General features: G+C 42.1%; 4 protein-coding genes across 7 annotated transcripts in view; 2 read left to right on the top strand and 2 right to left on the bottom strand.

The window, feature by feature from the left end:
• Nucleotides 1-733: 733 nt before the first annotated feature.
• mogat2 (monoacylglycerol O-acyltransferase 2) lies at nucleotides 734-14,222 on the bottom strand. Its single transcript, XM_026182020.2, has 6 exons — nucleotides 14,015-14,222; nucleotides 13,010-13,188; nucleotides 2,255-2,459; nucleotides 1,964-2,138; nucleotides 1,534-1,733; nucleotides 734-1,180 (listed from the first exon to the last, which is right to left on the bottom strand). The coding sequence occupies exons 1-6, from the start codon at nucleotides 14,106-14,108 to the stop codon at nucleotides 1,026-1,028; spliced, it is 1,008 nt and encodes a 335-aa protein (XP_026037805.1). The 5' UTR covers nucleotides 14,109-14,222; the 3' UTR covers nucleotides 734-1,025.
• A 498-nt stretch (nucleotides 14,223-14,720) lies between these two features.
• Nucleotides 14,721-38,124, top strand: map6a (microtubule-associated protein 6a). Of its 4 annotated transcripts, none has more exons than XR_013911636.1 (5): nucleotides 14,721-16,749; nucleotides 31,790-32,003; nucleotides 32,159-32,336; nucleotides 35,579-35,689; nucleotides 37,580-38,124. XR_013911636.1 is itself a non-coding variant. In XM_026182018.2 (5 exons), exons 1-5 carry the CDS (start codon nucleotides 16,034-16,036, stop codon nucleotides 37,725-37,727), a joined length of 1,404 nt encoding a protein of 467 aa, XP_026037803.1. In that variant the 5' UTR covers nucleotides 14,721-16,033; the 3' UTR covers nucleotides 37,728-38,124. The 4 variants fall into 4 exon arrangements, 3 of the variants coding, with proteins under 3 accessions (XP_026037803.1, XP_080163089.1, XP_026037804.1); XM_026182018.2 differs by having other exon boundaries at nucleotides 32,159-32,373; XM_080306963.1 differs by lacking the exon at nucleotides 35,579-35,689.
• Nucleotides 38,125-43,592: 5,468 nt separating this feature from the next.
• On the bottom strand, nucleotides 43,593-57,196 carry umodl1 (uromodulin-like 1). Its single transcript, XM_026182242.2, has 16 exons — nucleotides 56,781-57,196; nucleotides 56,351-56,509; nucleotides 55,241-55,362; nucleotides 54,932-55,115; nucleotides 54,092-54,232; nucleotides 52,376-52,639; nucleotides 51,261-51,518; nucleotides 49,890-50,002; nucleotides 49,595-49,814; nucleotides 48,251-48,388; nucleotides 47,715-48,172; nucleotides 47,399-47,559; nucleotides 46,468-46,698; nucleotides 44,967-45,123; nucleotides 44,774-44,858; nucleotides 43,593-44,237 (listed from the first exon to the last, which is right to left on the bottom strand). Exons 1-16 carry the CDS (start codon nucleotides 56,878-56,880, stop codon nucleotides 44,050-44,052), a joined length of 2,979 nt encoding a protein of 992 aa, XP_026038027.2. The 5' UTR covers nucleotides 56,881-57,196; the 3' UTR covers nucleotides 43,593-44,049.
• Nucleotides 57,197-58,978: 1,782 nt separating this feature from the next.
• Nucleotides 58,979-60,948, top strand: part of zbtb21 (zinc finger and BTB domain containing 21) — an 8,564-nt gene continuing 6,594 nt past the window's right edge. The window contains exon 1 of the mRNA XM_026182241.2: nucleotides 58,979-59,115. The gene's annotated coding sequence lies outside the window, so the exon portion shown is untranslated. The remainder of the gene's footprint in view (nucleotides 59,116-60,948) is intronic.

Raw genomic sequence — 60,948 nt, 5'->3', positions numbered from 1 at the left:
GCTTGGATTCAAAATCATAATCCTAAAAGTAACCAGTAACGGTGCGAGACTTACTTAACACTACTTTTACATCTCTGAAGACAAAAGAAGGAAATTCCCGCTGATTTTGTGCTGCCTGTATGGAGTGTACTGTTTAAAATATGAAATGAATCCTGCAGTTTTTGCTTCCGTTCTTTTACAGTGTTGCCAGTATAATGTTGTAATCTGACTTCAACCTATGACTCTATTTGAGAAAGTTTCGGGCCTTGCACAAATCCCAACACCTCATATGCAACAACTGCAATGTTCACATGTAGCCCCAGAGGAAGGGCAACAGTCTAAATCCAAGGTTCCCAGAGCGAGGCCCGTGTGCCAGCTGTGGGCCCACGTTCATGTTTCGCTCCACAGTCATGCACCAGGTGAAAAAAGAACCAAGGGAGCAACTTTTCCTTTCTGGCAGTCATTGCAGAATAAATCATTTACAATTACAGGTGAGGTCAAGATGTCTTGGCTGTGTGGCCTCGGTTGGCTTCTTTGATAATCATGACTAAATAAACACAGAAAACTTTCCCTTTTTTCAGACTACATTAGACTTCACCGTGTAAGCATGAGTCAGCCTAACTGTCGTTTCAAAGAGAGATTGTTCTCAGACACTGAAGCTGAAAGAGCTACACATGAAATCTTTAATACATGAATATGTGAGATTACACAACTGCTTCTGAACTCTAAATATCCAAATGAACCGAACACATTATTAGAGTTTCATGATGAATTTTAATGCACTCGTAGAACATCTTTCATTTGATCTGAGATTTTAAAGACAGCCTTTCCAGCTTACATGTTTGGGCTTTATTGAGACAGGACATGTTTAAACACAGACCTCTGCAATAGCCTTGAGTCACATGGAGCTCCTGCTCAGCCCGGTGCGAGCGTACAAACAATCACTTTGTCTTTAGTTAAAGGATGAGCTGTGAGCAGGTGTACAGAATCTGCAGCACCAGAGCTTTACAAAGAGGCGTCCAATTCCACCCAGGCCTTGTTGCACTTTAGACAAAGTTCAGGTGTGTGTCTTTGTCTACTCCATAGTTGCCTTTGTGCTCCTCAAACAGATTGCTGAGTTCATCCATGTACAGCTGGTGGAGGGCATCAAGTTCCTCGGCAGTTGGCTTTGCTTTCTTCTCCACTTTGATTGGCCGCCCAACTGCAGAGATGTGACAAAGTGCTTTATGTACTTTGTTTAGTTACAGTATGTTTAAGATGTTTACTGAGCGTGCGGACTGCGTGCCAGCCAGTTACAAAGGACGGTGTGTTTGTTCTCACAGCGAATCTCCCTCTATATCTGATCGCCATTACTCACATGCACCGAAACTGAACTCAGTGACGTCAGTTACTTCTCACAAAGTTGAAAACTTATTGGGAAGTGCAAGGATGCTTTACTATATGTTTTTACCTGAGGGAAGATATCTATTAGGCCTTTAGAGTGTTAATATACACTGCTGCCCAAGTATCCATCCAGCTGCACGTAGTGATGGTGGAGTAAAGCTGCTTACTCACCTACTGTGTTGATAGGTTTTCTGTAGGGCATAAGGCCGAAGGAGTACTGGAAAATGCCTCGTGCATGGAAGAGAGGAAGAGAGACACCCATGATCTTTTGCAGGTTTTCCTGCAACCATCGAAGCCAGGTTCCCCTCGGGTTTTCCACCTGGTCATACACTTCATTCTCCCCAAAAGAGAAGACTGGTACCAGATGAGCTCTGGGAAAAAATGGTTGAGCTCTATTGGTTTCTTATTTCTAACTGATCTCATAGCAGAATATGCGCTTTCCCAGGAAATTCCATGCAAGTCACTTGAATAAGTTTCAGGAGTCAAGCTACAAAAAACCCCTAAAATGAATAGATTGACAATCTTTTTAATAAGCAAAACCATTTCAGAGGCGTAGATGGAGCAGAATTTTCCACATTGCCTCAGGGGTGGCTGATCTTACCCATACTCCATGGCCATTTTGATGAAGCCTTTTTTATGGGCCAAGAGTACATTGAAAGTGCCTGGGTGGGCATCAAGGGCCTCTGGTGCCCCTCCAACAGCTATCACAATAGCATTTCCACCTTTCTTTTTGCAGAGTGGATAAGTGGCACTCTCTTTGTCTGAAGGAATCAGGCCTGCAATGTTGTAACAGAAGGAAAAAATATTTAAAGTGTTCAAATACAATATGTTTATTTTAACATACATAAAAAAGAAGAATGGGAAATATGATTGAAATGTCAATAGCTCAAACCTCCACACATGATGTAGTCTCTGAAGAATGGAGCTCTGAACCAAAGAGGCAACATGAGCAGGTAGCTGGTGATGCCTGGAAACAGCTGTCTGAAGCCTGTCGAGTAGGTGCAGAAGTTGGTAAAGGCTCCTGCCACCAGCACACCATGGGGATGGAAGCCAAGGATGTAGTTATGCCTGGGATCTAAGTCAGCCGTCTTCACCAACTGAAGGGAGGGGAAAGATGATATTTGTAGATGTATACATAGTCAAGAGTGCATGCAGACATACTCGGGATGATAATGGCCACCAGAATCATGGTAAACCATTTAATCCTCATCAGCCTAAGAGCTGTTTTGGACTTTGCGTTGCAGTTGCTTGGCTCTGGCTGCAGTCCAAACATGTGCCTCAATATCTCAGTTTCAACACAATGTCTTTGACCCTCTGAACCTTCCCTCATCTCCCCTGCCTGAGGCTTCAGGACTCGATTGGGTATGACTTTAACAGCCACACTGGCAGGATGAAGTACTGTATGTGAAACCTTTGAAATTGCCCGTATTTCTGCACAAAAAGCATCATAAATATATAAATATTATACAGTATATACTACAAGTAAATGGTATATTGCAAGTGTGGTTTCATAGATCTGGCCATATTTGACATGAATAGCAAGAAGGGGGACCTAAACTGCAAAAACCCCAAAACCCAACAACAGGAAAACGACAAACTTTCACTTAGGTTGAAAGCAAGACACAGGTACAGATAATCCAGACAACGAGGCGGGGCGAAGTAAGACTGAACACACAAAAAAACAGGAAATCAGTCATAGCTAAACTGGGAAATGCAGACACATACATTAACTTAACTTATGGGGTTGACACAAGGAGATATAACAGAAAACACTGAGCGAACACTATGTTTTAAAAAATATTCCAGACCATCCAAATCATTGAATTAAGTTTTCCGATAACTTCCATGGCTACAGGTGTGTAAAATCAATCATCTAGGCATGCAGACTGCTTCTACAAACATTCGTGAAAGAATAGGTCATGTGATGGGGTGGGCCAGGGTCACGCAGTGGTTTCCCCGAGTCAGAATTTTTAACTGGTATCTCCCTCGACTCAGAAAGTCACTGCAGGCTCTACCAGCTCCAGCTTTGTTGCCTCCCAAAGTTAACAATCCAGGATGGCAGCAGTGAGCATAAAAAGTAATAAAATTGTTGTTGTTTTGTTTTTGTTTGTTTTTTAAATTATTTATTTATGTATTTATCCTTAAGTTCTGTTATTGAAGTTTAAAATGAAATGGCCCACACATTTTTTCACACATAGGCTGATGTGATGATCCACATGATCAATAGCAGATCAACGCGCCTCAGGGGACGAGCACCACTCAGGGTTTAATAACTTGGACTCACCACCATTTTTATAACCTAAGAAGCCTCTTGGATGAACCATCAAATCAAATCAAATCAAAATGTATTTATATAGCACATATAACCATGAATATCTTCCTGGAGGCGTCCAGCTGTTTTCTTTTTTCAAGCTATTTTTCATGTTTTGTTATCAGCTGTACCAACGACGCATTTCTTCTCTAAACTCTACATATAGGACATTTCCTTCCTTTACAAAGTGTGCAGGCTAGGCCCAGAAGCCCGTTCAACCAGAGTTCAACCAGAGACTAAAAATGACCAGAGGCTCCACTTGTATAATTCCTCCTCGTTCTGTTGAAGTTTAGCAACTGTTTCACAGCAATTTCATTGCTGGGTATTGCAAAAGATTTTCTGACTGCGATTGTTTTATTACATGTCTTCACATTCAAGCTTCCAGTAGACATTTTCTGCCCACTATTGCCTCCGTCGTCCAGATTTTATGCAATGCAGAGTTCAAGTTTCCACATCACAACTGTGTCTAATGCCAACTGGATCCCAGAGATACACACATGTTTTATCATGTTGCACAGGTGTTTTATTATCTATTAATCCTCATTTTTATGCCTTTTTTAGTCTGTTCACATCTACTGATGCTGTTTTGTTTTTAAAAAAAATAGTAATATTTTGGAATGCTAGAGGGCTTATGTAGCTTTATTAACTCCAGCCAAGAGTCCTAAAGAAAGTAAGTAAAAATACTGAAGGTGTCACTGGACCTACTTTACCTGAGAGCTGAGCTGGGACATGCTCTGGTCATGAAAAGGAGAGCTGATGCTGTTACATGACACTTTTGGCTGGTTGTCTGTTTATTTCAGATATTTTATATTGGGGTTAAAATGACCCTGATTGGTGTCATCATGTAAATAAAACACAAATAACATAACTGACATTACAAGATGTTTCAAATTCAGCTTGATGCAAGCAAACAACAGTTCCTTATCTTTTAAGTAGGGCCTAAAGTTAAAGCATGAATACATGCACCTCTAATTTCAGCGCAGCACTTGATGAAAGGAATCAGGGGATATCCTGCATGTACCAAATTTCATTACACAAAAATGAAGGAGAAATGGTAAAAACAGTGAAGAACAATTAATCATTGACTTGTCTGAGAGGTTCTGCAATATGCTCATGTGCCAGAAAATAACCAGGACCGTTTGAATAAAAAATACTGCACTTGCAGTGTTTTTCAGATATTAGGAGCACCTTCCCTTCATTTAGCTTTTAGCATTCTAGGCTCCCAGCACACTGTTAAAAAGGTCAAAATACAGTTGGCACTGCCCACAGCGCTACTCTACTGCCAACCAGGAGGTCAGAGATTCAGGTGTGATGTGTTAATAGTTACATGGAGAAAGTAGCCTCAAACAGAGATAAGGAGCACGTTGCAGAGGTTTGGCAGGTTCAAGTTTTCTAACCCTTCATGCACATAGAAGGTTTTACAGCATGAAAACAAAATATCTTCCTGAAACCTTTTAAACATAAATGTTACCTGTTTTTTCTTTTTAATGCTGGCTAACATAGATGTCTCCCGAACATAACTCTAGAATAAATATGGAAATATTCTGAGTTTCAAAAGTGATTTCAGAAGCGTGCCTAATGATTGCAGTGGATGTCTGCTGAGTCACTGAAAGACTTTTGCAATGCTTCAAATTTCCACTTCACAGCTGTGTTCTGCCAACTGGACCAGGGCTGTCTTCCAAAGTGTTTGTGGCTCACATCTTAAAGTACAGAAGATTTCAGCTGAGTTTTGAGGAGCTACCCTTTATTCACGTGAAAAAAGCACTTAATAAAATATAATACTAAAAGGTGAGCACAATGGGGGCCCATCGTGTTTCCAAAGGCGATAAGTGTCCAGGGTTGCTCACTTCAAGTTTATATAAAAGTTGAAATGAACATCTTGTACTTCCATATATTTGTCACTTGGCAGGAAGGTTAAAGAGATGTGCCAGTGTTTACACATGACAAAGGTCATCTTGCTATTTGCAAGGTAAAAGACTTCTGGTGTCACAGAAACACTGGATATTAGCAATATTTAATAAAAAACACTCTCTGATTATCAACAATAAAATCTCGAGGAAGATAAGCAGCTCTGTCTCAAACCTTTTTCTTGGGATTCTCCTTTAATGCTGGAGATGTTCTTTTTGTTGGAATTGGTGAATATAGACGGATGCTGAGTCCCTGAATTCATTCCCCAGCTCTTCTCCATTGGTTGGAGCTTCATTGAGCTGCTTATGCAGCTTATTTTGCTCTTTGGCAAGTAAATTATGAGCCACTGTGTTTGTGATCAATCCTCGCAAACTTAGTGATATTTCTCTGTAATGTTTGAAGCGACACAAGTGAAAAGCTCCATGATGTCGTTTGTTTAGTCCGCTAAAAATAAGCACTCCCTTCACTGATCTGTGCGTGAGATTCATACTCAAGACAACACTTTTCTTTTATCAGGCAATCATCTCAGAACCAGTTTCAGTCATTTGATACAGTTTTTCCAGTAATGTTTTCTCTTTATTATTTCTTAATGAATAAGGGTGCATTCACACAGATTTTAAAGCTTTCTCAGATTGTAATAGATCACATGAAGGTTGTGAGTAAACCTTATATAAGCAAGTCATGTTACTGGACCTTCGTGGAGCTGATTGTTGGTGTCCGTGCTGTGGAGACCTGCTGCAGGTGGCTCCCAAAGTTAAACATTAGCTCCAGTTCCACTGATGAGGCACTAAGTAAGCGAAGTGTCTATCGTAGTGTCACCAAGACCTGCTGTCGAGCCTTCATCGTTACATAATCTGTGTTTCTATCATTCCTGCCAAGATAGTTTTCAAAAGGATAAATATCTACTTTTCCCAAATTCCCAGGTGGACCTAGCTCCACACTGCATCTTCCGCTGCATTAGTGGAAAGGTATTCATAGATGTACCCTGGGGAAGTTTTGTGGGAAGACAATCATGGCAGATAAAGTCTGTGGGCTACACAGGAGTATCACCCCAAATCACTTGTGAGAAAGTGCTTTTCCATAACCACTGACAACTTCAGGACTTGGTAACTTGGTGGTGGCGTCAGGATTAAATGTGGTTTATCGTCATAAAGATGCAAAAATATGTTTTGTAGCCTGAAAATGACGCCATGTGTGCCTCTGTAATTGCCTTCAGATACATTTGAATTTGCGTCACTATCTCGTCTACATGCATTTTTGTCCTTTTAGAAACCAAGACACTCACATCAGCTGGTGAGCTTTCAGCCTGAGCTGGTGACGGTGTATTAGAAACGGTGGGCAAAGACACGCTAATGAAAGGAATTAGGAAACTTTAAATAACACATCTTCTCTCTACCCTCACACGGACTCCTTGTTTCGGGCCCAATGTGGCAGTCAGATGATGCTGGGCAGAATTCAGTTTGAACTAGATGGCACAAAACATTCTTGGTTTTTTTTCTTAGAAATTTTTTTCTAAGAAATTATTTAATATATGAAATTCAAAATATTCACACGAATATATATATATATATATATATATATATATATATATATATATATATATATATATATATATATATATATATATATATATCATTAGAGGCCTCGTGTGAATATTTTGAATTTCATATATATATACCAAGGGCTCAGAGAAGAGCTCGAGAGGATGTGGAGGGTGAAGGTAACGGTGGTCCCCGTGGTAATCGGAGCACTAGGTGCGGTGACTCCCAAGATAGGCGAGTGGCTCCAGCAGATCCCGGGAACAACATCGGAGATCTCTGTCCAGAAGAGCGCAGTCCTGGGAACAGCTAAGATACTGCGCAGGACCCTCAAGCTCCCAGGCCTCTGGTAGAGGACCCGAGCTTGAAGGATAAACCGCCCGCAGGGGCGTGCTGGGTGTTTTTTTATATATATATATATATATGAATGTGTGTGTGAATGGGTGGATGACTGGATACGTAAAGCGCTTTGGGGTCCTTAGGGACTAGTAAGGCGCTATATAAATACAGGCCATTTACCATATATATATATATATATATATATATATATATATATATATATATATATATATATATATATATATATATATATATATATATATATGATATGGTTCACATCTACTGGCTGAAGAAGCTGACTGCACTCCACGAGCACCTGGCAGCACAACTGAACCAGTTGCTAGTTAACGAGAGACACCCAGAATGGCTAACCGAAGGCCGGACAGTCCTGATCCTCAAGGACCCCAAGAAGGGACCGGTCCCCTCCAACTACCGACCAATAACCTGCCTCAGTACCACGTGGAAGCTCCTGTCAGGCATCATATCGGCTAAGATGAACAGGCACATGGGTCAATACATGAGCGGGACACAGAAAGGAATTGGCAAGAATACCAGAGGCGCAAAACACCAGCTACTGGTAGACAGAACAGTCAGCCGAGACTGCAAGACCAGACTGACCAACCTGTGCACTGCCTGGATTGATTACAAGAAGGCCTATGACTCAATGCCCCACAGCTGGATACTGGAATGCCTAGAATTGTACAAGATCAATGGGACCCTAAGAGCCTTCATCAGGAACTCAATGGGGATGTGGCGTACAACACTAGAGGCCAACTCCAAGCCCATAGCACAAGTCACCATCAAGTGCGGGATCTACCAAGGAGATGCTCTGTCCCCACTGCTGTTCTGCATAGGCCTGAACCCCCTCAGTGAGATCATTAACAAGACTGGCTACGGATACCGACTACGGAACGGAGCAGTTGTCAGCCACCTCCTGTACATGGATGACATCAAGCTGTATGCCAAGAGTGAACGAGACATCGATTCACTGATCTACACTACCAGGCTATACAGCAATGACATCGGGATGTCGTTCGGACTGGAGAAGTGTAGTCGGATGGTAACAAAGAGAGGGAAGGTAGTCAGAACTGAGGGGATTGAACTACCAGAAGGCAACATTGCAGACATAGAGGACAGTTACAAGTACCTGGGGATCCCACAGGCGAATGGGAACCATGAAGAGGCCGCTAGAAAAGCTGCAACCACCAAGTACCTGCAGAGGGTCAGGCAAGTCCTGAGGAGTCAGCTGAATGGTAAGAACAAGATCCGGGCCATCAACACGTACGCCCTGCCCGTGATCAGGTACCCTGCTGGGGTAATAGGCTGGCCAAAGGAGGAGATAGAAGCCACTGACATAAAGACAAGAAAGCTCCTTACCACGCATGGAGGGTTTCACCCCAAGTCCAGCACCCTGAGGCTGTACGCTAAGCGGAAGGAAGGGGGCCGGGGACTGATGAGTGTCAGCACCACAGTCCAGGATGAGACAAGGAACATCCAAGAATACATTGGGAAGATGGCCCCAACTGACCGAGTGCTCAGTGAATACCTCAGGCAGCAGAAACCCAAGAAAGAGGAGGGAGACGAGGAACCATCATGGAAGGACAGGCCCCTGCACGGTATGTACCACCGGCAGATAGAGGAGGTGGCTGATATCCAGAAATCCTACCAGTGGCTGGACAAAGCTGGACTGAAAGACAGCACAGAGGCACTAATCATGGCAGCACAAGAACAAGCTCTGAGCACAAGATCCATAGAGGCTGGGGTCTATCACACCAGGCAAGACCCCAGGTGGAGGCTGTGTAAAGATGCCCCAGAGACAATCCAGCACATAACAGCAGGGTGCAAGATGCTAGCAGGCAAGGCATACATGGAACGCCATAACCAAGTGGCCGGCATAGTGTACAGGAACATCTGTGCCGAGTATAACCTGGAAGTCCCGAGGTCAAAATGGGAGATGCCCCCAAGGGTGGTGGAGAATGACCGAGCTAAGATCCTGTGGGACTTCCAGATACAGACGGACAAAATGGTGGTGGCTAACCAACCGGACATAGTGGTGGTAGACAAACAGAAGAAGACGGCCGTAGTGATCGATGTAGCGGTTCCGAATGACAGCAATATCAGGAAGAAGGAACACGAGAAGCTGGAGAAATACCAAGGGCTCAGAGAAGAGCTCGAGAGGATGTGGAGGGTGAAGGTAACGGTGGTCCCCGTGGTAATCGGAGCACTAGGTGCGGTGACTCCCAAGATAGGCGAGTGGCTCCAGCAGATCCCGGGAATAACATCGGAGATCTCTGTCCAGAAGAGCGCAGTCCTGGGAACAGCTAAGATACTGCGCAGGACCCTCAAGCTCCCAGGCCTCTGGTAGAGGACCCGAGCTTGGGAATTTTATATATACATATGTGTGTGTGTGTGTGTGTGTGTGTTACTTGTTATTATTATTATTGATGTGCAGACAAAGTTTTAGTGATTTTGTGTCCGATACTATTTGTTGTATTTATTATTAATATTCATGTCACTGTATTTAAAATTATTTTCAGTATTGTATTTTTTTGTTAAATGTATCACGATCATGTTTCTAATCCAAGGAGCCCCAAGTGTGACATATTTTATGGCCGACTGCACGTTGACATAGCTGACCTATAGATAAAGGACAAGCTTTCATATTGCTCGTCTATTGGACAATAATAGCCAATGACTTGAGCAAATATACTGGTCAGTTTCTATTGTGTTTTCATGCATAGCTTCGAGGGCTTCTTCACGTAAAGACAGATATGACCCACTTACAGCACTACAGATAGTTTCAAAATGAAACATCTACAATCACTTTCTGTTAAGATGTAAAGCTTTCTAGGAGGAAAATAAGTTGATCTTTATGATTATTTTTAGTAATCATAAGTTTTAGATTTCAGTGAAACATTTATTTAAAGTAATTTTAAGGAATCCACCCATAGAATAAAAACCCAAACAAATAAACTTCAGTATAAATGTTTTTTAGCAAGTCTTTATGAACACTTATACGGGGTTTGTGCTAAAACAACAACAGCTTCATTGTTGTTTCACGTTGTCTTATCAGCTCGGTCCAAAGTATCAGTCACATCCAGGGGCGAGCAGTCGATCCATGTAATGAAGCAGATGTTGTTAATAGAGTTTTTGTTCTCTGTGAATTTCACAGAAAAGGTCTTCTGCCGTTATTTGTCATGGTTAAAAAAATAAGCCAGGAGTCACTTCATAGTCGTGTAGACAAAATACTACTCATCCATGCTGTCACAAGAGGGCGTGATGTAACACAAGAGGGGAGCCTGTAACGCACAATCAGGGCTTGGCAACGCAGCGTTTATTTACAGCAGCTTCTCTCATGGATCGTGGGTTTTTCACCCACGTTTCAGTTTCATATTATTTTTTGATTCCTGCGTTTATTGAGTTTTAAGTTCTTTTGCATTTTACATTCTTTCCTAATAGCTCCTGTTTTCCAGTTGGCTTCATTACACTTATATTCTCAGGCCTTCTCAGTTTATTTTTTATTTTTTTACCTTTGACAATTTAGTTTTTGCTTGTGGTTCATATTTCATTCTTTGAGTTTCACTTCATACTTCTGTGTGCTCCTGTAGTTTGTCACGTCTCCATCTCTGTGTTAACCTTATATCAGATTACATCCTGTTTTATTTTGGTAGTCTTTTGTCCCTCATGTCTTGTCTCTTCTTTTTTTCCCTTTTTCTCCTTATCAAGTAAGTTTCACCGAGCTGTTCTTTCGTCCCCTAATTAGCCCCTTGTGTGTATATAGTCCTGTCTTTATTTTGTTATGTACGACTGTTCCCCCGCTTTGTGCTCTGGTGTTGGTCCCTGGGCTTTTGGTTTTATTTTTATGCTTTCAGTTTGTTTATCTTCTTTCAAAACAAACAAATATTTGAAATATTTTTATTGAGATGTGGATTTTTATTAGACTTTTTAGTATTGAATGAATACACTACTGGTCAAAAGTTTTGGAACACAATTTTTCCAATTTTTGTAATTGAAAGTTGTGCAGTTTAATGTCTCATTTAACTTGAAATGAAAGCCAAGTACAAATAAGCAACTGGAGTTAAAAAAACAGAAATGACTTCTGACTCAAAGTAGCCTCCTTTAGCAGATATAACAGCTGAACACACCCGTGACATTCTTTCTACGACAGAAATCAAATATTCTTCAGAAAGTTTTTCCCATATTTGTTGCAGAAGTTCCCATAAATGTTGACCTTGTAAGTTGCTTTGCTTTCTCTCTTCTGTCCAGTTAATCCCAAACCAGCTCGATGGGGTTTGTCTGGAGACTGTGCTGCTGTTTTCAAGCTCACCATCTTGTTCTTTTTTCCTGAGGTAGTTCTGGCACAGCTTGGACTTGGAACCATCCTTTCATCTACTCGCCTGCAAAGATCCTGCTTGATGAACCAAAGATTTCAAATTTTGATTCATCCATCCATAATACCTTCCTCCAGTCTTCAGTAGTCCAGTGGCCGTGTTTCATGGCCCAGACAAGCCTCCTTGTCTTATTCTGATGTTTTAGCATTGTTCTGTCAAACCTGCAGCTTGAAGTCTTCTCTTCACAGTTGAAACTGAGACTTGCTTACTACGACTACTGTTGTCCCGTGAGCCCCTTATCACCCAAGCTGTTAACTCAGTCCTCTGATTCAGTTGTGTCTTTGGGTCTGCAGACCTCTACCTGTCAGATTTTGCTCCAGTTTCTTCTGATGTTTAGGGAAACTGTAGTCACCGACACCTGACTTTCATTGCAGTTTCTCTGTAGGACAGACCTATTTTTAAGTGTTATAAAGGTCTGTGTCTCTTCCATTGTTAGTCACCTTTTTCTCACCATTTTTGTAGCAACACACTACTTTCAGCAGTACAATACTGTTCAACTGATGCTCACGAGGGCCTGGTACCACAGTGTGTTCCAGCACGGCTTTCATGCAGACAGAAGAGGCTGTAAGTAATCCAGAAAAGTTGGAAACCTGTAGGAATTAGTAGCACCAGCTTTCGAGACTTGATCAACCTTCATTGCTGCAGAACAGCTTTAAATTATTAACACATGTTGTTCCTGAAAAAGGTATTTTTGTAGAATTCTGAAATGGACATGATTGTTCAGTTTTGGGTAACCTTACCTTTTTTTTTTATTTCTGGCTGTTCACCTCTTACCTTTTCATTGGACTTGAACGACTGGAATTGCAAAAAGGTTGAGGTGTTCTAAAACTTTTGACCAGTAGTGTATGCACATTTTTTAACTCATATATTTAGCTATGAGTGTCACTTATCACTGTATAACACTGTCACAGTACCTAATTACAACAGGAAACAGAGGAGTGTCCTCCATCTGTGGATCATTTGTTGCCAAGGACATAGATAAGAAGCATTCCTCATTGCAGGCTGGAGATTAGATCAGATGACCTGGCAGATGTTCTGATGTCCTACTCTCTTGCACAAGCGAATCCTCCACATATTGATTTTCTGTCTCCTTATGGAAGCAATGTGCCTGCACAAAAAATAGATGACGCAAAAACAAGAAGTCTAAAGCTTTCTCTTACCTTGATGGGAAAGTAATCACGCATGTATTCCCAAACTTTGAGGCTGCACAGGAAGGGCGACCTGTTGCCTCCACGTGCAGGAGTGTCATAATCAAAGTACCACCAGACAGCATACAGCACGCTGATCAGCCAGTAGCGAGTGAACATCAGGTAAAAGAACAGGAAGATGCAGGTGGGTGCTGAGACGAGAAGGACATTCACTAACACAACAGACACTAAATGATTGGTAACTATATCAGAGTTAGCCATGATAGCGTATGCATAAATTGGACTCTGTTCAGGGGGGAGACCATCTCAGAGTCTTGAAGTCCTTTACAGATTTACAGATATGTATTAGAAGTGCCAATCTTGGTTTTATAACTGTATATTTGCTATCACTCTCATTTTTATTGCTTTCAGGACGCTTCGAATCAATATTTTTAATCTCTCTTGGCGAAAAAAGACAAATAGCATGAAGGCAAATAATCAAAGCTCGTGTTTAGCATGGACACTGAAATACTAGTTATCACAAACCTAGCTATGAATGACTTGTATCACCTGCTGCACCAGGGAGCTCATAAACTAGTTACAGAGATGGTGAAGTGGCTAAGAATACAAATGTAAACTTGAACAGAGCCATTGGGATAAAGTGTGGCAGCAAATATTAACAGGGTTCTGTGGCTGTGTCAAAAAATAAAAAAGCTTGGAAACCTGAATTAAGGAGCTCTGTTCTCCAGAACTACAAAAACAACAGGCGGATGAAATGACTTGGATGGATGCTCTTCTGTCTGGCTCCCTCTTCTGGCCATGCAGAACTACAGCTCACGTAAAACAAAGGTTCTCTCTGTTTTGCACTAATTGTGACTTTATCAAAAGCAGCTAAACAAGCATGTTTATGTTTCACAACAATAATATTAATGTGAAAATCTTCATTTATCCTTTTACTTCTTTAGCAGAGTCATTCTTGCATCCTTCCATCATCTACAGGTTTCCCAATTTAACTCACACAGAAAAGTCAACACTCACCCAGACCAAGGAAGGTGAAGACCCACTGCAGCACCATGGCAGTCTGCAGTCTCCTGTGGAGGGGTATAGCCATGGGGGCAAAATTAATTTTCATGATTTCCACAAGAGAAGAAATCCAAACTACGGCGCTGCAGTGGAGGCAAAGAGGAAGAGCGAGAGAAGGAGGTCCAAAGTCTGCTCCTGTCACCTCTCCACCAGTATTTCCTATTGACCGGCTTATCTCAAAAGCTTAGCAAAGACTTTGATTTGCCAGTCCATATCTATGCAATCTGACTTTTGAACAAGCAAGTAATGCACTACACAGAGATCCCCAGCAAAGAACAACAAGCCACAAAGCTGTGGACTTCCTGCAGAGCATTGAAGGCAATCACTGGCTAGCATGGCCATGCTGTATGCATATAAGTGTTTATATTTGTAAAGGCTCCATCTTTTTGTTAGAAAAAATTATACATTTCTTGTCACATGGGGTCTATGGGGTCAGCGCTGCATAAAAGCTTAAAAACTATTTCCAAAAGGTAAGGTAAATAGACACCTAGTCTGGACAACAGTAGCTAAGCTAAGTGAGCTAAACACACACCGAAATTAACAAAGGGATCATCAAAGGTGTGGATGGAGCATATAGATGATTCAGATTATGCATTGTGTCACAAAGCAACGCACTGATAGGACTGTAATCTATGCACATTATCTTTTTTCTAATGAGTTAGGCTGACATTTGCTGGATCAGTGGGTTTTATTGGCTTTCTTCTTTCTTCTATTTGATTACATCCTCATAAATTATTTATTATCTACCCTAATTACCTCATTAACACTTTGATCTCTCTTACTCAATCAGTTTTCACTTGCACCCACTAACAAACAATAATAGCAAATACAATAGGAATTAAAAATCAATGGTCATGTCTGTAAAGCTTAACAGCTGAACTGTATAAGGCTTCCGTTCAAACAATGTGTTTTTCTGATGTCTTAAACTAAAGTCCGGTTTGAGACAGGCCCTCGGGGCATGTAAGGAGTCGGCATTATTCATGTATTCTGCTGTTGTTGGCACAATCTGCAAATGACGATATGCTCTGTCACAGAGGAGACTTTGCATGAATCACTGGCCTATTTAATGAGTGCTGTGATGGCTTTATTTTAAAGAATATGAGAAAGAATCAATAAAAACCTTCCTTTATTTAAAATTCCCTTCAATACTGTCTGTTTTTTTATACTTTTATAATCATGCATAGAACTGCAGCATTACCTGACTTAATATTTACTGACATTCATGTAAATAATATTGAAAATATGCAATGAACCAAAGCATTTATTTGAAAATGAAATGATATCTAAAATAATAAAAATAAAAAGATGGATGACCCTCCTGTAGGTCAGGTGCGTAAAAACAAACCGTTCGTCAAGCTCAGCATGTTTATCAGCCCGGCACTAACAGGAAACTCACAATAGTCTCAATGGGAGCCGGTGTTTCAGTGTTTGTAGCTCCCCTCAGATATTCTGTTTATTAATAGGAGCCTGTCGACACACAAGGTAAATCCCTCTAATATGTTTATTTTTCTTTGAGGTGTATTGCAATTTGCGCTGCTTCGAAACGGTGGAAGAGCTTTTACAATGCAGGTTACACCGGAAGTCCTCTTTAGATTGTCTCTAACGTGACGTCTAAGTGCATCCTCGGCTAGTGTCTCTGGGATGCTGAGCGGGCAGGCGGGGCCGTGTTTGCTTGCAGAGCCCTGCCGTGGAGTGATGTAGCAGGACGCACGGACACAGAGGACACAGAGACGCGGAGAGGACGTCTGTTAGAAAAAGAAAAACCTCAAAACAAAGTCGTTCAGTTCTGCAGCTGTGTTCCCTGAAAGCGCGATGGGTTTCCACACGAAGCAAATTTAACGCCAAAGACAGCATCGCATCCCTCCGTGAAGCTCGGACATCTTGGTTCACTGACAGCACAGAGTGGACTAACGTCTCCCCCCTGTCCGAGCCGCGGGATACCGTGCTGTAGCGGAGCTGTGAGCTCGGCTCACCATGGCGTGGCCCTGCATCAGCAGGGCGTGCTGCATGGCCCGCTTCTGGAACCAGCTGGACAAGGCTGACATTGCGGTGCCTTTGGTCTTCTCCAAATACACGGACGTCTCCGAGATGCAGCACATCCAGCTGCAGCCGCAGCTACATCCTCCCCAGGCCCGAGTTGCTATAGAAACGCAGCCGTCTCGCGCAGAAAGCCGCGCCGTTCCGACTGCACGCGCGCCGCGAAGGTGCGTCTCCGAGGAGCGCGTGTGCAGCTCTGTGATGCGCGAGGACTTTAAGCACTGGAAAGTGCGTCCCGAACCGAGCTGTAAGCCCAAGAACCAGTACCACGAACCGGAAACACCGTTCAACAGTGAGACCCAGTACCAGAAGGACTTCAAGCCCTGGCCCATCCCGAAGAGGTACGATCACCCCTGGATACCCAAACCGCCTCCGAGCGCCTCCGCGGGAGAAGATCGCACACCGGCTAGGTCCAAGTACCCAAAAAAGCACGTGGTGGTGGCGGAGGCGGACAGCGGCGTTGAAAAAAGCGCTATAGCCGACAAGGTCCAGGAGAAGGACCTGCTCCAGGGCCAGGAGAGGAAAAAGCGCGTCAGCAAGAAGGAGGGGGAGAAGAAAGTGGTCCTGAAGGGGGATGGAGAGGGCAGAGGGAGGGCGGCGGACGCCGTGAACAAACAGATCAAAGAGGAGATTTCAGGCGGCAGCTCCTACAAGTAAGTTAATACAGTGCCTGTCACTGTGTGTGTGTGTGTGTGTGTGTGTGTGTGTGTGTGTGTGTGTGTGTGTGTGTGTGTGTGTGTGTGAGAGAGAGAGAGAGAGAGAGAGAGGGTGCTGAAGGCCTCAGAGCCCTGTGAAGGGTCAAAGGGGTCAAAGCTGACATTAAAGAAATATCATTGTCATAAAGTCAATTCAGAAAGACAGTTGTGATCACACTGCTAACTGCAAGAATATCTGTTAAGGAAGGGGTTCAGATGTTGTTATGGGTATAATAATGTTCACAAAGTGAAATTAGTTACAATTTAAAAGCTGATCTAATTGTGCATCCTTACTAATCATTATTTTTTAGCCAAGAGTTGTCCCATTTTCCTCAAGCATTCATATTTTTGTCTTTTAAAATGCAGACTTGCAAAAAAAAATTTAACTGAGCCTCAATATTTACCCAGTTCTGGGTCAAAGGTGAGGGAACCTTTCCATCCTTTACACCACCACAAACAAAACAAACAAAGAGAATAAAGAATCTAATGTATTATTTTTATATAGTCCATTATTAGCTGCACAGCTGGATACAAACCTGAAATCAAAGGGAAATGAGCAGGAGGCCTTTCCACAGAGGAAACCCTCCTGAATGGGTCTCTATGAGAAGCTTTGTTGAGGTTGCATTGCAGGTGTGATAATCATCAGAACACAGAGCTTAATTGGGGGTGACTAACAGAGAAGTTGTTTCACAGTGTAATTCAGTCAAAGCATGCAAATGCATTACACAGCGGTCAACTTGTATTTTCTCCACTGAAGGTAATTAAGCTGAGTGGAAAGGTCAAGGTGCAATTGTTGTCGAGCGCTGTTGTGTTTAGTTCTATGAGTCTAATCTCTGTACTGCTATGCAATGTTCCTGAGGGATGGTGATGATGGCGACTGGTGGGTAGATGAACATCAAGTCATGCACGTCTAAGCCACTGTACACATGCCTCAGCTGATACTCTATATATGTTATACTCAAGTCCTATGGAGGATACTGCTGTGCTATACGCCGATTTTGTAGAATATTCAACATTCTGTTCTTCGTGTTATCTTAAACACCTCTCACAGTATACTCCTAAATCGGGAGTCTTGGCTCAGAGCTGTCACGGGATGCAGGTTTGGGCTTTTAGAGGGAGCCTGGCTGAAGTGAGACTCTGCTGGCAGAGGTGAGTGGTGCTGTGTGTGATCACTGAGGGAGCCTTACAGCTGTTTGGTGCCTTGCTGGCGTGCCTGTGTTGTTAAGCATCAGCAGGGTACAGACCAGGGCTTTTCCCCCGCACGGCATGAAATGGCTGCACTGTGACAAGCAGAAGCCCAGTCGGCTCGCTGTCTTCCTCTGCCAGTAGAGACTCAAAGCAGGTCAGCTGTGGGTTAATGCCACAGATTGTATGCACACACACACACACACACACACACACACACACACACACACACACACACACACACACACACACACACACACAGTGTTTGCACAAAAACACTGAAAGAAATTTGCTTCAAATTATGTTTTCAAGTTCTTGATATGTTTTTAAGCAGGCCTTTAACACATGGCAATGTGGCTGAACAAATACAATCCTTTATAACTGCTTTATAACTACAGTTTTCCTGAATGTAAAACTGAATTTTAACCTTCAAAATTCACTATGGACATCTCTGTTCTTATATGATGTCAGACAGATATGTAGCTACACTTGGAATTGTCCTTTGCATTTACTTGACAGAGTAACAGACTGTTTAACTTTCAAAATTTAATGCCATGGTGGGTATCCAGTTCATAAAAACTCCTAAAATGCATAGTGAAGAGCTCCATCTTCTTTTATGTTATTTAAAAAAATTGCTTGGCTGAATACATCACAAAGCTGTTTCCTGTCTCTTGCAAAAATACTTCCTCCAGAGTTAAATATGTGACTTTAAATCAAGAACTGAATTACTGAGTTGTGCTCGTATTACATGTGTGAGAACAACATGGTATCCATTACATCTTTCAAGCTTTCCCAAATGATTTTGTTAACTTGCTGATATCCCAGAGGATGAATCCTCAGGCTTCTTCCTCCTCTCACCCCTGACCACTTGAGCCTCGTTCTTCTGTTAAGTCTTCCTGTCATTATTATGGAAATTTATTTATTTTTTTACAGTGGGTCCAAAACAAAGGACGTTTTCTGTGAATTAGCAAAAACTTCCTGTTTTATAATGACTTGTCAGAACTTCTCCTGTAATTTTACATATTTATTCATTTTCACAGTTTAAGCCCAGGGAGTCGTAGTAACAGATTTCTTTCATTTACTAGAATAGCATTTCTGTGTTGTGCAGAAAAACTGAGACATACTGCTGGAATTGTACTTCGTTTTCTAATGCTAAGATATCTCAGGGAAAACATGTGTACTGTATTTTTCGGACCATAAGGCGCACCAGATTATAAGCATTAGCGTTCATCCTCCAGCTTCACTGTGTTTATGCTAACATAGCTGTGTAGCTAGCAATCATGTTGCACATCATTATATACCAGCTAGCCCAACTTCAGTAACCCTACAAAAGTCACTGCTGTTTAGTTTCCTGTCTTCATTTATGTTGGAAGTGATAGCAGAGCTGTACGTTTGAATTTGTTCAGAAATCTCTCATTCAGAACATGCTATATCATGTTTAGGTGGAAGCTAGCGAGCTAACTTCCTGCTAACTTCTAACTCTGTTAAATGTAATAAATTCTGTTTTCATGGATGCCTGGATGTTAAACTTAATTGTTACACCTGCTAAAGCAGCAACGCTGATCATTTTATTAAAGATGAAAGAATTTAGACATTTTTTAACTCTCAGTGATGCTGCAGTGTTCGTTTGACTTTGGGACCTGAAACAGACGGAGTTTAGGACCCAGATTCCTCCGAGAGGCTCCTGACTACAGCAGCCGTAATGCTCCAACAATCCATCAAGCGGCGCGGCTTCCTAGCTTACCAAAGTCGGAATAAAACATTTTTGACAGATTTTTGAGCGCCGTGTAGCACATAAAATCGGTTCGAGGTCAGTAAACACAACCAGAATTCATACATAAGGCGCACTGATGATTTTTGAGAAAATTAAAGGATTTTAAGTGCGCCTTATAGTGCAGAAAATACGGTAGTTAAACTTCTTTACACTAATAGAAAAGGAGTTTCACACAAAGCAGACGGTATGTGGCTCATAAGGTTAAAGGAGTTTGACATCCCTCTTATAGTTGTCATGGTGATGTTGTACTCACCATCCCAATCAGACCCTGGTGGACAGATATGAAAGGTAAAATCAAGCACTAATACCTGAATTATGTTTCTGTGGTGACTCCATGTGGAGTCTTCATTGGAGCCTACACAAGTGGCTGATGTCAGCATTTATAACTGTGCTGGTTGTGTTACATTTATGGGGAGGTGCATGTCAGATTACAGCGTAGGGTTTCAGAAGGATTTGGAGTTACGCGTACCTACAGCGTGGATTTAACACAGAAGTATAAATCCACTGTAATGCTGGATCTGCGTTAGTGTTTATTTCAATCAGCTGACTTCATCGCTAATGTCACCTTACACTCTTCATTTCAGTAGTAGAAATTCAGAGAAGTGAGCCTTAGCAAAAAAACAGCATCAGTAGGATGAAATGTTTTAGCTGCTTTCCATAATTATTTGCTCTCAAGTCTGACCAAACAGACAATTAAGCCATCAAAACATGCTGGTGTTGTTTTGTACTAAACCTCAATTGGACAAGTCAATACAACAGAGTTAGAGAATATAAAGTTAGCACGAGCCTTAGATACAGGATAAGCAATACAAAGAATCATCTGTTACTCTTTTAGTATTCTTGTTTTATTAGAAGACACTAACATCAGTTAACATCTGCAATCGTCACTTTGGCTAATCATGTGTAAAGTCAGCCCTCCCTATCACCGCGGGCCAGTGAAACACGAAGCCCTCAGCTCTTTTCTGATGTGGGCACTTGCCATTTCTTTGAACCTTTATTTTTACCAGACAGCGTGCCGAACACAAAGACGCTCTTTCTGCAGTGCACCTGGGAAAATGCTCAAGGCTTCTGCAGTTCTTTTCATTGGAAACAGTTTTTCCTTTTCTTGCCCCGACTTGGTGCAGCATTTTCAACCAAAGCCCATCCCACCGTCATTTCAACGCCAACTCGTCGCATTATGTGTAAAATGTCATTTTATGCATGAAAATAAGTCTCGAGTTTCAGGCAGTGGCTGCTGTCAGACTCTTTGTTATTGTGTGGTTAGTGTTTGCAAAAACTGTAAAAGACAAAGCCTGCTCTTCATGCTGACAGCATTGTTTGTTGCATTGTGCAACTGTGTCGACTAACAAAAGACATCCAAAGAGCAGATCAGGCAGAGCTGTCGAGAAGATGAACGCCGATGCGGTTTCATCGCTGAGAGTGAGGCAGGTAGAGCAGGTTCATCGAGTTCAGAAAAGATGAGAAGACGACTGAGGAAGTACATTTTTAATTTGAATTTACGCCACGTTACTGTCATTCAACGCATTTATTAACGCAGTGCCCTTCTTTTGCATGTCCTCTCTCCTGTTTCTCACCTGGGCAAATAAAAACCTTGTTTTCTAAGACAGTAATGTTCAGACTTAAAGACAGTTTATCTCTCATGTCACGTCCACAGAACAACCAAAATGCAACTGATTTTCTTCTGAACTGCTGCATTCTTTAGCGGTGACAGATTTCCAAGTATTGTTGCCCAAATGTAATCCTAAACTGTCAGTTCAGAGTGCTGCCCACTAAAGCTGGGTGTCTTATATAACCACTCTAATCTGATTTTTTCATATCTGATTACAGCGAATGTACAAGGAAATATCCCCAGATTTGATTCTGAGTATGAATGAATTATGTAAGTTAGCATTGCAGTTAGCCCTAACCCTGAACCAAACACTGATTACATTAAAAACTGAAACCAGCCTTTAGCCAAAAACTTGCAACATTAGTTTAGTGCATCACTTTGTGAAGATTTAAAACTGCGCCTGTGTGATTGATGATTGCGATGTACAGTTTCAACTGGACCCCTGAGAAGCTACGGCTGTAAGATTGAGAGGGAGCCAACTGGTCCCAGAGGACGTAGGATGCGTTAACTTACAGCCGCCGTTGCACTCACTGACACACCAAGAAACACGGTGAGGAAGTGGAGCTGTGGTGCGTGGGAAGGTCAATTTCCCTGGATTACTCTGGCAGAAAGCAGCCAGGTCTTGATGTATGGCCAGTGCTGCTGTAAAATCAGGAGTCAGGATGTCCATCAGTGACAACTGCACATAAATTAGGCTTAGCAGTCTCAGTGGGCAAATGTACTTACAGCTTACAGAACAAGGTGGAGCAAAGGTCCACAACATGCTGCATCAATACAGGGAAGTTAAAGGTTAACACATGGGTTGCTGGAGATTTATTTTCTACTAATTTAGTAATTAATTACTCAACTGTAATAACCTCTGGGCATGTTAGGATTCATTGTGATTTGAGTGGACAGATGCATAGAGCAGTTCTTCTCCCATTTTCAGAGGAAGCAGTGAAACAGCATCCTCAGGATTTCAGATTTCAATAGAAGATCCAAACCCTCATCTTCCCCCTGCTCACCTCATTCTACTCCTCCATCCAAACCTTCAGTCTTTGTACATATAAACCATTATTCTTGGCCTTGGCCTGTGTCCTGTTCTCTCTGGCCTGCAAGTAACACCTCATCATGCTTTTTTAATATAGCTGAGCACTGTTTGATTCCACGGTGCAGAAATTTGCAGCCGTTTGTTTGAAAGCATTTTCTGATGACTCTCCCGCTGGGAGAGGTCGGAATTGTGCTCTCCACATACGGGCAGATTTGCATGAAGCTCAGCAGTACTGTACCCTGGCGCGGTTCCACCACGGTCGGTGCCAGCGTTTGGCCGTTGTGACGAGGGCTTTCTCCGCACATCCTCTCAGTCACGGCGGGTCAGCAGAGTGAGCCCTCCAGAGCAGCTTTACTTCTGTTGTCTCTGTATGCTTGGATATTTGTCTACAGAGAGGCAACCTGTGCATGCATGCTTCCATGCATTCCTCCAACACCCTCACAGCGTGTAGCTTGGCTGTGTGCACTTGAAAAGCTGATTGCTTGACAAGTTGGCCATAACAAGTAGAGGAGTGACCCTTCTTCCGTTCTGGAGTTCACCAGGAACAGAAAAAGCATGAAGAAACATCGTGAATCAGAAATACAGCATGAAAAGCACAGACAGTGACTGTGGTGGACACTTGTTGTTGTTTTTAACTCTCCGTTTCACTTCAGCTCTTCTCCAGGGCTGCTGACGCACCAACAACAGCACAAGCAACAGTAACCACAGACGTACCACAAACTTGCCTCCACCAGGATACAGGAACTCTCTGTAGGTGCATGGGCCGTCTGCAGTCGGTGTGGTAATGAACTACCAACCAAGAGCTGTGTTCAGCCACAAAGAACCACAAAAAGCCCTTTAATAAATTATACCTGTATTTATTATTTAAACCACTTTCCGAGCAGAAGCTGCAGGTTCTCCTGTGGTTCCAGCTGCCTTTTTTTGATTTTGAAAGTGTTGTTTGGATATCAAAAACCACTTGAAGGCATCATGTCGGCCTTGCAGGAGTTTCCTCACCACATTTCCCCTTCTTCTCACAGGAGTCTCGCCATGAACATCACAAAATAAATGCACAGCTCTTCTTTTCTTCGTGTACTTGTGATTCTAGGCGGTCCAGCCTACGTACAGCAGTGCACAACCTTTAGTCACCAATAACTGAACTCGCTTTCACCAGAAGGGGGTGTTTAAATTTGGATCTTTTATCGTCAGGTGCAGACTAGCTTTGACGTTAGTTAATAAAATCACAATTTCTATGAGATACGAGTTGACTTTTTAATCCACTGATGTCTGAAGATGAGAATCGAGTGGCTACATTTTTTTCCTCACGATTTCACCTGTAAATTTAAGTTATCTGTTGGAGTAAGGGGTTAGTGCTAAAAACTATTTTGCAAAGATTATTTTATTACAGTCACATGAATGCCCTAATGGCTTTTTTTAAATAGGAAAAACAAGCGTAACATGTTGACGATGTGTCACCTAACGTAAAATATTACACCTCGGGAGTGTTGGTATTATTGTAGGGTCTACCTCAGCGGTCTCCAACCTTTTTTGCGCCACGGACCGGTTTATGCCCGACAATATTTTCACGGACCGGCCTTTAAGGTGTCGCGGATAAATACAACAAAATAAAACTAGTACCGGTACCGAAAAAAAGAAGATTTATTCATAACACACGTGAAAAGACCCAGGAAAACCGAGTTATTGATAAAAACGATAACAAAATAACGCTGAAAACCGATAAAAACCCTGAAAACCAGACATTTCACACCTGAGCCTCAACTCTCACGACCTGGTACCAAACGACTCACGGACCGGTACCGGACCGAGGCCCGGGGGTTGGGGACCGCTGGTCTACCTTACAATATAAAGCGCCTTGAGGCGACTGTTGTTGTGATTTGGTGCTATATAAATAAAATTGAACTGAATCTGCTGAGTCGCCCTCACTTAGATCCATTCAGTAAAGCTCACATAGAGCATTGTATATAAGCTGCTTTAGCCTCGCCACATGTGCTGCACACCTGCTTCACCTCAACTTCCCCCTGATTTAATCAGAGTCATATTTACTGTCATTAACACCTGCTCTGTACATAGATATGCTCTCCACTATTAAAAGATTTATATGAGGGGTGCTAAAACAGAGCCATTCTGCCATATATCAGGTATTGTTGCTCAGTAAAATGCAGACCAATAACTATGTCCAGAGGCGCTGAGCGCATATGAACATCACATTGCTATGTTTTCATGTTTTTTGTAAAAATATTTTTGTTTTGGTTTGTTTATAAATACAGAGTTTAGCTTCATGATATGACAGGAAAGTGTTTTGAACATTGTCTGTTTTTTTGTACCAAGTACACATCGACCTTGGAGACACAGGCTTTATTGTTACCCAGTCATATGCTGACTAGTAGCAGCGATGCTACGGTGCAGGCCGGTGTTTCACACTGTGAACCCTGTCTGCACTCACAATCTGTCTCTTTCTCCATCTTTCTGTCACATACGCGCACGGCCTGTGAGGTCATGCGGGTGCTTTATATCCTTGGCCTTGGACATTGTTGTATAACCTGTCTTTGCATCGTGGCTCCTTGGGCCCCGTCGAGCACTGAGTGGACGTTGGTGGTTATGTAATGGCTCTGTGTGTGGCTTCCACCTCCTCTCTGCACCATGTGAAGAAAGGATATTTGTATTCAGCAGCCATGTCACTGTCACCAGCCTTTGTACAGTATAGCTTACTTTCATATTTCACAGTGTGACATTTCACTTTGGTTTTGTTTAATAGACTACATGTTAGTGTCTGACAGCTAGTTTAAGCTTAGATTAACAGGAGATTATGATAAACTCATGGAGAAGAGAAGTTGAAAATTAGTTTTAATTAAAAATATGTTAAATAATTTGTAGACTGTCACTTGTCTTTAATGATATTCTGCCAAGTGTCACAGTGTGACGGGACAGTTTTACAGTGTTTAACAGAAACACTGTTTCTGTCTGGAGTATAATTTATTTATCTGTGAAACTAATTTGCAGGTGATGTTTCTTATTTGTGCTTTAAGTAATTTTGGTTGTGACGTGGAGGACGTGCCTGGGGCTCGGTCTGTGACCCAGCACGTTCATTTGGTTTTTGATCTCTTTTGTTGTATTTTGAAGATGGTGTTAAGTTCTCGGCTCATTGTTTAGTTGCCTCAAGTTTAATCTAGTTATGTTTCACTTACGTCTCATGTGTTTCTTGTCTGTGATTTCAGGTTGTGAAGTTCATGTTGTCATGTCTGTGTCTCTTTATGTTTCCTGTTTTACTTTGAAGGTCCGTGTCTCGTGTCAGTGTTTCTAGTTTTGCTTCCCTTGTCTCGTCCTGCCTAATTACTCCCAGCTGTGCTCTCCTTCTGTGTCTCATTCCCCTCGTTATCCCTCAGTGTATTTAAGCCCTGTGTTTCTCTTTTCCAGTGTTGTGGTCTCCCTCATACCTGTCTTTGTGGGTAGCGTCTCTAGTTTATGTTTGTGGCCGCAAGTTTAGTTAAGTTCTCCTAGTGTCCAGCAATAAAGCTGCTGTTTTGAGTTTAAGTTTTACCTCTGCTTTTGGGTCCTTTCCTTCCTGCCTGCACACAGACCATGACAGGACGACTAATGATGGTTTCATTTTGCTGCTCTAAAAACAAGAGCTTTGTAATTAGTAGGGGTGCAACGATACACAAAATTCACGGTTCGGTTCGGTTCGATACTTTGGTGTCACGGTTCGATATTTTTTCGATACAAAAAAATGTTCATGCCTTTTTAATTTGTCATTTATTAAAATTATAAATATATATTTTAACTCAAAAGTACAGTTTTTAAATTTAATGTTGCTGAAACAAAAGTAATTTAAAAAATATATATATATCTCAGGGCTCTCAAAATTTCAAAATCCCTGGTAGCCCTTCGGGCAGGGACTCTTCAGTTTTTGGTAGCCCAAAATAAATGTAAGTAGCCCGAATAAAAAAAGAGAGCAATTTTTTGATTAATGTTTTGTTTCCTGTTTTGTTTCCTTTACAATATTATACATTAAAGTATAATATTGTAAAGGAAACAAAACATTAATCAAAAAATTGTTGAAAAACAAATTACAACATTGTATAAAAATTACAATCATCAACTCAAATATTTGGTTCTAATTGAACAGAAATTTCTATGAACTTGTAAGAACTGTGTAGGACATGAATCAGTCTGTGTCAGATCCTGAATTTGAAATTTCCACTGAAGTCACGGGTAAGAGGCAAGTGGAACCAAGATCGAGGCCCTTTGCTTTTTGAAGTTTGCAAAGACTGCTACATTGTGCCAGTGGTAGTTCACTCTTTGCAACATAGTAGCTGTTCTAAACAGATTTTTCAGGTTTATTTTTAGTATGTTATTTGCAATTGGTGTTTGTTCTGGGAAAGATATTGCAGACTGAGCAATAATGCGTTTCTTGCATTTCTCATGGGTTCTAATGGGGGCCTTTCTTAAAATGACTGGTCCCAGTAACAAAGGCGCTTGTCGACTCAGAAATCGAGAGAAAACCAACAACACACCCGGCAGAACATTATATTATTTACACGGGTGCACATAAGTGGTCCGCATGTGCGCATTCGCCGTCAAAATAAAAGACACGCACCAGATAAGAAGTTGCAACGCGCGTTTGCGTCCATATAAAAAGCAGTGTTTTTGTCCTAGAGTGGGATTTTCACGGCACATTCCGCACCACATCTCTGTGCGTTCATCATTTGTTTGAAGCCAGCTCACCTCCTGCAACCACTTTTCCGAGAATACGCGCTTCTTTTGTGGTTCGGACTCCTGACATTTGTTTGGAGGTGGAGGAACACCAAAGTAATTGCTTAAAGGAACTTCTTCGACATCTTTAAGAGTTTTAAACAAATGTCTGTCCTCCTCCAGAAAATCTTATGTATGCAAACACGCGTTGCAACTTCATATCTTGTGCGCGTTTTTTGGGGTTTTTTTGACAGCGAATGCGCACCTGCGGACCACTTATGTGCAGCCCTGGTTATTTAGCTCGTCATATTGCAGCCACAGAAATTATTTTGTCCATGAAACCATAAAGCTGCACTTTCTTTTTGCCTTATAGTCTGATTTGTCATAACTTTTCCGTTTTGTGGTAAGCTTTTCTTTGGCTGTCACTTCTTCACCCTGACCTGTCTTATTTGGCTCAGCAGAACTAAAATATATATCCTGCTGCTTTTACACACGCACTCACATAAGCTCAGCGATTCTCTGCGCGATCAACCTCTCACATGTTTAAGCTGCGGGAGATTTCACTTGTCATGTTTGCATAGTAAGCTAACGATTAATAAGACGATGTCAGAGGAATTGGTGCGCAAATTATCATCACTCACAGATCAGTGCTGTCGCTCTCTATACACAGTTCGCGCGATTGCAAAGTGAAAGCAAAAAACAAGCGCAAATTCAAACGCGATTTCAATATGTCACATATTGACAGTGGCTCACCGATGCCAATGACATAATTACCCAGCTACATTTCTGAAAGAATGCAAAAGCATTGACATATATTTTTCCTTCCTACAATAGCCCGACAGGCAGGGCAGAGATAGATTTTGGTAGCCCGACTGGAAAAATCGCTACCCCCGGGACGTCGGGCTAGCGATATTGCGAGCCCTGTATCTGATTGAGGAATCACTCATCTTTGGAAAAGAGAGTTTATTACAGAGAAATGGCTCTTTCCAAAATAAAAGCTATACTATCCGCTTCTTCTGGGCTATATTCTCAGCAGCATATTGTAGCGGGTCAGGGCTGTTCGGGGTTCTGTTTGTACAGTTATGTTTTGTTTATGTTGCCATAGTGACGGGTGACGCCCTCTCGCTGCGACGGTGTGTCCTTCCGGGGTCAGAGGGCGCCCTGTGTGTTGTTGTTGTTGTTGCTGTGCAGTTGCCGCGCTGAGCAGTTAGCTAGTGGCAGTGTTCTTCTGCAGATGTCAATAAACGGCTGTGCTCCCTGGCTAGCTCACGGGAAGCAAGACCAAACGACACCTCCGTCTCCTCCTTGTCTGAGCTCGCCACAATATTAAACATATCAGGTCCCCATAAGGAGAATCATGTGCTAACGGCTGTCTAAATGACTCGGGTAAAGTTTGTAGCATGCGTGCTTGTTGTTTTTGTCTGCTTCCACTTGTCTTTGCACTAGGATGATGTCGGCGTAAATGTGCAGTCATATTCATCGTGTTCCCACTAGTGCTGTCAGCGTTAATCTCGTTGAAATGACGTTAACGCCACAACACGGCAGTGCAGCCTAGGCGGAGTAGTCGAACGCAGATTCACTGAGCGCTCAACACAGACAGCATCGTCAGAAGGAAAGTTGATAAAATAAATTACAAATTTTGTATTGTTCGATACATATGCGTACCGAACCGAAAGCACTGTATCGAACGGTTCAATATCGATACGAGTATCGTTGCACCCCTAGTAATTAGCTACCTGATTTCAGCATTTTGCTGCAAAACACCACGTGACGAGCTTGAATCTTAAGAACATAAGCCAAAAAATAGTGAAATCCAAGTTTCATATGTTTTCATCCAGATTACTAAAACTTTTAAAATCATATTTGTTTAGAAATCTTTTTCAAAATACTTTTAAAAAATGTTTAAGTAGCTGAAGAGCAAACCTGTGTTCAAACAATAGACACTATGTGGACGAGAATACTGGGCTGCCTACAGATTGCGCCTACAGGAGCTGCTCAGCCATGGAAACCAAATGGCACGAGGCTCCTGGTGCACAGTTTTTATGCTGAGGTTATTTCCAGAGCAGGTTCGGCGCTGTCTGTGACGTTTCTGCATTATGTACCTCAGCACTCTGCGACCTCATGCTGTAACCTCACATGGTCTGAGTTGCTGTGGTTCCTAAACACTTCACTTTGCAGTAATATTGAGTATACAGCTGATGGTGGACTGTGGACCCTAAATCCAACGAGCTCTTTAGAATGACTCAGTCTTTCACTAACGTTTGTAAAAGCAAGCTTGGTGCATGCATGCATGGACTACTAATGTTAAAAGAACACAACGCGCTGCAGAGAAAAATACAGTGTGATTAAAACAGGAGCGATGGAGCTGTGCAAGGTGATGTAAAATAAATGCCTTTAATACACAGCTCATATCCAGACACTGGATCATGCTAGCCATACATTTTAAATGTCAGTGATACAGAGCACATGCTGCAGGCCAGCCTGCACTGATGGAATGCCATACTGCTGACCTTCTTCAGAAATGCTGTGTGAGGAGGACTACAGGATATCACACCATCAAATTGTGGTGCAGACCTCCTCCCACCTGCACTACCTCTGACATTCTCTGCTCTTCAGTAGTAATGCACCACTCGTTACAGTTTTTCTCTACACAAGCATTGCTAAAGTTAGTAACAGCAAAACTATGCAGATTCTAATAGTGATGATCGTTAAACAACCACCACAATGGCACAAAGGTCCACACAAATGGGACTTTTCTTTCAGCTTTAGTTAAACACAGCTGCTCGGACTCATCATGAAATGATTTTGGTGAGATCATGTGTAAGGTCAGGATTACTCTGATCTCACACATTTTTTGCCATCCTGTGACAACATATCTCAGGACCTTCAGTTCATTTCTTTAAATTTGGCACAAATGCTCACTTTGACTCAAGGCTGAACCTTTCGATGGCCATTGTATTATAAAGATGCACAATAAGCACATAGAATAGAATACAAGAGAATCCGGTCTTTAGTGATGACGTGATGAATCCTGCTTCTGGGCCCAAACTACTCTGCGTTTAGTAAGGCTGTTGTGTTTTTGACATGTATTAATGTTTTGTATCTTGTTCTATTTAATCTCAACAAGCCCCTAAAATGTAATGTAATGTGATGTAACTCCAGCCCAGCCCCTGCAGCAGTATATTAATGACTAACCTGGTATTGTAGATGGATTATCTCAGTTGTTCTCCTGACTGAAGTTTGGTCCGTTTACAGCATCCTGCCATGTGATTGCATTTGTCTCTAACCATCGGGAACCCTCACGTTAACTTTTATCCAGTGGAAAATTGTTAGCGTTCATCCTCCAGCTTCACTGTGTTTATGTTATGCTAGGATAGCTGTGTAGCTAGCGCTCACGTAGCACATCATTATATAGCAGCTAGCCCAACTTCAGTAACCCTACAAACGTCACTGCTGTTTAGTTTTCTGTCTTCATTTATGTTGAAAGTGATAGCAGAGCTGTACGTTTGAATTTGTTTCAGAAATCCCTCAGTCAGATATATTTAGATGGAAGCTAGCGAGCTAACTTCCTGCTAACTTCTAACTCCATTAAATTTAATAAATCCTGTTTTCATGGATGCCTGGATGTTAAACTTAATTGTGACCCCTGGTAAAGCAGCAACACTGATGATTTTATTAAAGATGAAAGGATTTAGAGAGTTTTTCGACTCTCATAATGCTGCAGTGATCATTTGACTTTGGGACTTGGTTTGGAAGTCTTTGATCCTCGAGCAGGTGGCAAGGGGTGTGAGCTATAGTCCACCAAGAACATCATCACTCAGCTCTTCCTGTTCTCCAGATGGCTCAGCGCTCTGTGAAGGTTGACGGTAACGGCATCCTCTGTCGACCGATTTACCCTGTAAGCAAACGGGTGGGGGCTCTGGCCTTTGTAGTTGGTGAGGGCTTGGATGTCTCTCCACACCTTGCGGGGGCTGTTATCAGTGAGGAAGCCCTCTATCCTCGTCTTGGCCGCTTTGATGCCCTTCGTCAGGTTGGCTCTGGCCGAACTGTCTCTCAGCCTGAAGGCTAAGTTACGAGTTCTGATCAGAGCCTGTACTTCACTCATCATCCTGGGTTTTAGGTTGGTTTTAGTCGTTGACACACTCTCTACAGAGCGCTTAATGAAACAGTCCTGTAGCTGGAGGAGACCATCATCTTTAATGACCCGGGTGCTTGAAGGGTTTGTTTCCTGAGGGGGGGGGGGGGTGTAGGCAGAGATGAGGAGCAGGGAGAGGTGGTCAGATTGTCCCAGGTAGGGGAAGGCGTATTTATAGGCATGCTTGATGTTACTGTACACATGGTCCAGTGTCCTGTCCTCCCTGGTTGGACACGTTAGCATGTTGGGGAAATTTGGGGAGTAGAGATCTCAAACATACCTTATTAATGTCCCCAACAACAGTTTGGACGTCCAGCAGGTGCTGTCTCTGCTATTTACTGATAATAAGTTGGAGGTGGTCGAGTGCTTTGATTCATTTGGTTAACAGTGTGCTCATACTCCGCATGTGGGCTTTGACCTTGTCCTCTAAAAGCACATTTGAACTCCACAGCTTAGATGCACAGGTCAATATTTATCATCCAACTTCCAATACTGAACAGTGCCATCTTACACTGTAGATCTTGCAGGATTAGTAAAAATGAGCACCAGCTTATTTCCTGTTTTTCTCCACAGAACTGAATTCAAAGCGTACAGAGACGTGAAGCCAGTAAAGATGATACGGGCCAAGTCCCAGTACCTGCCACCGGATGAAAAGACGAGCTTGGAAACCAGCTACAGCGCGACCTTCAAGGCCCAGTTCCCGCTGCAGCCTGCTGACAACAAGGCCGTGGAGAGGAGGAGGATACGCAGTTTGTACAGTGAGCCTTACATAGACCCCGGCAAACAGGTGAGAGCACACCTGCCAAACTTTAGTTCAAATAAATCTCGTGATAGAAATGAGACCTGTGATGTTGATGTGCAATCCTTACCATGATCATCTCATTGCACACCACTGAGGCATGTCAGCTCAGGATTCTCTTTTCCACTATCCACCATCCTTAGGTTGACAGGTATAGTCTCCCTCGCTCTAAATCCAAAAAGTCTGGAGCCACAGCAGCAGGCCAGAGCAAGCCAGCGAAGAAACCCAAAGATAAGCAGAGCACTGTGCTGAGGGGCTCCAAGAAGGCGACCTCAGAGAACCAGCCCGAGAACCGGCCTTCGGTGGGGGACAAGGAGAAAAGTAAAGAGATGAACAACAAACTGGCTGAGGCAAAAGAGTAAAAATCATTTAGCACTACTTCTCCTTTTCTTTCTTATTTTCGGGGAGAAACGAACACAGAGGCTGCAAAATTGATTCTCACATCGGTTCTCATCTGTCTCTCCTTCCTCCCCAAGCCTCTTTCTCATCCTCTTCCTCAGTGCTCTGTCACTACCTCCTGGCCACACTGTTACAGTAACATTAGAATAAGATGCTGCGCTGTGATCATGCCACGCCATTGCTCCTCCTGTATCACGCTATGCCTCATTGCTTCAGAGTGGGCGTGAGCATCCTCTCCCCTCTCTCAGCCTATTCACCCCCCCCACTCTGCTTGCCTCCATCTCCAGGTTGCCATGGCTACTGGCTGCCTGGCTAGCCAATCGCTGAATGCACAGGCCCAGCGACAAGCAATTCTGGCGGATGGCTTTGATCAGCCGAGCAGATTGCATTGTTGAATTTATCAAGGATTTGTTTCTTCCCTCCTTTGTGGGTTTTTTTTTGAGAAAAAATGAATCAGATTGGCACTTTGGACATGCACAAAAATGAGCAGCAACTCTGAAATCTTTGATAAATGTCCCGCTTGGTTTATCATGATGAGCGTCTGATACCTGCTCTGTTATCTTTGCTGCTGTTCTCTGTTCACGTGCTCAGAGTCTGTGTTGAGCAATATCAGCTTTGCCAAATGTGATTCGTAATCAGTGTCTCTTTCTGAACTAAATTCTGTTGTACGGCTTTTTATAATTCATCTAAAGAAAAACACTTGAGCATTTTTCTCCGCTCGCGTGAGGCTCATTTCATTTCGTAACGCACCGTTCGTAGCCAACAAACCATCTAGGTCACACTAAACTGATCGTGCATTAAACACCAGTCAGTCTGCAGAGCACTCGAGTATTCCCCCTGAACTAGATAACATTGTCATGCAGGCATAAAGACATAAAGACATAAAGACGGGGAGTAGTGACGTCGGTTCTCAGAATCAGAGAGAGATGAGTTCAGTGAAACTGGGAGATGTTGTGCTTCTCATCGTTCTCGCCAAGTGCCGAGAGCTGTCAGTCTCACTGACCATAGTTCAGTGTAATCACCCCAACACTGTCTTTACTAACAGGTCTGGTCCCTGTGCTGTCTGATTTAGACTTCTTTGTAGAGCCTCTGATGTAACCTACATAAGTGGCCGACTTCATTTATGCTTGTGCTGCTGCGTTGTGTGTTAACCATGTGCCACGTGGTCGTGTCCTGGTGTTTTACATGCGGTGGCAGAAAGCAGAAGCAAAATAAAAGGCTGCTCTTTGTTCTCATTTGTTATTTTTGGGGCCAAACATATTTGTCCCCCAAGTTTTTCCACTTCTTTTCAAATTACCTCACCCCCAGTAGGTAGCCTGTAGTTTCTGTAATCTCCCCCCATGTGTCTGCTGACATTTGTGAGTCCTTATACTGATGCTATATGAGACTGTGATTGTTTATCTCTCACTGATAAATGTAAAAAAATTGCAGCGAAAAACATGTAGTTCCATTACTATGGAGGTCCACGTCAGTTACGCCGTAGGTTATGGTGTAGATTTCCTGCTGGAGCATAAATCCCCAGTGTGAAGGTGCATGTTGTGCATCTGCTTTTCTGCAGACTATAAACTGCAGCTGGCTGACAGCAGACATCTCATGCTGCACCTTAAAGGAGCGTTCTGTATGGCTGAGGCACAGATCTGAAAGAAAAAACAACCGTCTCACTGCATTTTTTTAAAGTTCCCGTAATCTGATTTTTTTTGTGCTTATAAATACTTTTTTCCTGATATTAGAGGCACAGCGATGTGTCTGCTGGATCCCATCGTTCATCGCTCTCTGTTTCTGAATCCCGCGTTTTACTTCAATCACTGAGTTTATTTATTAAAATGTTGATTCTCTTTGTCTTCAAAGTGAACATGGTAGTGCAGAGAAAATCGGATACCTTCAGCAAGATGCTGAACAAAAGAGAACACGAGGAAAGTTTCACACTGTTTGTCTGTGAAAAGTTGTGTGTATATAACTTATATTTACTACTAGTTTATAGCAGGGATACATGCTGGCTGAGTCCAATTCTGCACTTACTGTAAAGTATCAGCTGCTTCATCCTAGTGTACATAGAGACACATTGTTTTGCATTAGAAGACAGTCTTGTTATCTTTGTGCTCCACCCTACACACACCTCTGTTTTCATGCATCTTTCTCTCCATTCTGAACGATGGACAGTCCCTTCTCTGTTTGCTGTGGTGTCTGAGACAGCAGCAACTCTTACCATCACCGCTGCATCACATCTACACAAGCTGAGCACTCGCTCCATCAGGGATAAAGGCCTGACTCATTTAACATTTTGCAGCCTTTGGTTGGGGGTTTGTCATGTAACACGGGTGGGGGTGGGGGGGTGGAGTGGGGGGTGGGGTGGGGTGGGGGGGCTTGTAGGGGCAGTAAAATGTAAACAGTGCTTAGCACACCACACACCCGGTGCTATCTTTATGATTTTTAGGCAAATAAGGATAGAAAGTATGGTAAAGAAAGTGATGTCTTGGACAAAAAAAAGAAAAAAAAGTTGTGATGTGCTTGTGTTTCTATCTGCTTGCTCATATTTAATGAAACATTACAAATAAATGCAAACAAAAACCAAAAAAGCAGAAAAAGCAGTGTCTTCTTTGCTTCTTTTTGTTAAGAAGAACCATGAAAAATTACCGGTTGCAGGTATCTGTCAGTGTTTCTTCCTGTCCAAGTCTTTGTCTTTGTGACAAACAACATTTCTGAAAAAATATATCGAGATTTTTTTTAAATCCACATGGAAGAGAATTTTCTCTCACAACTTTCTTTCTATGCTTATCAAAGATTGCGCTGTGTTCTGGCACGAGCTCTGACATCGTTCCCCGCTCCTGCATGTTGCCGTCACGTGAGAACCGAAGAATATATTATTTTTGCATCGTGTCTCAATATATTCTTAGAACTCGTGCGATTTATGGAGCAACAAGCATGAGGGAGGATGTCCAGACACTTATTCCAGAACAAGATGTCATGTGCTTCGTAGCTTTTAGTGAATTTGCCAAAAAAATAAATAAAATTCCACAGACGTGTGCGCGATGTTGCATTTCACATTGTTCTCTCTCATACTTTAGCCCGGTGGCACGGGCATGCTATTTGAGGATGTCACATTTTGGATGATGCTGTGTCCAATATGTCCTGTGCTAACCAGTGACATTCTGGTTCATTTGAAGGGTTGTGCTAAAACAGTACCACTACATACAACTCTGCCAGCCAATCCGAGATATTGGCTGGGTGCAGACTCTAAAGCAACACCTGTGGGGCTGTGCACTTCCCAATCCCAGGTAATCAAGAGCAACAAGAAGACATAGACACAGAATTGCCACTCATTGTCATTCATACTTGCTCATGGAGTTGTCATTTACTTTTGTTTTCTATTACAGTGGCACACTTTTGTTTTTTTTCTGGTGAACCACCACATTATCTCTGGTCTACTCCCCTCTGTATTTCTCTTCCATATGGACACTAGAGTAAGGGGGGAGGTGGGTTAGAGGGGGACGTTTGCCTGCCTGCTGTCACATCCTACATTTAAGGTTCCTTAAGGTGGCTTTTCTTAAGGAGGCCTTGGGTTTTAGTCCAGTCGTGAGCGACTAGTCCCGATCGAGCTGCCGGAATGCACCCACTCCCCACGGTTAAATTGCATGACTGACTAGTTGAGTTAGCGGCTCAGGTATGACCCCAGTTATGTGCGAGGCAGGTCACTCATGCACTGTAGTCACATGCAAAACTGAAACAAATCCATCTCATGTGGACTTTTCTTTCTTTAAAGCATGCTGCCACTGTTTTCTGTTGGACCTGCAATCTGAGTTTGTGTTCAGTAATTTGGCCCAGGCTTTGCACTAGACTGTGACGAGCGTTAGCATGGGTGTGAGATGAGCGGTAAGTATGGATGGAATGAGGGAAGCGACACTGCTTTGATCAGTTATGACAGGAGCTCTAGGTGCATGCTTATGATCTAATTTGTGATTTGGATTTTTTCCATCGTCTACTGCATTTTGTAGCCTTTCTTTCAAAGAACACCCCGAGACCCTCATTGTACTCTTGGCATCCTGGAAATCGTGATAGCGCTGCGACTAAGCGAATGGGTCAAAGTGCAGGGTGGGCCATTTATATGGATACGGCGTAATAACATGGGAATGGTTGGTGATATTAAAGTCCTGTTTGTGGCACATTAGTATATGTGAGGGGGCAAACTCCTCAAGATGGGTGGTGACCATGGTGGCCATTTAGAAGTCGGCCATCTTGGATGCAACTTTTGTTTTTTCAATAGGAAGAGGGCCATGTGACACATCAGACTTATTGGTAATGTCACAAGAAAAACAATGGTGTGCTTGGTCATAACTTTATTCTTTCATGAGTTATTTACAAGTTTCTGACCACTTATAAAATGTGTCCCATGTGCTGCCCATTGTGTTGGATTGTCAATGCAACCCTCTTCTCCCACTCTTCACACACTGATAGCAACACCGCAGGAGAAATGCCAGCACAGGCATCCAGTATCCGTAGTTTCAGGTGCTGCACATCTCGTATCTTCACACCATAGACAGTTGCCTTCAGATGACACCAAAGACAAAAGTCAATGGGCAGCACATTGAACACATTTTATAAGTGGTCAGAAACTTGTAAATAACTCATGAAAGAATAAAGTTACGTTGAAATCAAGCACACCATTGTTTTTCTTGTGACATTACCAATAAGTGTGATGTGTCACATGGCCCTCTTCCTATTGAAAAAACAAAAGTTGCATCCAAGATGGCCGACTTCTAAATGGCCACCATGGTCACCACCCATCTTGAGGAGTTTGCCCCCTCACATATACTAATGTGCCACAAACAGGACTTTAATATCACCAACCATTCCCATGTTATTACGCCGTATCCATATAAATGGCCCACCCTGTACTGATTGTAAAAAGTAACCTGTATTGATGCAAAGCAGCTTTCCCAACTTTTATTTATCCTTTGGTTTTTTATGTAATAAATTGTGGGAAGCAAAGAAAGAAGAAAGGAAGCCTGCGGTGTTGCTAAATCTTTCCCAGATATTCTCTGAAATGAGCGGTCACAGGGTGCTCAGCTCAGCCCATTACCTTCTTGTGCTTGGCCCTAGAGAAATGCTTCATCACGTGTCTCTTTCTGTCTCCTTCTCTGCCATCTTAACCATGTGCTGCCTCCTAGAGATGCTAAAGACGAGGTTCTCCGACCCAGTAATCATCATTCCCAGGATGCTGCTGGAGGAGAACCACAACCACCGCTGGATAGACCCGGACCTCGGAGAGGTGGCGGCGTCGTACGCTTTGCCCTAGATATGAACCAGACTGAGTAATTCTGCCAGGACTGAGGCAGATACATCTTTATGCAGAGACTGCTGCTCTGTACTGTAAATATCTAGTATTTAAGTTGGACTAGAAAGAAAGAGGTGAATCTCACCAAACAACAAAAAAATCTATTAATACAAATAAAAATACATTGCTATCCAGGAGGATTTCCACGTAATTGAGACACGCATGTTTGAAACAGCTTCAGAGGTTCCAGCTGTTTGACCCACGGCATTATTGCAAAGGTGCTACATTATTATTATTATTATCAATATTTTGGTTTCATGCATTTTGTTTTAGGTCAGTCTATTAGTATCAATACCACACCATAAAGTGCTCAACAGCTACAAAATACTGTACTGTATATTGATGGGTTTTAGTGTAAATAAATCAGCAGAACTTGCAGATGGGCTTTATTGCATTAGAAGGTCTGAAGTAAAGAAGTATGCAGCATGTAAGCAAGGACACTTGAATCTGAAATGAGGCCCTGGGACCACGAGGCTGCAGCAGATAATAAAGGCACAAAGTTGAATTAATAAATGAATTTCAAAGTGAAAAAACAAACATATTTGTGTCTGTGAAGGTTCTCAGTCATCCAGGTCATCATAGTCAAAGGAGCTTGCAAAGAAAAGCGTCTGGACTTCTTTAAGTTGCTTGAAGACGTTTCACCTTCATCCGAGAAGCTTCTTCAGGAAAAAAGAAGGAACACACACATGTAAAGGAAGCACTCAAAACGTGCGGCTATCCTAAATGGGCGTTCTTAAAGTCAGCAAAGAGGCACAGAAAAGAAGACCAGACACCAGTGAGGGAGGATAAGAAGGACAGACGCAACAACGTTGTCATCCCCTATGTAGCCGGTGTATCAGAGAAACTCAGGAGAGTTTTCTCCAAGCATGACATCCCGGTGCATTTCAGACCCAGCAACACGCTCAGACAGAAACTGGTTCACCCGAAAGACAAAACGCCAAAACACAAACTTAACAATGTGGTGCAGCGAGGAATGCCCAGACCTCTACATTGGAGAGACCAAACAGCCACTTCACAAGCGCATGGCACAACACAGAAGAGCCACCTCCACAGGACAAGACTCAGCTGTCCATCTGCATCTAAAGGTCAAAGGACACTCTTTCGAGGTTGCCAATGTTCACATTTTGGACAGAGAGGACAGATGGTTTGAAAGAGGAGTGAAAGAAGCCATCTATGTCCACTGTGAGCGACCATCTTTGAACAGAGGCGGGGCTTACGACACCAACTCTCTGCCATCTATAATCCAGTTTTGAGTTCCCTCCCCAGACGCCTTAACGCCCACTCACATCCTGGGCCATCTGACCTCAGGAATTCGCATGATAAGGTGGGGCCAGGTTTCACAATGAGCTCACCTGAAACTCTGGCTGATTGGGACCCACACCCAGTTTCACACCTTGGCTCAGGCGATTAGAGGATCATCAGGGGTCCTTTTGTCCCTCTGTGGGGGGTCACTCCCACTAGGTTTATATCTGGGACTCTCCACCATTTGACCTTAGAACTGAAGAAGCTTCTCGGATGAGAGGTGAAACGTCTTCAAGCAACTTAAAGAAGTCCAGACGCTTTTCTTTGCAAGCTCCTTTGACAAACATATTTGTGCAGATTTCAAAATCATAGTTTTTTGTTTTAATTCAACCTTTTTTTTAAAACAGCAACATTTTATTATACAGCGCACACTTTACATTTTAATCTATACGTCAGTTAACAATAAACTTGGTTTTCTACTGATACTGAACTTGAGTGCAATGTGCAAGAAGCACACTTTAGACCCACTACTGCTGTTGTCTCTCCTAATTACACAGCTACATTTATAAAGACGCAGATTCATAAATCAGATGGAGGTGCAGGTGGTCTGATGGCACAGCTGTAAAGGCTGCTTCCTCTTATTTTTATCTGAAGTACGATATGAGACACACATATAGTTTATTTCCCTTTTCTCCTAAAAAGGCCAGCTGCTACCCATTTGTTCCTCTTAGCTTGATTTTGTTCACAGTTTGAGTCTTCCAACTGTTTTCTTACATTGATGGATTTCTGTTGTGTTAAAGAGGAATATGATCATCAGGGTGTGATGATTAGAGTCTCTTAGGTTTGGTACCAGACTTCTGCTGAGGTTAGAAGATCAAGAAGACAACTGGCAGAACACACCTGAAAATCCCATGTGAGTGCTTGATGATACACTCTATCAAGAACTCAAAGATGTCTAAAACAGCCTCTTTTGTAAAGAGCCTTGAAGGTATTTGCTGTGTGTGGAAAATCAAAAGGTTTGCTGTGTTACCTCCACGGATTTTTCTTTTCTTCCTTTTTACTTGCTTTGAACGATATATTGTGCCTAAGTGCTGTACAAAGATACCTACACTGATGGTGTGCATAAGAAGATGTGCAAGAGGACAAAGTGGTCTAAAATTCCAATTACATTCAATTAAACCCGGAACTATCTGATCAAAGAATTAGATTAGACTGAACTAGATCTGACCGGGCATTAAATGCCAGCTTTCAGATCCTGTTTCAGTTTTTGTCTCTGTGCCACAGACAAACCTTGATACTCAGCGCTCCAGCGAACAACAGTTAAACAAACCGGGACTAGTTGTTCTCACACAGGTTGGTGTGTATCATTCCTGGGTGAAAATTTAGACCCTCACTAGACTTGACTCTTTTACTACACTGGTAAGTCTGCAAACACTAGATATCATTGCATCAACAAAGTGACACGTTCTGCACAAAAAAGCAGAACATGTCACTAACTCATATTTCATATGTGGTTTATTGTCTGTTACATAAGCAAGAGCGAGATAAGAAACAGATCAGGGAGGGAGGAGGACATTAAGCAGCTGGGTTGAGTTTTGGTAAACAGAAGCTGCTTCCTTGTTACAATTTATGTAGCTCCTCATTAGATTACCCTTCCCTCATTACTGCTCTTTGCTTTAAAGGAAATGGCTGCACGTATCAATACGCCTCTCCTCACAGGCACACAGATAAAGACAGAAAGTTGTCACACAGTAAAGCTGAGCTCCCCTTTCAGAGACTTGCACTGGTGCTGAGGTTCACCGGGATTTGTGTAATGTGTGCATTGATAGGCTGTTGTCTTAAGCAACCACTGGGGGAGGGGACGTAATGCTGTCAGTCTTAATCAGCAAGCCAGACATCCTGGTGACAGAAAGTGTGCTACGGCAGAGGCAGTCTCTCAATTTGTTTTCCAACTCAGAAAGGGTCATGCAAACGGGAATCAAACGCTGAAGATGATGACTGAACAAAGAGAAGGACAAAGATAAAATGAAGATGAGATTAATTAACAATGGGAAACAGATGAGGAAGAAGACACAGGTGAATATAATCAAGACAACCAAGCTCACAGGAAGTATTAACATGACACCAAAGAAAGCAGAGTTTCAAAGTAAAACAGGAAACATCCCAATAGACGTACTAAGCACAGAGAAGATTCTCACTAAACATGATAAAGAAGGAAAAACTAAAATATGAAATAGAATCAGAACAAAAAACATCCATTTTGTACCACTTATCAGGATCCAGACTGCAGGGGCAGCTGTCTACGCAGAGATGCCAAGACCTCCCTCTCCCCTCCCGCATCCTCAAGCTCTTCTAGTGAGACACAAATGGTCCAGTTGAGAGACTAAGGCTACGTTCACACTGCAGGCGAAAGCGCATCAAATCCGATTTTTTTGACCCTTTGCGACCCATCTATCCGATCATGGTCTGACAGTGTGAACGGCACAAATCCGATATTTTCACATCCGATCTGGGTCACTTTCGTATGTGGTCCTGAATCCGATACATATCCGATGTTTTAGAAAGCGACTGCTGTGTGAACGGTCATGTCGCATTAAATCCATCTTTTACGTCACCGACACAAGACAGATGTCAATTATCAGCGCCCGAGAAGACATCGTGAACGCTTCCTGGCCCTCCAGTGTAGATGTCAGTGAAACTGTTAGTAAGACAATGTGAACATTTTCTTTGTTCTGTATAATCTGCAGATTCTGACAGAAATCTGCAGCTATCCTTTGAAGCACCACTCCTCTAAAACAGCAATAAGGATCATTATTAGGTTATCTACATTATTATGTAAATTTTATTTGTAGTGTGAACGAGCAGACAAAAAAATCGGATTTGATCAAAAAATCGGAATTGAGCATCAAGACCTGCAGTGTGAACGTAGCCATAATCTCTCCAGATTATAATCCAGCCCAGGTTCTCCTCCCAGCTGAGCATGCTCGGTGTACCTCAGCTAGGAGACCCAGACTTTTTTGAATGTGGATGAGGAGCAGCTCTTTTTGAATTTTCAAAAAAAGAAAACTCTGCTGAACTCATCTGCTCCCAATTAGAAGAAAAACACAATGTTCAACTGGTCATTGAAATTCCAGATTACTGAGTGTAAATGCATCATGCCTAGCAAGTAACTATAGGATATCCTTTGGTAACAGTTTCACTGTTGATTAACATAGTCTATAACTTTGCATTAAATTCTTTGACTAGAAACTGCAATTATGAAATACATGAAAAACATACTGGAGTAAATGTTTTTCACAACTGAAACAAACTGATGGAACTGACTGAGAATTAGATGTTGTATATCAAGTGAGAGGTATTTTCTAATAGTTCGCGGACAGCATAATTATATCTCTCACCTCTGAAGATTACAAAGCCATTACACTGGTCAGATGCCTGAGGGACGGTGTTAATGTGCTCTATGAAAATACAATCGGGATCAGGATGTTTAATTAGTAATGACCCGTGTGAGAGAAAGCACATTTACAGCCATAGATCATAAAGCAGAACCAATCACTGTTTCAGAGCCGCTGTTACGGGATGAACAGTGAGGCAGAGAGACTGGTGTAGGATGCAGGAGGAGGAAAACTGGAAGGACTGTGGAGACGTGGATCATGTTACAGCCATTACTGCCTCCCAGAATACAGACGCACAAAGTTGGAAAAGTAATTCACGGCACTGTCACACTCCTGACTGGTAAATTTAGAAAGCACTCAACAGACACAAGTTATTTGTGTTTAAAAACTGGGATAATTGACACTGTGTGTGTGTGTGTGTGTGTGTGTGTGTGTGTGTGTGTGTGTGTGTGTGTGTGCGTGTGTGTGTTGCTTCTAAATTATTAAACACCTGCACATTTGAAATATAGTGCTGTCCAGAGACTAACTGGAAACCATTACCGAAACACTCAGCAGAAGAGATGAAGCCCAGGAATGTGCTGTGTGTGATATAACTTCATCACGTGGTTTGTCTGAAAGGAAGAAATAGAAGCTCCTGAGCTGCAGCCATTCCTCTGCTTTGATCACTGCTGCTCTCGCTCCTTCTTGCTGCATCCGTCATTCCCCTCCATCCCTGCACAGAGCTGTTGCCATAGCGATGGGTTGCCAGGTTTCAGACTGTGAGGCTGAATGGGTTAATGAGAAGGCGGAGCATTTGCTGCACTCCAGATGGTAGTAAGCCCTCCTTCACCACAGGTCTCCAGGGACCTCCCATGAAAGAGAAAGCCGCTCCTCTTTTTAGTATTCACCCCCATCACTGCTGCATTTCTGACCCCGTGACAATGTCGGATTATGCAAAGTGTGAAAGAAAAGCTGGGCTCTCATCTTTGGCTCTTCTCTGCTGAGAAAGGCTCATATGAGATGTTTTCATTAACCACTGATCTGGGTGAAGGAGAAACTGACAGCACAACCTCCAGCCAACTGAATAAAAGCGGGACTGTAAATTTTTTGTTTTTTCTGAATCCACCACCTCACATCGTCCCCTGTAAACGCTCGTGTTTACTCTGAGTGCAGGAAGCCATCTTGGACTGTTTTTTTAATGAAGAACTGTGTTAACAGCACCCCCAAGTGTCTGAGTTTATACAGGATGTGTTTATTGTCTCACCACTTAGAGCACAAATTATGTGTCAGTAAACACAATAGATAACAGACAGCAAAAAATAGCATAAATAACATGATTTAAAGAGGCAGCTATGAACACGTTTGACTATAAGAATAGGATACAGAGACCAACACTTGCATAGTTACTTGGTATCTGATTCTCTGCAGTCATTAAATATGTCATGCATGAAATATTGATAGTTTCTACATTTGACATCCCTGTATACAACCACTCTATCGTTTGAATATCTTAATTATACAAAGAAGGTGCAGGTAGAATTTAAATTCAAACTATACATAATAGTTTCATGTACACGATAAAGGGTGAATGGTGCAACAGTGACACATGGTGGCAGGTGTGGTGTAAAAGCAGCGACAGCACGTCTAATCTCTTCTAATTGTGTGCCTGTGGGTGCAGGGGCTGTCATTAGGTGTTATAGGCAAGGTAGGTGAACTTCTCCTCTTTGGGTTTGACGTTAAAATTGTAGTGTCCGATGCGGTTCCTCTGGCAGTAGAAGAGGCAGGCGAGGGAACAGATGAAGAAGAGCGACAAGCAAATTCCCAGAATGGAAAACCCAACTACATTTAGAGTGCTCAGCTCCTTATCCAAGGGCTCTGCAGGAATATATGAACCAAGGCTGAAGAAGTACAAACATGCAGACAAGCAGTATATGATGACAGAAATACCAAAACTTTACTCACTGGCTCTTAAAACAAACGTTTCCAGCTCCCTTACATAAAAATAATGTTTAAAAAAATGTTCCCCTCATGAGTGTGTCATGATAAAAGCAGCCAACCCTTTCCTAGCGATGGCTAGTTAAGAACATGGATAGATGGATAAATGTTTTCCATCAAGTTAGTTGAACTTTCCTCTCCACCACACTGATAATAGCGACAGCTGCACTACTGCCTTAATTCAACAGCTATAGACGGCCCATTTAAATGCTGAGATGAAGTGAGAGCCAGATTTATAATGGCCACTGAAGATTTAAATAGCTTTTCTACTTTTAAAACGGTCCGTGTTGAGTGGAAGCTGAAGTGTCATTACACTTCCAACTGAAGCACAAAAGAAGCATCCAGGTGAAATCAGCCGTGCTCCAACACTCTGGAGTGGAGTGTTTTCAAAGCAGATACTGTGTAAAAATACACACCTTCATCTGAATTCATCAGAGGCCCAGCTGAACCGAACCTTGTTCCAAGTGCATTTACAGATCGAGCTGTTCTCTGGTGACAGTCCTGCAACAAAACATGAGCCGAGTTTATGTTGCATCAACTGCTTTTAGTCTAAGCAGGGTCAAAGCTGCAGGGTTGCATGAAATGTATTGTGGAGTAGAAAGCACTCACTGGCACGCAGCTATTCGACTCAGTCTGCAGGCAGAGCTGAACCTTGCAGTGCACATAGATCACCTTCAGGTTGACAAAGGAGAAGATCTGCACGGACAGACGGGACGTGCTGGAGTTCCCGTTCATCATCACTTTGGTGAATGCATTCAGGGAACAGCTGTGGAGACACAGACAGTGGGGCTGACTGATGAACTTAACTGCACCTGATCAAAAACTATTATTAGAAAGCATCGTGCTAAATATATAGACAGCTGAATAATCTGCTGGTTCTCTTATTATCGCTTTGCAGAAGGCTTTAACACAGATTTAGCTACCGCACTGACTCATTGTCACTTTTGATGGCACTTTTTTTTTTCTTACATCCTGCTCAAAGATGAATTTCATTTGAATGGAGGGACCTTTAGCTGTGAATCAGAAAATGCCTTCTCGTCAACACTGCTGCATGTGGGAGATTTTGGGGGGGGAGGGTTCAGTAGATGATATCGTGACCACCACATTTTCCATGTCCCTGCCATACATCTAAGTACCAGGTGTTTGAAACTGATCACTAGAAAACAAATATTGTAAATATGAAGCTGGAGATTCTAAGTTTGCTCGTAGAAATGGAAAAAAAGGTGATGCGAACAGACACAGTAACAAAACTGGCCCACTGGCAACTATGCAGCTCATTAATTCATATAATTTAGTTCATTTGTTTCACAAATGCCTCCGCTGACACGTGTTTTGCAGTGAGACAATGGGAGTCAGATTTTCTTGTATCTGAATGGGGCTAGGCTAGCTAGCTTTACCCTTATATGTGCATCAGATTTACGTGGTAACTTACAACATAACCGCAACTTCATCTTAACTGTATGCCTATTTAACCCGACGTGCACCTCCCATAGAACGTAACTACACAATGGCTCAATGCATACTTGAATGTTGTGTTGCAGGGATTAAAAGAAGTTTCCAGACTTCCAGCAGAAGCAGAAGCTAAGCTAACCTCCTGCTGACTGTAGCTTTAGACAGTAACTAACAAAATGAGCAACACAATATGAATCCTTGTCTTGTTCTGTCTTTGTAATGATAAAAGAATGGAAGGGCCTGGTTTCAGGCCTTGTGAAAGACTTCCTTTTAGGGAGGGGAAGAAGTGTTTTTATGTGTCACCCCACAGAAGCTGGTCACATTTGCATCTTGTTTTAAAAAGTGTGAAGCCCCAAGTTAATCATATGCTGACTAATGAAGCTACCTACCTATCATTTCTATCATCCAGAACAAGTTTTCCTATCAACTTAAAACCACAGATGTTTATTCGTTGAGACAGAAACTGTCAGGAACTTAATTTGTAGAGTTTTGGCTTTTTAAATGACACATTTTTATATAACGTGTGTTACCAATGCACATGTTGGCCAAGTCAACCCCATCTGAGATCTTAACTCCAGATTAAAGTTGTCTGAGTTAACAATAATCATAGTGGTAACAGTATGAGTAAGCTAAAGAAAGCTGTAGCTGGGAAACAGACCTTTTCTCCAGGAAGACATGGCTGTAGGCGTCTACGGGGTTTGGGGTGGGAGTGCACCAGCACTTGCTGATGACTACTTTAATGTGATCTGAAGAGGTGTTGAGTGTGACCTCCACTACCACGGGCTGCTCACGGGACAGGCTGTAGTTGTAGGGCAGAGGCACTGCACTGTCCAACAGATGCACGCTCATCTGCAATGACCCCGATCCTGTGATTTTAATTATGTCATACCTGGATATGGATGGGAATGAATTGTAGGTATAATGAATACAATATAAACTATACAAAATATTAAAAATGAAATATTTATCAGTTTATGCTACTAATGCACAACATAACTGCATTCAGTGAAAGTGGGACATGAGAGTTTAAGTGAAGTAAATAAGCTAAACACCTATCAGACTTATGCTCAATAGGATTTTAGGAATGGCTATAGCCTGCGGTGGCAACACTGATGAGTGCTGAGCGGCTTTCAGCCTCAGTTAAGTCCATTTATATAACTAAATGGGAGCTCTACAGTATCAGCCTCTATCTTGGGATTCATTCTTGTTTAAACCTTCATACCAATGACAGCTGTTCATGAAACGCAGTTCAGGGTCCTGAATATACTAACAAAGAATTTATCCCAGTCTGTTGTTGCTTGTTACTGTCAGCTAATAAAGGCTGCTCGTGAAACTGCTGTGTAAATGCAGCAGCAGCAATCAAATCCCCGGTGTGCTGATATTCTGAACAGCAACACTGCCTCTCTGTGATATTGCTCAAGTAGGTACTTTTTGAATGTGTCAATATTCTGTTCTGGAGAAGTAGTTCTTTATCTCTCGATGCTGTTTCCTCTTGAGGCATTTGTCAGCTGTGTCAGTTATCAAGGGGTTACTGATTTGAAAAATAATAAAATATAATGAGTATTCGTGACAGTACTCATGGTACTTACCCCATGGGGCTAAGGTCTGCAGAAATAAGCATGCTCTTCATGTAGGTACACATGATTGGGACTTCCAGCTGTTTTCTGGGCACCTCTGTTGCTCCCGTTGGTGAAGTGTATGGATCCATAGTGTTAAGCAGGTTTACAGAGGCTATGTAGTGGGTTTCATTCTGAAATACCGACACGGCAGAAAGAGCAGAGTGTTGGTTTTCATACTTTTTTATACTTCGTACTTAGCTGAAGAAGATAATGGCAAGCTAGTATACAAAAAACAAGAGCACAGGGGATTCAGGAGGTTTCCCAAATGCAGAGGAGAAAAACTCACTTGCACAAGTTTAGTGTCGCACTCATTCCAGGCCACGGTCAGCTCCACGTGCGTGTCATTGCCGCCATTGATGCCACAGCCCACCGTGCCCAAGTAAAGTGCACTCTCCTGGATCATGGAGCTCAGAAGAAAATTCTTAGTGACAGTCACAGTGATGGCCGCAAGTCTGCAATGGACTGAGAGGGCTTCTTGGATAGAGTCGTCGGTGGCAGATCCCAGAGCAGTGGTACTTTTTGTTGAGCTGGTAGCAGTTGTTGTGGCAATTGTAGAGGCGGGGATGGCTGTTAGGGAAGTACTGGTTGTCGGGGTAGTGGTGGTGGAAGCTTGAGCAACAGTTGAGATTGTTGTGAAAACCATGTGACTTGTTGATATACTGTCTGTGGTTATTTCTGGAGCAGTAGTTGAAGTGGTTACAGCTGTCGTCAGGGGCGGTGCCGCTGTTTCTAAGGTTGTAGGTGCTGCACGAGACAATGCTCGCTGGTTACAAAGATATTCTGTTTTACATGTAATGTGTATAAATGATTTTTTACAGCTACCTTGGCAGACCCGTCCAGGTCTCTCTGGGTCGTTGTCAGTAAACCCGAACAGGCAAACACATGTATAGGAGCCCCAGGTGTTGTTACATGTGGCCGACTGGGAACAATCATTTTCCCCCGAAGCACATTCATTAAAATCTACAGACACAGAAATAAAAAAATAGAGTCAGGTATTATGTTATTGGCTGATTATTTAGATGTTACTTTAATTACTTTGAATTTCCAAAATGTTGCTTTTGAGACACAAAAAGGTTTTGTTAATACTTTTAGTGCACTTAGGTCTTTTGAATGGTATGTACTAAAAAACATTGTGCAGTTAGAGCATTATGACTTTGAGCATCATTTGTGTTGTATTTCCATACAGCTGAGAAAATTAACATGAGGCAACAGCGACCAAGAAATATTGCCTTTTAAGTCAAAGCGTCAGTCGACATCCAGAATTTCTGGATTCCACAACGCAGCTTCATAGTTATTCTAACATATTGTGCCAAGAGAGAAAGTATGTGGAGCGCACGTGTCTGAAGCAAGACTGCAGAGAATCGGCAAACGTACAATAAAAACACAACACGTTCTGAAACGCTGACTCGGCCGTCCCGTTCAGTAAACACGTGAACAGGATATTTCTGCTATAGTTCGGTGAGTTTTTTTTCAGGTCCATGAAATAATTTCAGTCATTTAATTATTTATTTATTTTCAAAAATCTAGATTTTAGTTTAGTTAAATGATTTCTTCATGTTGAGTTTCAGTTTTCAGTTAGTTTTAGTTAAGTTTGGTTCACATTAACAGACATGAAAATTGCAGCTGCCTTTCACTCGTTAATGGACATCCCAGAACAATAAAACTGCTGGCTATATTTTAATCAAAAGCTACCAAGAAAACTGTTTGGTACAAAGACTGTGAATGACTGCTGCAGGATGATTAAGGCCCCATTTCTACTTCTCACCTTAGCCTATACTGCAACTTCTCATGCACGTCTCCAGAGATGTAATCTCCTATAGTCTGCAACACAAACATTAACTGCTGTGATTTGTAGTAGGCTGGCCCCCTGACTCTCACTAGTCAAATGCACAAACACAATATATCTATTTTATGAAGATTTATGAAAGTTTTAATATGTTGCTTCTACCATCATGGCCCCATTTATATATTGGGCCACCTCCAGTGCCTTCTTTCTTTTCTGTGCTGTGATTTCAGTAAAAATAAAACATTTGCTAACACCGCGAGTAAGTCTTTAACGCTAATTTGCTATAATGTCAAACTCAGCACTCCCTCTTTGAAGCATTTTCCCAGCAGTGTGCCACTAACAGCCCACAGCATTAGAATAAGCAATATAAAGACACATACCATTTAGACTTGTGCTGTTTTGATCTACTGTGTATGTCGAGCTGTTCGTCAGGGACTGCAGAACTGCTGTGGACACATTGCTTATGTCCAGGCTTTGACTTGGGATAAACACTATGGTGAAGTTGACCATCACGCTCCCCGGGGAAAAGTTTCTGATCTCGATCCTGACCTGGCCTGAATCCACCATGGCTTTCACCTCTGGAGACACAGACTGGTAGATCTGGTTGGTGACACAGGAAACAGGCTCAAGTTTGTGTTTTCATTTGCACATCACATTCAGTCACTGGATACTTGCCTCTTCTGTTATACTCTCACTGAGGGTTTTGTAGGCCTGACTGCTGGTGTTCTGGAGGTCAGCTGTGAACTTTATGTTGGTAAGTCGTGTTGTGGCATCGAGAGTCTGAGCGTCTACAAAGAAAACCTTTATTATGCACAATAACCACATTTACCACATAAATGTCGACCGTCCTACTGACCCCAGGCCTTTTGATAAAACACTGATTCTTTTCTTCATCACGCATTAGTCATTAAAGACAATTAAACTGCTGTACTCCTCACTCCCTCAGGGTGGTAACTGTGGCTATGTTCTTATTTTCAGAAATCTGGGTCAGTCACTTTCTTCACTTGTGGCTCAGACAAAAAAACACTTCCAGTATTCTTGTTGTTCTTTTTCTGAAAATACTTCCACAGAGGAGAAATAAAGATTTGACCTACATTTTGACTTCTGAGGGGAAAGTAATGCATCTCTGTGTGTCTAGATTCTCAGTCATGCAGGTAACAGGAGTCTTAAAAGCTCGGAAAAAAGGCAACTGAGCTTCTTTAAGCTGTGACACCGTTTGGCTTCACATCCAAGAGGCTTCCTACCTGTTGTTGTTAGAACTGAAGAAGCGTCTTGGATGTGACGCCAAACAGCTTCACCAACTTAAACAACTCCAGTTTCCTTCTGTTTTCACTTTTCTCTTATGACAGTAACACATTTTATGATTTCTTCTTCTAATAATAACCATGCAGATATCCAAAAAACAGTGTTAAGTGTTATAATAATGTTATAGGTTACATATTGTCACAATGCTATTTGGCAATATAACATTTCTATAATATCGCTGGGAGCAAAGAACAACAAGTGGAGGTGGAAATGAAAGCCTCTGGTGGAAAATATCACTGTTTCCTGAGAAGTGTGTGTCTCCATGCAGAGACACACACAGAAAGAAAAATGACAAAAAGTGTTTTTCAGCATTTTTAGTCAATTAGTCAGTTTCGTTCTTCTGGTTCAGGCAAAATCTACTGCAAAAATATAATAAATAAATACAAATGAATAAAAAACAAGGGAACACTTGAACAATTAGATTTTTTTAAGTCATTTTGAATCCAGCACTCAAAGGGTTGATGATTTGTTTTCAACTCTTTTTTTTTTTACATCAATTTGTTCTCAACAAAATAAAAAGTTCAGCCTGAATATTTCGTACATCAAGATCCAAGGTGACATGTAAGTGTTTCCTTACTTTTTTAAAAGCACCATCACAATCAGCCATAACAACAATATGACTGCATAACAGTTATAAACAAAGGTAAAGCTGTACTGAAAGTTACTGGAGCTGTCACATAGATTGGCAGCTCTCGAGTACTTTGACGTTCATATTTTGATATATATGTTCAATGTACTTACAGGTTTTTACTGAGATGTGAAGAGGGGCTCCTTGATTTCGGCAGGCACGAGGTGTGACGGTAACATTGTAGAGCAGTCCAGGCTTCAGTCCGCTCACCTCTATCGTGGTATCACTGATTTTCTGAGTCTGAATGACCTCTGACCCTTTCCTTAGAACAACCAGGTAAGTCTGTTTTGTCTCGGCATGATTGGACCAGCAGACAGAGAAGGACGTTCCAGTAACATTAGTGGACCATAAGCTGCCGATGCTGGGGGGAGCTGAGGGAGGGGACAGACAGGGGAATCGCTTGTCATTAATCTGAATCTGCTTTCTTGCTGGTTGTTGCGTGGAAATATGCCACTCCCACATCTGTGCGGTTTGTCTTAGGGAATAGCATCCAGCCTTGTTTTGCACAGTGACTGGAAACAAACACCACAGCTAGTCTAAGCCTGTCAAGAGTAACAAAAAAGAACAGCTTAAAAATGCATTATTTTACTTTTTACATCCTGTCAGTTTAATCCTACACCATTTTAGGCCAGTCTTATTCAGTCTGTGCAAGTCAGATCCAGAAACTTTCACACAAAGGAATATTAAAATATTATCTTATTTTGAATTTGATGGCAGCAAAATATCTCTAAAATGCTGTTACATCTGCAGCAAAGGATTCCAAGAATCCAAAGAAATGATGAAATCTCTGTGCGCAAAGGACAAATATTGGATGTCACCAGGCAGCACTACATTAAAACCAGGAATAATCTGGCAAGGAAGTCGCTGCATGGGCTCAGGAACACTTCCAGAAATCACAGTTTGCTGTGCGATCCACAAATGGAGGTTAAACATCAAATATACCAGGAAGATGCGAACGTCATGTGAACATGATAAAAATGCACAGAAGAAATGTAAAAAGTAGTCTGAAAAATAAATACTCGAGTAAAAATAGCTGAATTTTTTTTACAGGTGTGAGAATAACAATTTAAGACTCCTCCAAAGAGGATGAGCTTCAGTGTAAATGATGTCAAATTATAAATAAATGCTTGTTAAACCCAAATATCCCTCTCTTTCTGGCTTGGACACCCTTCCAATCAAGAGATGGAGATTTCATGTAAACTTTAGATGAAAACAGAATATTTCTCACAGCATGTTGTTGCTGGATGAGCTGACTCCACAGCTGTATTCATTTGGCTGTGAGATGCAGAACTCGTCCACAGCGAAGCTTGTGATGAATTCCAAGAGACAGAGGTCGTATTACTCGGAGCCGCAGTCACGCTGATCTCAGTGGATGTGAAGAAATCTGTTGTGTTGTATCCAGGAGGGCCTTGTGTGCGACTGGAAGCAGGGGGATAGGTTGTGTTCATCAATGCAGGGCTGGTCAGGGCGGTGGGCCACACTCCAGTGTCAGCTGGGAGCAAAGAACAACAAGTGGACGACTGGACTCTAAGTTTCTGGTGTAAATACCACTGTGTGACTCACATCACAGACGTGTAGTAATTAGAAACAACATATAGTGTTTCCACTTTAAAAGAGCAAAAAAAATAAGTAGGTAAGTAGAGTCATGGATCAAAAATACACTTTTACTCTAAACTGTCTTTACATTGATTGGTGACTTGGGTTAATAAACACCATCTTTGTAAGAACCATTCTCAAGCTTTCCAGTATGACGACTGAAGACCTGACTCCGCCCTCCTCCACTCATCAGTGGTGAACAGACAATTTACATGTTGTTAGTCACACAGCCAACAGAGGTCACTTTAGAAACTGTGTCTTTACAAAGCAGTAATAGCAGAACATTGTGGATCATTTATGAGGAAGGACCATCTTCACAAAATATGACAAATGTGGCAACTTTGTTGTGAGCTAGCTAAGCCTTTAAAACTAACCACAATTTCCTTGTTCGAGTAGGTTTGTCTGACTTGAAGAACAACTCTGACACATATTATTGTGCAGCCGTTTCAGATTAAGGAGGCAGTCTGTTAACCACAGCTTTGTTCCAAAACAAGGCCTCCATAGCCTCTGTGTTCCTTAATGTTTTCACACAGCTGTCAGTAGGTGATTGGTAATTGACCTTTTTCTGCTTTTAACAAGAAAACTATCTTTTGAGACTTGTTTTCTTTTTTCTTGTTTGATATTTTACCCAAAAAAGGCCGATGGTGGGCGGACTATTCAAATCTGAGTAAAACTGAGAGAAATCTTCATTTGTTCTCACTCAGCTTCCACCTCTAGTTCTACAGGTCAGTTATTCTAATAGTCTGTGTGTGTGTGTGTGTGTGTGTGTGTGTGTGTGTGTGTGTGTGTGTGTGTGTGTGTGTGTGTGTGTGATGGGATGTTGTAAATTTACTCCACCTAGCAAACATCAATACATTAGCATTAGAATAACTTGTGCATAAACTTTAACCCCCCAAAAGCTCTTTGATCAGTCTAACTGTAATCTTATCAGTTTTTATTCGGGGCTTTCTGATGGGGAAATCCCTCTCGTCACTTCTAAAGTGACTGAATCTAAACTATAGTACTTGTCTGAGATGCTGCACTTGCGAGTACAAAAGTAAGGGCTCAGGGGATTTTGAGGATAGGGTAACTGGAAGCACTTGAGAAAAAGAACACTTTCAAACGAGGTTCAGATGTTATATTTAGCAATATGATTGCTTTCTCTGTGTACATACATTGTGCACGTGTAAGTTAAGTGTGAGCTAGTTTCTGAAAAACCTAAATAAATTGCACAAATTGGTGTGCATAGCAAAAATGGAACAAAGTCATGTGCAAATAAACATTTTAATTATCTGGCAATTATCTCACAGTCCAGACTTTAAAGGGTTACGTCTGCACTGCAAACACACACACAAGTGTGCGGTCAAACCTGAACAGTGGGCTCCAGGGTTGCTCGGGTCAACATCAATGTAACCTTGGTGGCAGACGCACTCATAAGAACCCACTGTGTTGTTGCAGTCGGCCCAAAGCGAACACTGCCGAAGAGCAGAATGTGCACACTCGTCTACATCTGCAATGAAAATGCAGACATATGGAGGAGTTAAGCAGCAATTATAATTACACATACATAAAAGCTGTTCAATTACAGTTGTGTTTGCATGAGTTGTAACAAATGTGTTTCTGAAAATAAATCAATAGTTTATAGTGGAAGCTGTTTAGAAAATCTCCACATCTGTTCGGGACCCTGGAAAAATCACTGGAACTTGAAACACATTATGCAAGTCAAGACTGGATTCACTTATCTTGCTCACGTCTTTCATTTAAAGGCTTGAAAATTCAGATGTGTCTAAAAATAAATGGCTTTCAGCACAAAAAAAGGGAAGTTAATTATCTCTGAGAAAAAGCCAGCTTGACGTGCACGCGAGCCATGTTTTGTGGGAATGTAGCAAGCATGACTGATTTATGATAAATATCTGAGTGTGGGTGTGTGTTTCGTGTGTTCATGCACGTGTGTTTGTCTCTGTGTGTGCGTGTGCGATCGCTCTGGTGTTATTTTCCGCTGTTGCAGGAAACATCCCACAGATGACTGTCACTCAAACAGAAGTAGTGGGAGAAGGAAACTGTGGTGCGACTGAGTCATTTTTTCCTGAACGCCGTGTTCTTTGCACATGAATCATTCTCAAAACTCTACAAGAATGTCATTTCTCAAAAGAAAAAAAGCCGAGTAGCTTCGCAGAGAGGTCAAAACTGCCATACAGTGCCTCCTCACCTTGCACTGTTATTGAAGACACTTCCTCTATTCGTTCGAGAAGGCGATGCAGCTTCGATGTGACGTTGTACAACGAGAGAGTGAAGTTACACTCAATCAGCAGAGAGGTGGCAGTTCTGTAGGGATGCACAGGCCATGTGCTGAGATAATAGACAGAAACATCAGACTGCAGAGCTCCAGTCACCTGATGATGACACAGACGAACATATTTTCATAAAAAAGCGACCACCAAGGAAAGTGCTTATGTTGGAAGTCTAGTCTCATTATAAATGTCTGGAGGAAGTTTGACCATAGAAGCTGTTGTGTTACCATTGCTTGCAGCAGCCTTGTGTGATTCAGAAGCCCTTCATTCTTGGACATCAGTTGCTGGTAGTCTGTCTTCACTGTCACTGTTGCATTCAAACGGTTTCCTCCATTCTCAGAGTAATTTGCTGAGATTAACATGATACAATATAAAGATCAGTGTCGACAGATTTCTCCCTGCTTCAGAGAAAGACCTACAGGCTCACTTAAGAGCTTGGTTAAAAAAAAGAAAATCAGCTGATTTATTTATTTAATTGCTAAATGAAATATGAACAGGCTGAAGCGGTCTATATACGACTCAGCAGTTATTCCTTTCATATTTTCTTCAGCAGGAAGGGATCCAGTGAAAATGGCACACACACTGTGGGGTCTGTGGATTACCCCAAGTCACTAAGATTAGTTTGTAAAAGAATTTGGTGGCACTGTAATTTTACAAGAACACACGTACGAACACCAGAAGCAATGAAACACACAACATTGCTTGTCAGACAACATGTTCTTTTTATTTTTTTGTGTGTCTGTTTTTTGCTGCACTCTTAGCGTGTGCGCGGTGTGCATCGGCTGAACGTGACACAGAACATATGAGCGTGTTTTTGTTAACACTTTCAGTTTCTGTAACTTTTTACTGTTGCTGTAAGAAAACCGATGCATTTTTTTCCTTTACTTCATTTGACGGTGGCACGGTGGTTAGCACTGTTGCCTCACAGCGAGAAAGTCCTGAGTTCGATTCCACCAACAGTGAGGAGTTTGCCTGTTTTCCCCGTGTTTGCATGCATTTAGTGTAGCCCTCGCCCTTCGGGGGGATCTGCCCTCTCTGAGTGCTCATTTTTGAAATTTTACGAAATACCAAGGAAAATGACACATCAACAGAGCGGCCACATCAGCACCAAGATGGCAGCAGTAAAGCTGCACTAACAGATAAAAACAGTTTGTCATGTTTAGCTGATATACCGTAGACGCTGGGCAAATTTCAGTTTAATGCCTCAGTGAGTTGAGTCGCTCATTACGTTTTAGCACTATTCTAAAACTGTCATTTGCTTAAACAAAGCACAGTAAGATGCATGGTGAACATTCACTTTAAATGCAATGTGGATGCAAAATCACATATATACTAACTTGCTGGATCACTGCAGGAAGAGTGGTGAGATCTCTGGCAGCATTTTTGCCAGCCTGGACAGTCTATATCCAAGTCACACTCCTCAGAACTGGGATGCAATCCATCTGCAGTTGGACAGGATCCTGGCTTGGAACTAAACTCACCACTCCTGTTTACAGCTTCATTCAAAGGAAATAACATGTTGCAGGCCATATATTAGCAGTGAGATATTTGTAGCATTGCAGTTTCAGCGCTTCCATCTGGTGTCTTGCACACAGCACCACACACTGAAAGGTCACGCTGACTGCCTGGCCAGAGACAGTGTGTGTGTGTGTGTGTGTGTGTGTGTGGTACATAATCAGATTTTGCAGACAGAAAAAGTGTCTTCTACAGTCTAAGAACAAAACAATGTGTGCTTTTCTTTAATCCTGATCAGTGCAGTATACTCACGCAGGGCACAGTAACGACCAACTTGCACATAGCCAGAGCAGCATCCCATCACCTGCTCCGTCACCAGCTTGTACTCAGTCTGATGGATCATCCTGTACATTGTGACATTACAAGTCTTCCAGAGGAGCCAACCGCCACAAGGCTTTGACACTGAATAGGGAACCTTGTGCACCACCAGGAAACTCACAATCTTTGTTTTGTTATGAGTGCACAGGTGGTAGCCAGACAGACACAGGCTATTTCCTGAAAATAAAATATATCTTTTGGATATCAGATGTTTCCATTGGTATCTTGTACACTGCTGCAAAATAACATTTTGAGTCACTCTAATAAACTGCTCCTATATGTTAATGTGCTCGGAAAGTTTTGAATGAAATGTGAAGGCTTTAATCGAAATAAATGTCACATTCTGTTTTGTTAAAACATCTGTTTAGAGTAAATCTGTCGTCGGCATCGTGGCCTACCTTCATTCACAGTGTCCTGTCCCCTACAGAGAGCCAGCAGGGCCACAGCCACCCCAAACGAGAGCATCCAACTCATTTTCACATCAGAATCTCACCCATGTATTTAAGCACCACATTTTACCTCCATATTTCACTTTGAAATGATACCAGCGCACTGTTCAGGGTGTAGTCAAAGACCAAGTCCTCTGTGGCTATCTTTCCCCTCCCCTTAATGACCCAACGGTCCCAAATGTACCACAAAATTACAGCATCCAACAGGTAAGTATTATATGAATTTAGATATTTGCAGTTACCATTTTATTAATTTACTAAAAGTATATTAATTTTGTTTTTTTAAGCAGGTTTTAAATTGCTGTCAGCGAAACAACCTGGATAATCAGCATAAACACGACAAACAAAGTCTTTGCTTTTCATGCAACCTGTGAGAGGAAGTGCATGCTTTTATTTTTGTCAAATAAATGCATTATGGATTTGCCTATTCTTTGGCTGTGTCATTGTAAGTAAACATGTTTATGAGGCCAAGGAGAATTATGGGCTGGGAGGAGTCAGAGTCCCTAATGGCTTGGTTTCCACTCAGGTAACCATGGCAGTGCTTGCTATGATGCTGGCATTAACAACCAACCATCTTAGCTATTAAAATCAAGTAAGGAGGAGTGAGAACTTCCCTGCCATTTTCCCACATGTCTTCATTCTGCTAATATCAAAAAGCAACAGGATGCTTTGGCTGTCAAAGACATATTCTAAAAAAAAAGGCTCTGAATGTGTCCGGATGTGAAAATCCTGCTAAAACTCTACAAGCCTTTTGGCATGCCTTTAATTCTTCGCAGAAGTACCCGTTCAAATAATGGTGTTCCATTAATGGTAATGAGGTGTGAAAATGAACCTGATTAAACGTAATTCAGTGATTAAGCAGTAATGAGTGGGCTCATGCTAGCAGGCTTGTGGGTGTGAATGCAAGGCAGTGAAGGGTTTTCAGATGGGTTATCAGAGGTCACCAAACATAAATATATGCTTTGCATACGCATGCTTTCATGTTTTGTTGAACCTAAAGATAACTGGGAGTGGTGCTGTCTTTTCACCATCAGCGCTGTCCTTGATTAAGTGAGATGAGACTGTTGCCAGGTAGGCTACTGTAGCAGATGAGGCTTTCCAGGAAAAGGCCTTTAAGCAAAATAGGCATGGTGACAAATCCCCACTGGATAGAAGTGATGACACAAATACACTGCTGTGCTGCAGTGACTTCTTTTGTAGTCATGGATATAATTAGTTTCACTGGGGCTAGATGGGCATCAAAGTAGTGTCTTCTGTAGCATTGATAACGTTTAAGTCATGGCATTGTAAAGTAAAAAAGTACTCTTTAAAATAATCAGACCAAAACTATAATAATTAAGAAAGAAACAAAAATAAGGAGAGCACTTACTTCCTACTTGGTGTTAAAAGTTTCCACACTTGGTCAGGTTTACTGTAACACATGTGACTTCACACAAGCAGAACAACCCCAGCAGCAAACTCAGTGTACCTCAAAGTGTGCGACTAAAGTGTGCAGTGAATTACAATGTGCAGGAAAGTGCTAGTTAGCCTTTACCGACTTTCACTAAATCTTGTTTTAAAAAAAGATCAAACGAAAAATATGACATATCCCTTTAAATTAGCCTCAGTTTCGAGTCTTCCGTTTGCACCGCCCCTTGCTCTTTGACCAGCCTATCAGTGCACGGTGCACGTGACGAGCGCTCTCTGCGATGACCTCATCCCTGGTGTGGGATGACGTCAAATTCAAGATGGATGGAATCACGACCAGCGCGGAGAAATCTACACAACACTGAACAAAGTCCCGGCTACGTGGAGGAAAGACCGTATTCACGACGGGCAGGGTAAGTGTAGCCAGCCTAACGAAGTTACCGTTCAGTAACACGAGCAGGGAGGCGCAGACACAGTTGGTGAGAGCTGTTAAGGAGAAGCTTTTTCCTCCCTGACGTAACTCGGAGGGGGGATTGTGTCGCTGTAAAAACCTGACCAGCTACAACCTGTTTTGCAGCCAGCAGCAGCTCCAGTGTCAGGCCGGTGTGGAGCCGTTTTTGCTTTTTTGGTGGGAAAAAAAAAATAAAAGAACTAAACATAACAAAACCAAAAGCCCATGACTTCCACCGGGGATAGCGTTTACAACTGACTCCTTACACGCCAAAACGGCGTCTCTGCCCGCGCAGACTTTCATTTCTGGATTAGCGCGGTGCAGTCCATTGAAACGCGCTCAACTTTCCCCCTCTTTATTCGGTGTTAGCTGCTCGAGACCAGGCGTTGCACCCTCGGGTTTGTCTGAAGCTAAACAAAAAAGAAATGTACGAATGCGTTGTGAAGTGAAAGCAGCATATCAGTCGGAGAAGTTCTTTTAGAGCCACGTCTCATGGATGATCTAATGCCCGAAGCTTCACTCGGCTTCCTCTGGGAAAACATGACACGACCCAACATTCCCGTGTTTTTCCTAACACGGAGCACACATTTTCACCCAAAGTCCACGAGGCAATCTTTAGTTTTTTGATGAATGAATGGGGGTTCTGCCCATAAATATATTTAGCAAGTGTCAAAGTAGCCGACGTAAGTAACGCGACTTCCGGTTACAATTTCCAAAATAAACGCCGTGACGTCCAGGCAGCACCTTTTTCAGGAAAATGAAATGCATGCATATAATGCTTTGCAGTCCCTGTTTTTGACTATGTTAATCACACAACTATTGCTGTGCGTCAGATGGGGTTTGTTCTTGTAACAGTATAGTGCTGTTCAGTAGTAGTATCGATATTACGCAGTTTCTTACATGAATTCTACAAAATAAATTAGATTTATAATAAAAATGATGAAAAACACATCATAGAGCCCAAATTTAGTGCAAGAAAAGTTTGTTCAAGTCAATACTTTATAACTTGGTGTGCTTTCTAAACTGTTTTAGTTTCGATTACAGCACCAGTAGACTTGATCATCACACAAAGGGTGACATGGAAGTAGTCAGCACAATGGTGTTTAAGCTCAGCTGTAAAGCATACAAATGCTAATGGATCCTGTGCCATGTTTGATGAATCTTTTAGCTGACAGTATAAACAGCAGGCTAGATTCATCAAATAAACCTGCCTCCTGAAATACCAAGAGTGCTTTTCTCTGATAGTTACATTTTACAACCATAGAAATAAATGTAGATGTTTAATGGTTTAGGTGAAGGTGGATCAAGGCAGACAATGCATTTCAACTTGTAGTTGAAACCTTTTAAACTTCCTGTAGTGCCCTGTGTGGTTGAGGGCAACTTGACAGAACTCCATTTTTCCTACCTTCAGACTGATAACATGATGTAATTCCCATAAATTCTGTGGAGAGTTCCTTTACACCATTTTATATTTTAAAAGGCTCAACTTTGACCTCTAGTGACCATCACAAACAACAGCAAGACAAAAAATGCACATGTAGTTGTAAACCCCGTTCTGTTAAACACGATGCCTAGTTTAACCAGTTGTTTCTTTACTTTTACAGCAGTCTGTAAGGCATCAATATTTATAGCTCATAATAAAACTGATAGGTTGTTTGGATAAATAAAATGTAAGCAAAATAAATCTTGTTACTGTATTTTAGACAACATAATCCTGTCTTGTGTTTTTATCAGATGAGCATCTGAAAAGTGAGAGCTATGCTGTTTTCAGTAATACAGAAAACAGATGAGCGTC

Source organism: Astatotilapia calliptera, chromosome 10, assembly GCF_964374335.1.
Source record: "Astatotilapia calliptera chromosome 10, fAstCal68.1, whole genome shotgun sequence".
NCBI lineage: Eukaryota > Metazoa > Chordata > Actinopteri > Cichliformes > Cichlidae > Astatotilapia > Astatotilapia calliptera.
The sequence above is the reverse complement of the archived record's forward strand: the minus strand, read 5'-3'. Positions and strand labels throughout refer to the sequence as shown.

Excerpts from the sequence above, each read along its gene's own strand:
- umodl1 (XM_026182242.2), bottom strand. The coding sequence starts at position 56,880 with ATGTACAGGATGATCCATCAGACTGAGTACAAGCTGGTGACGGAGCAG. Across the intron at positions 48,389-49,594 it reads AAACAGCACAAGTCTAAATG|ATTTTAATGAATGTGCTTCG; the intron begins GTATGTGTCTTT and ends CTGTGTCTGTAG. Across the intron at positions 48,173-48,250 it reads ACCTGGACGGGTCTGCCAAG|CACCTACAACCTTAGAAACA; the intron begins GTAGCTGTAAAA and ends TGTCTCGTGCAG.
- map6a (XM_026182018.2), top strand. The coding sequence starts at position 16,034 with ATGGCGTGGCCCTGCATCAGCAGGGCGTGCTGCATGGCCCGCTTCTGG. Across the intron at positions 16,750-31,789 it reads TCAGGCGGCAGCTCCTACAA|AACTGAATTCAAAGCGTACA; the intron begins GTAAGTTAATAC and ends TTTTCTCCACAG. Across the intron at positions 35,690-37,579 it reads TGTGCACTTCCCAATCCCAG|AGATGCTAAAGACGAGGTTC; the intron begins GTAATCAAGAGC and ends GCTGCCTCCTAG.
- mogat2 (XM_026182020.2), bottom strand. The coding sequence starts at position 14,108 with ATGAAAATTAATTTTGCCCCCATGGCTATACCCCTCCACAGGAGACTG. Across the intron at positions 13,189-14,014 it reads CTTCACCTTCCTTGGTCTGG|CACCCACCTGCATCTTCCTG; the intron begins GTGAGTGTTGAC and ends TTCTCGTCTCAG. Across the intron at positions 1,181-1,533 it reads AAAACCTATCAACACAGTAG|TTGGGCGGCCAATCAAAGTG; the intron begins GTGAGTAAGCAG and ends ACATCTCTGCAG.